At 41.7% G+C, this 72,089-nt stretch overlaps 1 protein-coding gene and 3 non-coding genes across 12 annotated transcripts; all 4 read left to right on the forward strand.

Moving 5' to 3' along the window:
• Window positions 1-36,676: 36,676 nt before the first annotated feature.
• On the forward strand, window positions 36,677-58,675 carry LOC137346287 (bromodomain-containing protein 2-like). 9 transcript variants are annotated; one of them, XM_068009763.1, is made up of 14 exons: window positions 36,677-37,075; window positions 40,400-40,587; window positions 42,527-42,670; window positions 43,064-43,373; window positions 45,449-45,586; window positions 45,764-45,899; window positions 48,321-48,541; window positions 49,623-49,985; window positions 51,710-51,838; window positions 52,698-52,904; window positions 53,462-53,685; window positions 54,152-54,465; window positions 55,298-55,417; window positions 57,059-58,675. In XM_068009763.1, exons 4-14 carry the CDS (start codon window positions 43,143-43,145, stop codon window positions 57,196-57,198), a joined length of 2,223 nt encoding a protein of 740 aa, XP_067865864.1. In that variant the 5' UTR covers window positions 36,677-37,075; window positions 40,400-40,587; window positions 42,527-42,670; window positions 43,064-43,142; the 3' UTR covers window positions 57,199-58,675. The 9 variants fall into 9 exon arrangements, with proteins under 9 accessions (XP_067865864.1, XP_067865866.1, XP_067865867.1 ...); XM_068009765.1 differs by having other exon boundaries at window positions 40,405-40,587; XM_068009762.1 differs by lacking the exon at window positions 36,677-37,075 and adding an exon at window positions 38,353-38,461.
• LOC137346362 (small nucleolar RNA SNORD10) lies at window positions 43,941-44,071 on the forward strand. The gene has a single exon (XR_010968716.1). It is a non-coding gene; the product is annotated as a small nucleolar RNA SNORD10 (small nucleolar RNA).
• Window positions 48,024-48,161, forward strand: LOC137346361 (small nucleolar RNA SNORD10). The gene has a single exon (XR_010968715.1). It is a non-coding gene; the product is annotated as a small nucleolar RNA SNORD10 (small nucleolar RNA).
• LOC137346360 (small nucleolar SNORD12/SNORD106) lies at window positions 53,927-54,016 on the forward strand. Its single transcript, XR_010968714.1, has one exon. It is a non-coding gene; the product is annotated as a small nucleolar SNORD12/SNORD106 (small nucleolar RNA).
• Window positions 58,676-72,089: the final 13,414 nt, after the last annotated feature.

Raw genomic sequence — 72,089 nt, forward strand, 5'->3', positions numbered from 1 at the left:
TGGATCCTCACTGGTGTGGTTTATATTTACAGTAGTTTAGTGACTGGATCCTCACTGGTGTCGTTTATATTTACTGTAGTTTAGAGACTGGATCCTCACTGGTGTGGTTTATATTTACTGTAGTTTAGTGACTGGATCCTCACTGGTGTGGTTTATATTTACTGTAGTTTAGTGACTGGACCCTCACTGGTGTCGTTTATATTTACTGTAGTTTTGTGACTGGATCCTCACTGGTGTGGTTTATATTTACTGTAGTTTAGTGACTGGATCCTCACTGGTGTGGTTTATATTTACTGTAGTTTAGTGACCAGACCCAAATTGGTATCGTTTATATTTACGGTAATTTAGTGACTGGATCCTCACTGGTGTGGTTTATATTTACAGTAGTTTAGTGACTGGATCCTCACTGGTGTCGTTTATATTTACTGTAGTTTAGAGACTGGATCCTCACTGGTGTGGTTTATATTTACTGTAGTTTAGTGACTGGATCCTCACTGGTGTGGTTTATATTTACTGTAGTTTAGTGACTGGACCCTCACTGGTGTCGTTTATATTTACTGTAGTTTTGTGACTGGATCCTCACTGGTGTGGTTTATATTTACTGTAGTTTAGTGACTGGATCCTCACTGGTGTGGTTTATATTTACTGTAGTTTAGTGACTGGATCCTCACTGGTGTGGTTTATATTTACTGTACTTTATTGACTGGATCCTCACTGGTGTCGTTTATATTTACTGTACTTTCGTGACTGGATCCTCACTGGTGTGGTTTATATTTACTGTACTTCCGTGACTGGATCCTCACTGGTGTGGTTTATATTTACTGTAGTTTAGTGACTGGATCCTCATTGGTGTGGTTTATATTTACTGTAGTTTAGTGACTGGATCCTCACTGGTTAGGTTTATATTTACTGTAGTTTAGTGACTGGATCCTCACTGGTGCCGTTTATATTCACTGTAGTTTAGTGACCGGACGCTCACTGGTATCGTTTATATTTACTGTAGTTTAGTGACTGGATCCTCACTGGTATCGTTTATATTTACAGTAGTTTAGTGACTGGATCCTCACTGGTGTCGTTTATATTTAATGTAGTTTAGTGACTGGATCCTCACTGGTATCGTTTATATTTACTGTAGTTTAGTGACTGGATCCTCACTGCTGTCGTTTATAGTTACTGTACTTTATTGACTGGATCCTCACTGGTGTCGTTTATATTTACTGTACTTTATTGACTGGATCCTCACTGGTGTCGTTTATATTTACTGTACTTTCGTGACTGGATCCTCACTGGTGTGGTTTATATTTACTGTACTTCCGTGACTGGATCCTCACTGGTGTGGTTTATATTTACTGTAGTTTAGTGACTGGATCCTCATTGGTGTGGTTTATATTTACTGTAGTTTAGTGACTGGATCCTCACTGGTTAGGTTTATATTTACTGTAGTTTAGTGACTGGATCCTCACTGGTGCCGTTTATATTTACTGTACTTTCGTGACTGGATCCTCACTGGTGTGGTTTATATTTACTGTACTTCCGTGACTGGATCCTCACTGGTGTGGTTTATATTTACTGTACTTTCGTGACTGGATCCTCATTGGTGTGGTTTATATTTACTGTAGTTTAGTGACTGGATCCTCACTGGTTAGGTTTATATTTACTGTAGTTTAGTGACCGGACGCTCACTGGTATCGTTTATATTTACTGTAGTTTAGTGACTGGATCCTCACTGGTATCGTTTATATTTACAGTAGTTTAGTGACTGGACCCTCACTGGTGTCGTTTATATTTACTGTAGTTTAGTGACTGGATCCTCACTGGTGTGGTTTATATTTACTGTAGTTTAGTGACCAGACCCAAATTGGTATCGTTTATATTTATGGTAATTTAGTGACTGGATCCTCACTGGTGTGGTTTATATTTACTGTAGTTTAGTGACTGCATCCTCACTGGTGTCGTTTATATTTACTGTAGTTTAGTGACCAGACCCAAATTGGTATCGTTTATATTTATAGTAATTTAGTGACTGGATCCTCACTGGTGTGGTTTATATTTACTGTAGTTTAGTGACTGGATCCTCACTGGTATCGTTTATATTTACTGTAGTTTAGTGACTGGATCCTCACTGGTGTCGTTTATATTTACTGCAGTTTAGTGACTGGATCCTCACTGGTGTGGCTAATATTTACTGTAGTTTAGTGACTGGATCCTCACTGGTGTGGTTTATATTTACTGTAGATTAGTGACTGGATCCTCACTGGTGTCGTTTATATTTACTGTAGTTTAGTGACTGGATCCTCACTGGTGTGGTTTATATTTACTGTAGTTTAGTGACTGGACCCTCACTGGTGTCGTTTATAGTTACTGTAGTTTAGTGACTGGATCCTCACTGGTGTCGTTTATATTTACTGTAGTTTAGTGACTGGATCCTCACTGGTATCTTTTATATTTACTGTAGTTTCGTGACTGGATCCTCACTGGTGTGGTTTATATTTACTGTACTTTAGTGACTGGATCCTCACTGGTATCGTTAATATTTACTGCAGTTTAGTGACGCGATCCTCACTGGTGTGGTTTATATTTACTGTAGTTTAGTGACTGGATCCTCACTGGTGTGGTTTATATTTACAGTAGTTTAGTGACTGAACCCTCACTGGTGTGGTTTATATTTACTGCAGTTTAGTGACTGGATCCTCACTGGTGTGGTTTATATTTACTGTAGTTTAGTGACTGGATCCTCACTGGTGTGGTTTATATTTACTGTAGTTTAGTGACTGGATCCTCACTGGTGTCGTTTATATTTACTGTAGTTTAGAGACTGGATCCTCACTGGTGTGGTTTATATTTACTGTAGTTTAGTGACTGGATCCTCACTGGTGTGGTTTATATTTACTGTAGTTTAGTGACTGGACCCTCACTGGTAGCGTTTATATTTACTGCAGTTTAGTGACTGGATCCTCACTGGTGTCGTTTATATTTACTGTAGTTTAGTGACTGGACCCTCACGAATGTGGTTTATACTTACTGTATTTAGTGACATGACCCTCACTGGTGTGGTTTATATTTACTGTAGTTTAGTGACTGGATCCTCACTGGTGTGGTTTATATTTACTCTATTTAGTGACATGAACCTCACTGGTATCGTTTATATTTACTGTAGTTTAGTGACTGGATCCTCACTGGTGTGGTTTATATTTACTCTATTTAGTGACATGAACCTCACTGGTATCGTTTATATTTACTGTAGTTTAGTGACTGGATCCTCACTGGTGTCGTTTATATTTACTGTAGTTTAGTGACTGGATCCTCACTGGTGTGGTTTATATTTACTGTAGTTCAGTGACCAGACCCAAATTGGTATCGTTTATATTTACGGTAATTTAGTGACTGGATCCTCACTGGTGTGGTTTATATTTACTGTAGTTTATTGACTGGACCCTCACTGGTATTGTTTATATTTACTGTAGTTTAGTGACTGGATCCTCACTGGTGTCGTTTATATTTACTGTAGTTTAGTGACTGGATCCTCACTGGTGTCGTTTATATTTACTGTACTTTAGTGACTGGATCCTCACTGGTATCTTTTATATTTACTGTAGTTTCGTGACTGGATCCTCACTGGTATCGTTTATATTTACTGTAGTTTAGTGACTGGATCCTCACTGGTGTCGTTTATATTTACTGTAGTTTAGTGACTGGACCCTCACTGGTGTGGTTTATATTTACTGTAGTTTAGTGACTGGATCCTCACTGGTGTGGTTTATATTTAATGTAGTTTAGTGACTGGATCCTCACTGGTATCGTTTATATTTACTGTAGTTTAGTGACTGAATCCTCACTGGTGTGGTTTATATTTACTGTACTTCCGTGACTGGATCCTCACTGGTGTGGTTTATATTTACTGTAGTTTAGTGACTGGATCCTCACTGGTATCGTTTATATTTACTGTAGTTTAGTGACTGAATCCTCACTGGTGTGGTTTATATTTACTGTACTTCCGTGACTGGATCCTCACTGGTGTGGTTTATATTTACTGTAGTTTAGTGACTGGATCCTCACTGGTGTGGTTTATATTTACTGTAGTTTAGTGACTGGATCCTCACTGGTGTCGTTTATATTTACTGTAGTTTAGTGACTGAATCCTCACTGGTGTCGTTTATATTTACTGTAGTTTAGTGACTGGATCCTCACTGGTGTGGTTTATATTTACTGTAGTTTAGTGACCAGACCCAAATTGGTATCGTTTATATTTATGGTAATTTAGTGACTGGATCCTCACTGGTGTCGTTTATATTTACTGCAGTTTAGTGACTGGATCCTCACTGGTGTGGTTTATATTTACTGTAGTTTAGTGACTGGATCCTCACTGGTGTCGTTTATATTTACTGTAGTTTAGTGACTGGATCCTCACTGGTGTCGTTTATATTTACTGTAGTTTAGTGACTGGATCCTCACTGGTGTCGTTTATATTTACTGTAGTTTAGTGACTGGATCCTCACTGGTGTCGTTTATATTTACTGTAGTTTAGTGACTGGATCCTCACTGGTGTCGTTTATATTTACTGTAGTTTAGTGACTGGATCCTCACTGGTGTCGTTTATATTTACTGTAGTTTAGTGACTGGATCCTCACTGGTGTCGTTTATATTTACTGTAGTTTAGTGACTGGATCCTCACTGGTATTGTTTATATTTACTGTAGTTTAGTGACTGGATCCTCACTGGTATCGTTTATATTTACTGTAGTTTAGTGACTGGAACCTCACTGGTGTGGTTTATATTTACTGTAGTTTAGTGACTGGATCCTCATTGGTGTCGTTTATATTTACTGTAGTTTAGTGACTGGATCCTCACTGGTGTCGTTTATATTTACTGTAGTTTAGTGACTGGATCCTCACTGGTGTCGTTTATATTTACTGTAGTTTAGTGACTGGATCCTCACTGGTATTGTTTATATTTACTGTAGTTTAGTGACTGGATCCTCACTGGTGTCGTTTATATTTACTGTAGTTTAGTGACTGGATCCTCACTGGTGTCGTTTATATTTACTGTAGTTTAGTGACTGGATCCTCACTGGTGTCGTTTATATTTACTGTAGTTTAGTGACTGGATCCTCACTGGTGTCGTTTATATTTACTGTAGTTTAGTGACTGGACCCTCACCTGTGTGGTTTATATTTACTGTAGTTTAGTGACTGGATCCTCACTGGTGTGGTTTATATTTACTGTAGTTTAGTGACTGGATCCTCACTGGTGTCGTTTATATTTACTGTAGTTTAGTGACTGGATCCTCACTGGTGTCGTTTATATTTACTGTAGTTTAGTGACTGGATCCTCACTGGTGTCGTTTATATTTACTGTAGTTTAGTGACTGGATCCTCACTGGTGTCGTTTATATTTACTGTAGTTTAGTGACTGGATCCTCACTGGTGTGGTTTATATTTACTGTAGTTTAGTGACTGGATCCTCACTGGTATCGTTTATATTTACTGTAGTTTAGTGACTGGATCCTCACTGGTGTGGTTTATATTTACTGTAGTTTTTTGACTGAATCCTCACTGGTGTCGTTTATATTTACTGTAGTTTAGTGACTGGATCCTCACTGGTGTGGTTTATATTTACTGTAGTTTAGTGACCAGACCCAAATTGGTATCGTTTATATTTATGGTAATTTAGTGACTGGATCCTCACTGGTGTCGTTTATATTTACTGTAGTTTAGTGACTGGATCCTCACTGGTATTGTTTATATTTACTGTAGTTTAGTGACTGGATCCTCACTGGTGTCGTTTATATTTACTGTAGTTTAGTGACTGGATCCTCACTGGTGTCGTTTATATTTACTGTAGTTTAGTGACTGGATCCTCACTGGTGTCGTTTATATTTACTGTACTTTAGTGACTGGATCCTCACTGGTGTCGTTTATATTTACTGTAGTTTAGTGACTGGATCCTCACTGGTATTGTTTATATTTACTGTAGTTTAGTGACTGGATCCTCACTGGTGTGGTTTATATTTACTGTAGTTTAGTGACCAGACCCAAATTGGTATCGTTTATATTTACGGTAATTTAGTGACTGGATCCTCACTGGTGTGGTTTATATTTACTGTAGTTTAGTGACTGGATCCTCACTGGTGTGGTTTATATTTACTGTAGATTAGTGACTGGATCCTCACTGGTGTCGTTTATATTGACTGCAGTTTAGTGACTGGACCCTCACTGGTGTGGCTAATATTTACTGTAGTTTAGTGACTAGATCCTCACTGGTGTGGTTTATATTTACAGTAGTTTAGTGACTGGATCCTCACTGGTGTCGTTTATATTGACTGCAGTTTAGTGACTGGACCCTCACTGGTGTGGCTAATATTTACTGTAGTTTAGTGACTGGATCCTCACTGGTGTGGTTTATATTTACTGTAGTTTAGTGACTGGATCCTCACTGGTGTCGTTTATATTGACTGCAGTTTAGTGACTGGACCCTCACTGGTGTGGCTAATATTTACTGTAGTTTAGTGACTGGATCCTCACTGGTGTCGTTTATATTTACAGTAGTTTAGTGACTGGATCCTCACTGGTGTTGTTTATATTTACTGTAGTTTAGTGACTGGATCCTCACTGGTGTGGTTTATATTTACTGTAGTTTAGTGACTGGACCCTCACTGGTGTCGTTTATAGTTACTGTAGTTTATTGACTGGATCCTCACTGGTGTGGTTTATATTTACTGTAGTTTAGTGACTGGACCCTCACTGGTATCGTTTATATTTACTGTAGTTTAGTGACTGGACCCTCACTGGTGTCGTTTATATTTACTGTACTTTATTGACTGGATCCTCACTGGTGTCATTTATATTTACTGTACTTTAGTGACTGGATCCTCACTGGTATCTTTTATATTTACTGTAGTTTCGTGACTGGATCCTCACTGGTGTGGTTTATATTTACTGTACTTTAGTGACTGGATCCTCACTGGTATCTTTTATATTTACTGTAGTTTAGTGACTGGACCCTCACTGGTGTCGTTTGTATTTACTGTACTTTATTGACTGGATCCTCACTGCTGTCGTTTATATTTACTGTAGTTTATTGACTGGATCCTCACTGGTGTCGTTTATATTTACTGTACTTTATTGACTGGATCCTCACTGGTGTGGTTTATATTTACTGTACTTTAGTGACTGGATCCTCACTGGTGTCGTTTATATTTACAGCAGTTTAGTGACTGGATCCTCACTGGTGTCGTTTATATTTACTGTAGTTTCGTGACCGGATCCTCACTGGTAGCGTTTATATTTACTGCAGTTTAGTGACTGGATCCTCATTGGTGTGGTTTATATTTACTGTAGTTTAGTGACTGGATCCTCACTGGTATCGTTTATATTTACTGCAGTTTAGTGACTGGATCCTCATTGGTGTCGTTTATATTTACTGTAGTTTAGTAACTGGACCCTCACGAATGTGGTTTATACTTACTGTATTTAGTGACATGACCCTCACTGGTGTCGTTTATATTTACTGTAGTTTAGTGACTGGATCCTCACTGGTGTCGTTTATATTTACTGTAGTTTAGTGACGGGACCCTCACTGGTGTGATTTATATTTACAGTACTTCAGTAACTGGACCCTCACCTGTGTGGTTTATATTTACTGTAGTTTAGTGACTGGATCCTCACTGGTGTGGTTTATATTTACTGTAGTTTAGTGACTTGATCCTCACTGGTGTGGTTTATATTTACTGTAGTTTAGTGACTGGATCCTCACTGGTGTCGTTTATATTTACTGTAGTTTAGTGACTGGATCCTCACTGGTGTCGTTTATATTTACTGTAGTTTAGTGACGGGACCCTCACTGGTGTGATTTATATTTACAGTACTTCAGTAACTGGACCCTCACCTGTGTGGTTTATATTTACTGTAGTTTAGTGACTGGATCCTCACTGGTGTGGTTTATATTTACTGTAGTTTAGTGACTGGATCCTCACTGGTGTGGTTTATATTTACTGTAGTTTAGTGACTGGATCCTCACTGGTGTGGTTCATATTTACTGCTGTTTAGTGACTGGATCCTCACTGGTATCGTTTAGATTTACTGTAGTTTAGTGACTGGATCCTCACTGGTGTGATTTATTTTTACTGTAGTTTAGTGACTGGATCCTCACTGGTGTCGTTTATATTTACAGTCCTTCAGTAACTGGACCCTCACCTGTGTGGTTTATATTTACTGTAGTTTAGCGACTTGACCCTCACTGGTGTGGTTTATATTTACTGTAGTTTAGTGACTGGATCCTCACTGGTAGCGTTTATATTTACTGTAGTTTAGTGACTGGATCCTCACTGGTGTCGTTTATATTTACTGTAGTTTAGTGACTGGACCCTCACTAGTGTGGTTTATACTTCCTGTAGTTTCGTGACTGGATCCTCAATGGTGTCGTTTATTTTTACCGTACTTTAGTGACTGGATCCTCACTGGTGTGGTTTATATTTACTGTAGTTTACTGACTGGATCCTCACTGGTGTCGTTTATTTTTACCGTAGTTTAGTGACTGGATCCTCACTGGTGTGGTTTATATTTACTGTAGTTTACTGACTGGACCCTCACTGGTGTGGTTTATATTTACTGTATTTAGTGACATGATCCTCACTGGTATCGTTTATATTTCCTGTAGTTTAGTGACTGGACCCTCACTGGTGTGGTTTATATTTATTGTAGTTTAGTGACTGGATCCTCACTGGTGTGGTTTGTATTTACTGTATTTAGTGACTGGATCCTCATTGGTGTGGTTTATATTTACTGTAGTTTAGTGACTGGATCCTCACTGGTGTGGTTTATATTTACTGTAGTTTAGTGACTGGATCCTCACTGGTGTGGTTTCTCTTTACTGCAGTTTTGTGACTGGATCCTCACTGGTGTGGTTTATATTTACTGTAGTTTAGTGACTAGAACATCACTGGTGTGTTTATGCTGACTGCAGTTTAGAGACTGGAACCTCACAAGTGTGGTTTATATTGACTGTGGTTTGGAGACTGGAACCTCACAAGTGTGGTTTCTTTCTACTGTACTTTAGTGACTGGAACCTCCCTGGTGTGGTTTATACTTACTGTAGTTTAGTGACTGGATCCTCACTGGTGTGGTTTATACTTACAGTAGTTTAGTGACTGGATCCTCACTGGTGTGGTTTATACTTACAGTAGTTTAGTGACTGGATCCTCACTCGTGTGTTTTATACTTAGTGTAGTTTAGTAACTGGACCCTCACTGATGTGATTTATATTTCCTTTAGTTTAGAGACAGGAACCTCACTGGTGTGGTTTATAGCTCCTGTAGTTTAGTGACTGGATCCTCACTGGTGTGGTTTATATTTACTGTTGTTTAGTGAACGGAACTTCATTGGTGTGGTTTATACTTACTGTAGTTTAGTGAGAGGATCCTCACTGGTGTGATTTATATTTTCTGTAGTTTAGTGACTGGATCCTCAATGGTGTGGTTTATATTTACTGTAGTTTAGTGACTGGATCCTCACTGGTGTGGTTTATATTTACTGTAGTTTAGTGACTGGATCCTCAATGGTGTGGTTTATACTTACTGTAGTTTAGTGACTGGATCCTCAATGGTGTGGTTTATATTTACTGTAGTTTAGTGACTGGATCCTCACTGGTGTGGTTTATATTTACTGTAGTTTAGTGACTGGATCCTCAATGGTGTGGTTTATATTTACTGTAGTTTAGTGACTGGATCCTCACTGGTGTGGTTTATATTTACTGTAGTTTAGTGACTGGATCCTCAATGGTGTGGTTTATATTTACTGTAGTTTAGTGACTGGATCCTCAATGGTGTGGTTTATATTTACTGTAGTTTAGTGACTGGATCCTCAATGGTGTGGTTTATATTTACTGTAGTTTAGTGACTGGATCCTCACTGGTGTGGTTTATATTTACTGTTGTTTAGTGAACGGAACTTCATTGGTGTGGTTTATACTTACTGTAGTTTAGTGAGAGGATCCTCACTGGTGTGGTTTATACTTACTGTAGTTTAGTGACTGGATCCTCACTGGTGTGATTTATATTTTCTGTAGTTTAGTGACTGGATCCTCAATGGTGTGGTTTATATTTACTGTAGTTTAGTGACTGGATCCTCACTGGTGTGGTTTATATTTACTGTAGTTTAGTGACTGGATCCTCAATGGTGTGGTTTATACTTACTGTAGTTTAGTGAGAGGATCCTCACTGGTGTGATTTATATTTTCTGTAGTTTAGTGACTGGATCCTCAATGGTGTGGTTTATATTTACTGTAGTTTAGTGACTGGATCCTCACTGGTGTGGTTTATATTTACTGTAGTTTAGTGACTGGATCCTCACTGGTGTCGTTTATATTTACTGTAGTTTAGTGACTGGATCCTCACTGGTGTGGTTTATATTTACTGTAGTTTAGTGACTGGATCCTCACTGGTGTGGTTTATACTTACTGTAGTTTAGTGAGAGGATCCTCACTGGTGTGATTTATATTTTCTGTAGTTTAGTGACTGGATCCTCAATGGTGTGGTTTATATTTACTGTAGTTTAGTGACTGGATCCTCACTGGTGTGGTTTATATTTACTGTAGTTTAGTGACTGGATCCTCACTGGTGTGGTTTATATTTACTGTAGTTTAGTGACTGGATCCTCACTGGTGTGGTTTATATTTACTGTAGTTTAGTGACTGGATCCTCAATGGTGTGGTTTATATTTACTGTAGTTTAGTGACTGGATCCTCACTGGTGTGGTTTATATTTACTGTTGTTTAGTGAACGGAACTTCATTGGTGTGGTTTATACTTACTGTAGTTTAGTGAGAGGATCCTCACTGGTGTGATTTATATTTTCTGTAGTTTAGTGACTGGATCCTCAATGGTGTGGTTTATATTTACTGTAGTTTAGTGACTGGATCCTCACTGGTGTGGTTTATATTTACTGTAGTTTAGTGACTGGATCCTCAATGGTGTGGTTTATACTTACTGTAGTTTAGTGAGAGGATCCTCACTGGTGTGATTTATATTTTCTGTAGTTTAGTGACTGGATCCTCACTGGTGTGGTTTATATTTACTGTAGTTTAGTGACTGGATCCTCAATGGTGTGGTTTATATTTACTGTAGTTTAGTGACTGGATCCTCACTGGTGTGGTTTATATTTACTGTAGTTTAGTGACTGGATCCTCACTGGTGTGGTTTATATTTACTGTAGTTTAGTGACTGGATCCTCACTGGTGTGGTTTATATTTACTGTAGTTTAGTGACTGGATCCTCAATGGTGTGGTTTATATTTACTGTAGTTTAGTGACTGGATCCTCACTGGTGTGGTTTATATTTACTGTAGTTTAGTGACTGGATCCTCACTGGTGTCGTTTATATTTACTGTAGTTTAGTGACTGGATCCTCACTGGTGTGGTTTATACTTACTGTAGTTTAGTGACTGGATCCTCAATGGTGTGGTTTATACTTACTGTAGTTTAGTGACTGGATCCTCAATGGTGTGGTTTATACTTACTGTAGTTTAGTGACTGGATCCTCACTGGTGTGGTTTATATTTACTGTAGTTTAGTGACTGGATCCTCAATGGTGTGGTTTATACTTACTGTAGTTTAGTGACTGGATCCTCACTGGTGTGGTTTATATTTACTGTAGTTTAGTGACTGGACCCTCACTGGTGTCGTTTATATTTACTGTAGTTTAGTGACTGGATCCTCAATGGTGTGGTTTATACTTACTGTAGTTTAGTGACTGGATCCTCACTGGTGTCGTTTGTATTTACTGTAGTTTAGTGACTGGATCCTCACTGGTGTCGTTTGTATTTACTGTAGTTTAGTGACTGGATCCTCACTGGTGTGGTTTATATTTACTGTAGTTTAGTGACTGGACCCTCACTGGTGTCGTTTATATTTACTGTAGTTTAGTGACTGGATCCTCAATGGTGTGGTTTATACTTACTGTAGTTTAGTGACTGGATCCTCACTGGTGTGGTTTATATTTACTGTAGTTTAGTGACTGGATCCTCACTGGTGTGGTTTATACTTACTGTAGTTTAGTGACTGGATCCTCACTGGTGTGGTTTATACTTACTGTAGTTTAGTGACTGGATCCTCAATGGTGTGGTTTATACTTACTGTAGTTTAGTGACTGGATCCTCACTGGTGTGGTTTATACTTACTGTAGTTTAGTGACTGGATCCTCACTGGTGTGGTTTATATTTACTGTAGTTTAGTGACTGGATCCTCACTGGTGTGGTTTATACTTACTGTAGTTTAGTGACTGGATCCTCACTGGTGTGGTTTATACTTACTGTAGTTTAGTGACTGGATCCTCACTGGTGTGGTTTATATTTACTGTAGTTTAGTGACTGGATCCTCACTGGTGTGGTTTATACTTACTGTAGTTTAGTGACTGGATCCTCACTGGTGTGGTTTATACTTACTGTAGTTTAGTGACTGGATCCTCACTGGTGTGGTTTATATTTACTGTAGTTTAGTGACTGGATCCTCACTGGTGTGGTTTATACTTACTGTAGTTTAGTGACTGGATCCTCACTGGTGTGGTTTATACTTACTGTAGTTTAGTGACTGGATCCTCACTGGTGTGGTTTATATTTACTGTAGTTTAGTGACTGGATCCTCACTGGTGTGGTTTATACTTACTGTAGTTTAGTGACTGGATCCTCACTGGTGTGGTTTATACTTACTGTAGTTTAGTGACTGGATCCTCACTGGTGTGGTTTATATTTACTGTAGTTTAGTGACTGGATCCTCACTGGTGTGGTTTATACTTACTGTAGTTTAGTGACTGGATCCTCACTGGTGTGGTTTATACTTACTGTAGTTTAGTGACTGGATCCTCACTGGTGTGGTTTATATTTACTGTAGTTTAGTGACTGGATCCTCACTGGTGTGGTTAACATTTACTGTAGTTTAGTGACTGGATCCTCACTGGTGTGGTTTATACTTACTGTAGTTTAGTGACTGGATCCTCACTGGTGTGGTTTATATTTACCGTAGTTTTTTGACTGGATCCTCAATGGTGTCGTTTATATTTACTGTAGTTTAGTGACTGGATCCTCACTGGTGTGGTTTATACTTACTGTAGTTTAGTGACTGGATCCTCACTGGTGTGGTTTATACTTACTGTAGTTTAGTGACTGGATCCTCACTGGTGTGGTTTATATTTACTGTAGTTTAGTGACTGGATCCTCACTGGTGTGGTTTATACTTACTGTAGTTTAGTGACTGGATCCTCACTGGTGTGGTTTATACTTACTGTAGTTTAGTGACTGGATCCTCACTGGTGTGGTTTATATTTACTGTAGTTTAGTGACTGGATCCTCACTGGTGTGGTTTATACTTACTGTAGTTTAGTGACTGGATCCTCACTGGTGTGGTTTATACTTACTGTAGTTTAGTGACTGGATCCTCACTGGTGTGGTTTATATTTACTGTAGTTTAGTGACTGGATCCTCACTGGTGTGGTTTATACTTACTGTAGTTTAGTGACTGGATCCTCACTGGTGTGGTTTATACTTACTGTAGTTTAGTGACTGGATCCTCACTGGTGTGGTTTATATTTACTGTAGTTTAGTGACTGGATCCTCACTGGTGTGGTTTATACTTACTGTAGTTTAGTGACTGGATCCTCACTGGTGTGGTTTATACTTACTGTAGTTTAGTGACTGGATCCTCACTGGTGTGGTTTATATTTACTGTAGTTTAGTGACTGGATCCTCACTGGTGTGGTTAACATTTACTGTAGTTTAGTGACTGGATCCTCACTGGTGTGGTTTATACTTACTGTAGTTTAGTGACTGGATCCTCACTGGTGTGGTTTATATTTACTGTAGTTTTTTGACTGGATCCTCAATGGTGTCGTTTATATTTACTGTAGTTTAGTGACTGGATCCTCACTGGTGTGGTTTATACTTACTGTAGTTTAGTGACTGGATCCTCACTGGTGTGGTTTATACTTACTGTAGTTTAGTGACTGGATCCTCACTGGTGTGGTTTATACTTACTGTAGTTTAGTGACTGGATCCTCACTGGTGTGGTTTATATTTACTGTAGTTTAGTGACTGGATCCTCACTGGTGTGGTTAACATTTACTGTAGTTTAGTGACTGGATCCTCACTGGTGTGGTTTATACTTACTGTAGTTTAGTGACTGGATCCTCACTGGTGTGGTTTATACTTACTGTAGTTTAGTGACTGGATCCTCACTGGTGTGGTTTATATTTACTGTAGTTTAGTGACTGGATCCTCACTGGTGTGGTTTATACTTACTGTAGTTTAGTGACTGGATCCTCACTGGTGTGGTTTATATTTACTGTAGTTTAGTGACTGGATCCTCACTGGTGTGGTTTATATTTACTGTAGTTTAGTGACTGGATCCTCACTGGTGTGGTTTATATTTACTGTAGTTTAGTGACTGGATCCTCACTGGTGTGGTTTATATTTACTGTAGTTTAGTGACTGGATCCTCACTGGTGTGGTTTATATTTACTGTAGTTTAGTGACTGGATCCTCACTGGTGTGGTTTATATTTACTGTAGTTTAGTGACTGGATCCTCACTGGTGTCGTTTATATTTACTGTAGTTTAGTGACTGGATCCTCACTGGTGTGGTTTATACTTACTGTAGTTTAGTGACTGGATCCTCAATGGTGTGGTTTATACTTACTGTAGTTTAGTGACTGGATCCTCAATGGTGTGGTTTATACTTACTGTAGTTTAGTGACTGGATCCTCACTGGTGTGGTTTATATTTACTGTAGTTTAGTGACTGGATCCTCACTGGTGTGGTTTATATTTACTGTAGTTTAGTGACTGGATCCTCACTGGTGTCGTTTATATTTACTGTAGTTTAGTGACTGGATCCTCACTGGTGTGGTTTATATTTACTGTAGTTTAGTGACTGGACCCTCACTGGTGTCGTTTATATTTACTGTAGTTTAGTGACTGGATCCTCAATGGTGTGGTTTATACTTACTGTAGTTTAGTGACTGGATCCTCACTGGTGTGGTTTATATTTACTGCAGTTTAGTGACTGGATCCTCACTGGTGTGGTTTATATTTACTGTAGTTTAGTGACTGGATCCTCACTGGTGTGGTTTATATTTACTGTAGTTTAGTGACTGGATCCTCACTGGTGTGGTTTATACTTACTGTAGTTTAGTGACTGGATCCTCACTGGTGTGGTTTATACTTACTGTAGTTTAGTGACTGGATCCTCACTGGTGTGGTTTATATTTACTGTAGTTTAGTGACTGGATCCTCACTGGTGTGGTTTATACTTACTGTAGTTTAGTGACTGGATCCTCACTGGTGTGGTTTATACTTACTGTAGTTTAGTGACTGGATCCTCACTGGTGTGGTTTATACTTACTGTAGTTTAGTGACTGGATCCTCACTGGTGTGGTTTATATTTACTGTAGTTTAGTGACTGGATCCTCACTGGTGTGGTTTATACTTACTGTAGTTTAGTGACTGGATCCTCACTGGTGTGGTTTATATTTACTGTAGTTTAGTGACTGGATCCTCACTGGTGTGGTTAACTTTTACTGTAGTTTAGTGACTGGATCCTCACTGGTGTGGTTTATACTTACTGTAGTTTAGTGACTGGATCCTCACTGGTGTGGTTTATACTTACTGTAGTTTAGTGACTGGACCCTCACTGGTGTGGTTTATACTTACTGTAGTTTAGTGACTGGATCCTCACTGGTGTGGTTTATACTTACTGTAGTTTAGTGACTGGATCCTCACTGGTGTGGTTTATACTTACTGTAGTTTAGTGAGAGGATCCTCACTGGTGTGGTTTATACTTACTGTAGTTTAGTGACTGGATCCTCACTGGTGTCGTTTATATTTACTGTAGTTTAGTGACTGGATCCTCACTGGTGTCGTTTATATTTACTGTAGTTTAGTGACTGGATCCTCAATGGTGTGGTTTATACTTACTGTAGTTTAGTGACTGGATCCTCAATGGTGTGGTTTATATTTACTGTAGTTTAGTGACTGGATCCTCAATGGTGTGGTTTATACTTACTGTAGTTTAGTGACTGGATCCTCAATGGTGTGGTTTATACTTACTGTAGTTTAGTGACTGGATCCTCACTGGTGTGGTTTATACTTACTGTAGTTTAGTGACTGGATCCTCACTGGTGTGGTTTATACTTACTGTAGTTTAGTGACTGGATCCTCACTGGTGTGGTTTATATTTACTGTAGTTTAGTGACTGGATCCTCCCTGGTGTGGTTTATATTTACTGTAGTTTAGTGACTGGACCCTCACTGGTGTGGTTTATACTTACTGTAGTTTAGTGACAGGATCCTCACTGGTGTGGTTTATACTTACTGTAGTTTAGTGACTGGATCCTCACTGGTGTGGTTTATACTTACTGTAGTTTAGTGACTGGATCCTCACTGGTGTGGTTTATACTTACTGTAGTTTAGTGACTGGATCCTCACTGGTGTGGTTTATATTTACTGTAGTTTAGTGACTGGATCCTCACTGGTGTGGTTAACATTTACTGTAGTTTAGTGACTGGATCCTCACTGGTGTGGTTTATATTTACTGTAGTTTAGTGACTGGATCCTCACTGGTGTGGTTTATATTTACTGTAGTTTAGTGACTGGATCCTCACTGGTGTGGTTTATACTTACTGTAGTTTAGTGACTGGATCCTCAATGGTGTGGTTTATACTTACTGTAGTTTAGTGACTGGATCCTCAATGGTGTGGTTTATACTTACTGTAGTTTAGTGACTGGATCCTCAATGGTGTGGTTTATACTTACTGTAGTTTAGTGACTGGATCCTCACTGGTGTGGTTAACATTTACTGTAGTTTAGTGACTGGATCCTCACTGGTGTGGTTTATACTTACTGTAGTTTAGTGACTGGATCCTCAATGGTGTGGTTTATACTTACTGTAGTTTAGTGACTGGATCCTCAATGGTGTGGTTTATACTTACTGTAGTTTAGTGACTGGATCCTCACTGGTGTGGTTTATACTTACTGTAGTTTAGTGACTGGATCCTCAATGGTGTGGTTTATACTTACTGTAGTTTAGTGACTGGATCCTCACTGGTGTGGTTTATACTTACTGTAGTTTAGTGACTGGATCCTCAATGGTGTGGTTTATACTTACTGTAGTTTAGTGACTGGATCCTCAATGGTGTGGTTTATACTTACTGTAGTTTAGTGACTGGATCCTCAATGGTGTGGTTTATACTTACTGTAGTTTAGTGACTGGATCCTCAATGGTGTGGTTTATACTTACTGTAGTTTAGTGACTGGATCCTCACTGGTGTGGTTTATACTTACTGTAGTTTAGTGACTGGATCCTCAATGGTGTGGTTTATACTTACTGTAGTTTAGTGACTGGATCCTCACTGGTGTGGTTTATACTTACTGTAGTTTAGTGACTGGATCCTCAATGGTGTGGTTTATACTTACTGTAGTTTAGTGACTGGATCCTCACTGGTGTGGTTTATACTTACTGTAGTTTAGTGACTGGATCCTCAATGGTGTGGTTTATACTTACTGTAGTTTAGTGACTGGATCCTCACTGGTGTGGTTTATACTTACTGTAGTTTAGTGACTGGATCCTCACTGGTGTGGTTTATACTTACTGTAGTTTAGTGACTGGATCCTCACTGGTGTGGTTTATACTTACTGTAGTTTAGTGACTGGATCCTCAATGGTGTGGTTTATACTTACTGTAGTTTAGTGACTGGATCCTCAATGGTGTGGTTTATACTTACTGTAGTTTAGTGACTGGATCCTCACTGGTGTGGTTTATATTTACTGTAGTTTATTGACTGGATCCTCACTGGTGTGGTTTATATTTACTGTAGTTTAGTGACTGGATCCTCACTGGTGTGGTTTATACTTACTGTAGTTTAGTGACTGGATCCTCACTGGTGTTGTTTATACTTACTGTAGTTTAGTGACTGGATCCTCACTGGTGTCGTTTATATTTACTGTAGTTTAGTGACTGGATCCTCACTGGTGTGGTTTATACTTACTGTAGTTTAGTGACTGGATCCTCACTGGTGTTGTTTATACTTACTGTAGTTTAGTGACTGGATCCTCACTGGTGTCGTTTATATTTACTGTAGTTTAGTGACTGGATCCTCACTGGTGTTGTTTATACTTACTGTAGTTTAGTGACTGGATCCTCACTGGTGTCGTTTATATTTACTGTAGTTTAGTGACTGGATCCTCACTGGTGTGGTTTATACTTACTGTAGTTTAGTGACTGGATCCTCAATGGTGTGGTTTATACTTACTGTAGTTTAGTGACTGGATCCTCACTGGTGTCGTTTATATTTACTGTAGTTTAGTGACTGGATCCTCACTGGTGTGGTTTATACTTACTGTAGTTTAGTGACTGGATCCTCACTGGTGTTGTTTATACTTACTGTAGTTTAGTGACTGGATCCTCACTGGTGTCGTTTATATTTACTGTAGTTTAGTGACTGGATCCTCACTGGTGTGGTTTATACTTACTGTAGTTTAGTGACTGGATCCTCACTGGTGTGGTTTATACTTACTGTAGTTTAGTGACTGGATCCTCACTGGTGTGGTTTATATTTACTGTAGTTTAGTGACTGGATCCTCACTGGTGTGGTTTATACTTACTGTAGTTTAGTGACTGGATCCTCACTGGTATGGTTTATACTTACTGTAGTTTAGTGACTGGATCCTCACTGGTGTCGTTTATATTTACTGTAGTTTAGTGACTGGATCCTCACTGGTATGGTTTATACTTACTGTAGTTTAGTGACTGGATCCTCACTGGTGTCGTTTATATTTACTGTAGTTTAGTGACTGGATCCTCACTAGTATGGTTTATACTTACTGTAGTTTAGTGACTGGATCCTCACTGGTGTCGTTTATATTTACTGTAGTTTAGTGACTGGATCCTCACTGGTATGGTTTATACTTACTGTAGTTTAGTGACTGGATCCTCACTGGTGTGGTTTATATTTACTGTAGTTTAGTGACTGGATCCTCACTGGTGTCGTTTATATTTACTGTAGTTTAGTGACTGGATCCTCACTGGTGTGGTTTATACTTACTGTAGTTTAGTGACTGGATCCTCAATGGTGTGGTTTATACTTACTGTAGTTTAGTGACTGGATCCTCAATGGTGTGGTTTATACTTACTGTAGTTTAGTGACTGGATCCTCAATGGTGTGGTTTATACTTACTGTAGTTTAGTGACTGGATGCTCAATGGTGTGGTTTATACTTACTGTAGTTTAGTGACTGGATCCTCACTGGTGTGGTTTATATTTACTGTAGTTTAGTGACTGGATCCTCACTGGTGTCGTTTATATTTACTGTAGTTTAGTGACTGGATCCTCACTGGTGTGGTTTATATTTACTGTAGTTTAGTGACTGGATCCTCAATGGTGTGGTTTATATTTACTGTAGTTTAGTGACTGGATCCTCACTGGTGTGGTTTATATTTACTGTAGTTTAGTGACTGGATCCTCAATGGTGTGGTTTATATTTACTGTAGTTTAGTGACTGGATCCTCAATGGTGTGGTTTATAGTTACTGTAGTTTAGTGACTGGATCCTCACTGGTGTGGTTTATATTTACTGTAGTTTAGTGACTGGATCCTCACTGGTGTGGTTTATATTTACTGTAGTTTAGTGACTGGATCCTCACTGGTGTGATTTATATTTACTGTAGTTTCCTGACTGGATCCTCCCTGGTGTGGTTTATATTTACTGTAGTTTAGTGACTGGATCCTCACTGGTGTGGTTTATATTTACTGTAGTTTAGTGACTGGATCCTCAATGGTGTGGTTTATACTTACTGTAGTTTAGTGACTGGATCCTCAATGGTGTGGTTTATATTTACTGTAGTTTAGTGACTGGATCCTCACTGGTGTGGTTTATACTTACTGTAGTTTAGTGACTGGATCCTCAATGGTGTGGTTTATATTTACTGTAGTTTAGTGACTGGATCCTCACTGGTGTGGTTTATATTTACTGTAGTTTAGTGATTGGATCCTCACTGGTGTGGTTTATATTTACTGTAGTTTAGTGACTGGATCCTCAATGGTGTGGTTTATACTTACTGTAGTTTAGTGACTGGATCCTCACTGGTGTGGTTTATATTTACTGTAGTTTAGTGACTGGATCCTCAATGGTGTGGTTTATACTTACTGTAGTTTAGTGACTGGATCCTCAATGGTGTGGTTTATACTTACTGTAGTTTAGTGACTGGATCCTCACTGGTGTGGTTTATATTTACTGTAGTTTAGTGACTGGATCCTCAATGGTGTGGTTTATACTTACTGTAGTTTAGTGACTGGATCCTCACTGGTGTGGTTTATATTTACTGTAGTTTAGTGACTGGATCCTCACTGGTGTGGTTTATATTTACTGTAGTTTAGTGACTGGATCCTCAATGGTGTGGTTTATACTTACTGTAGTTTAGTGACTGGATCCTCAATGGTGTGGTTTATACTTACTGTAGTTTAGTGACTGGATCCTCACTGGTGTGGTTTATATTTACTGTAGTTTAGTGACTGGATCCTCACTGGTGTGGTTTATATTTACTGTAGTTTAGTGACTGGATCCTCAATGGTGTGGTTTATACTTACTGTAGTTTAGTGACTGGATCCTCAATGGTGTGGTTTATACTTACTGTAGTTTAGTGACTGGATCCTCACTGGTGTGGTTTATATTTACTGTAGTTTAGTGACTGGATCCTCACTGGTGTGGTTTATATTTACTGTAGTTTAGTGACTGGATCCTCAATGGTGTGGTTTATACTTACTGTAGTTTAGTGACTGGATCCTCAATGGTGTGGTTTATACTTACTGTAGTTTAGTGACTGGATCCTCACTGGTGTCGTTTATATTTACTGTAGTTTAGTGACTGGATCCTCACTGGTGTGGTTTATACTTACTGTAGTTTAGTGACTGGATCCTCAATGGTGTGGTTTATACTTACTGTAGTTTAGTGACTGGATCCTCAATGGTGTGGTTTATACTTACTGTAGTTTAGTGACTGGATCCTCACTGGTGTCGTTTATATTTACTGTAGTTTAGTGACTGGATCCTCACTGGTGTGGTTTATACTTACTGTAGTTTAGTGACTGGATCCTCAATGGTGTGGTTTATACTTACTGTAGTTTAGTGACTGGATCCTCACTGGTGTGGATTATATTTACTGTAGTTTAGTGACTGGATCCTCACTGGTGTGGTTTATATTTACTGTAGTTTAGTGACTGGATCCTCACTGGTGTGGTTTATACTTACTGTAGTTTAGTGACTGGATCCTCACTGGTGTGGTTTATATTTACTGTAGTTTAGTGACTGGATCCTCACTGGTGTGGTTTATACTTACTGTAGTTTAGTGACTGGATCCTCACTGGTGTGGTTTATACTTACTGTAGTTTAGTGACTGGATCCTCACTGGTGTGGTTTATATTTACTGTAGTTTAGTGACTGGATCCTCACTGGTGTGGTTTATACTTACTGTAGTTTAGTGACTGGATCCTCAATGGTGTGGTTTATATTTACTGTAGTTTAGTGACTGGATCCTCACTGGTGTGATTTATATTTACTGTAGTTTCCTGACTGGATCCTCCCTGGTGTGGTTTATATTTACTGTAGTTTAGTGACTGGATCCTCACTGGTGTGGTTTATATTTACTGTAGTTTAGTGACTGGATCCTCACTGGTGTGATTTATATTTACTGTAGTTTCCTGACTGGATCCTCCCTGGTGTGGTTTATATTTACTGTAGTTTAGTGACTGGATCCTCACTGGTGTGGTTTATATTTACTGTAGTTTAGTGACTGGATCCTCACTGGTGTGGTTTATATTTACTGTAGTTCAGTAACTGGATCCTCACTGGTGTGGTTTATATTTACTGTAGTTTAGTGACTGGATCCTCACTGGTGTGGTTTATATTTACTGTAGTTCAGTAACTGGATCCTCACTGGTGTGGTTTATATTTACTGTAGTTCAGTAACTGGATCCTCACTGGTGTGGTTTATATTTACTGTAGTTTAGTGACTGGATCCTCACTGGTTTGGTTTATACTTACTGTAGTTTAGTGACTGTATCCTCACTGGTGTGGTTTATTCTTACTGTCGTTCAGTAACTGGAACCTCACTGGTGTGGTTTATACTTACTGTAGTTTAGTGACTGTATCCTCACTGGTGTGGTTTATATTTACTGTAGTTTAGTAACTGGACCCTCACTGTTGTGGTTTATATTTCCTGTAGTTTAGTGACTGGATCCTCACCGGTGTGGTTTATATTTACTGTAGTTTAGTGACTGGAACCCCACTGGTGTCGTTTATATTTACTGTAGTTTAGTGACGGGACCCTCACTGATGTGATTTATATTTCCTTTAGTTTAGAGACTGGAACCTCACAAGTGTGGTTTATATTTACTGTAGCTTAGAGACTGGAACCTCACTGCTGTGGTTTATAGCTCCTGCAGTTTAGTGACTGGATCCTCGTCGGTGTGGTTTCCATTTCCTGTAGTTTAGTGACCGGATCCTCACTGGTGTGGTTTATATTTACTGTAGTTTAGTGACTGGATCCTCACCGGTGTGGTTTATATTTCCTGTAGTTTAGTGACTGGATCCTCACTTGTGTGGTTAATATTTACTGGAGTTTGGCGATTGGATCCTCACTGGTGTGGTTTATATTTACTGTAGTTTAGAGACTGGAACCTCACAAGTGTGGTTAATATTTACTGTAATTTAGTGACTGGAACCTCACTGGTGTGGTTTATATTTACTGGAGTTTGGCGATTGGATCCTCACTGGTGTGGTTTATATTTGCTGTAGTTTAGTGACTGGATCCTCACTGGTGTGGCTTACACTTACTGTATTTTAGTGACTGGAACCGCACAGGTGTGGTTTATATTTACTACAGTTTGGTGACTGGACCCTCACTGCTGTGGTTTATATTTCCTGTAGTTTAGTGAATGGACCCTCACTGGTGTGGTTTATATTTACTGTAGTTTAGTGACTGGACCTCACTGGTATGGTTTATATTTACTGTAGTTTAGTGACTGGAACCTCACTGGTGTGGTTTATACTTACTGTAGTTTAGTGATTGGATCCTCACTGGTGTGGTTTATATTTACTGTAGTTTAGTGACTGGACCCTCACTGGTGTGGTTTATATTTACTGTAGTTTAGTGACTGGACCCTCACTGGTGTGGTTTATATTTACTGTAGTTTAGTGACTGGACCCTCACCTGTGTGGTTTATATTTACTGTAGTTTAGTGACTGGACCCTCACTGGTGTGGTTTATACTTGCTGTAATTTCGTGACTGGATCCTCACTGGTGTGGTTTATATTTACTGTAGTTTAGTGACTGGAACCTCACTGGTGTGGTTTATACTTGCTGTAATTTCGTGACTGGATCCTCACTGGTGTGGTTTATATTTACTGTAGTTTAGTGACTGGAACCTCACTGGTGTGGTTTATACTTACTGTAGTTTCGTGATTGGATCCTCACTGGTGTGGTTTATACTTACTGTAATTTAGTGACTGGATCCTCACTGGTGTGGTTTATACTTACTGTAGTTTAGTGACTGGATCCTCACTGGTGTGGTTTATATTTACTGTAGTTTAGTGACTGGATCCTCACTGGTGTGGTTTATACTTACTGTAGTTTAGTGATTGGATCCTCACTGGTGTGGTTTATACTTACTGTAGTTTAGTGACTGGATCCTCACTGGTGTGGTTTATACTTACTGTAATTTAGTGACTGGATCCTCACTGGTATCGTTTATATTTACTGTAGTTTAGTGACTGGACCCTCACTGGTGTGGTTTATACTTGCTGTAATTTCGTGACTGGATCCTCACTGGTGTGGTTTATACTTACTGTAGTTTCGTGATTGGATCCTCACTGGTGTGGTTTATACTTACTGTAATTTAGTGACTGGATCCTCACTGGTGTGGTTTATACTTACTGTAGTTTAGTGATTGGATCCTCATTCGTGTGCTTTCTACTTCCTGTAGTTTAGTGATAGGATCCTCACTTTTGTGCTTTATACTTACTGTCCTTTCGCGACTGGAACTTCATTGGTGTGGTTTATACTTACTGCAGTTTAGTGACTGGATCCTCGTCGGTGTGGTTTCCATTTCCTGTAGTTTAGTGACCGGATCCTCACTGGTGTGATTTATATTTCCTGTAGTTTAGAGACTGGAACCTTAGAAGTGTGGTTAATATTTACTGTAGCTTCGAGACTGGAACCTCACTGGTGTGGTTTATACCTATTGTAGTTCAGTGAGTGGTTCCTCACTGGTGTGGTTTATATTTACTGTACTTTAGTGACTGGATCCTCACTGGTGTGGTTTATATTTTTACTGTAGTTTAGTGACTGGATCCTCACTGGTGTGGTTTATACTTACTGTAGTTTAGTGACTAGATCCTCACTGGTGTGGTTTATACTTACTGTAGTTTAGTGACTAGATCCTCACTGGTGTGGTTTATACTTACTGTAGTTTAGTGACTAGATCCTCACTGGTGTGATTAATATTTACTGTAGTTTAGAGACTGGACCCTCACTGGTGTGGTTTATACTTCCTGTAGTTTAGTGACTAGATCCTCACTGGTGTGGTTTATACTTACTGTAGTTTAGTGACTAGATCCTCACTGGTGTGGTTTATACTTACTGTAATTTAGTGACTGGATCCTCACTGGTGTGGTTTATATTTCCTGTAGTTTAGTGACTGGATCCTCACTGGTGTGGTTTATACTTACTGTAGTTTAGTGACTGGACCCTCACTGGTGTGGTCTATATTTTCTGTAGTTTAGTGACTGGATCCCCACTGGTGTGGTTTATCCTTACTGTAATTTAGTGACTGGATCCTCACTGGTGTGGTTTATATTTTCTGTAGTTTAGTGACTGGATCCTCACTGGTGTGGTTTATCCTTACTGTAATTTAGTGACTGGATCCTCACTGGTGTGGTTTATATTTTCTGTAGTTTAGTGACTAGATCCTCACTGGTGTGATTAATATTTACTGTAGTTTAGTGACTGGATCCTCACTGGTGTGGTTTATCCTTACTGTAATTTAGTGACTGGATCCTCACTGGTGTGGTTTATATTTTCTGTAGTTTAGTGACTAGATCCTCACTGGTGTGATTAATATTTACTGTAGTTTAGTGACTGGATCCTCACTGGTGTGGTTTATCCTTACTGTAATTTAGTGACTGGATCCTCACTGGTGTGGTTTATATTTCCTGTAGTTTAGTGACTAGATCCTCACTGGTGTGATTAATATTTACTGTAGTTTAGTGACTGGATCCTCACTGGTGTGGTTTATATTTACTGTAGTTTAGTGACTGGATCCTCACTGGTGTGGTTTATACTTACTGTAGTTTAGTGACTGGATCCTCACTGGTGTGGTTTATATTTCCTGTAGTTTAGTGACTGGATCGGCACTGGTGTGGTTTATACTTACTGTAGTTTAGTGACTGGATCCTCACTGGTGTGGTTTATACTTACTGTAGTTTAGTGACTGGAACCTCACTGGTGTGGTTTATCCTTACTGTAATTTAGTGACTGGATCCTCACTGGTGTGGTTTATATTTCCTGTAGTTTAGTGACTGGATCGGCACTGGTGTGGTTTATACTTACTGTAGTTTAGTGACTGGATCCTCACTGGTGTGGTTTATATTTCCTGTAGTTTAGTGACTGGATCGGCACTGGTGTGGTTTATATTTACTGTAGTTTAGTGACTGGATCCTCACTGGTGTGATTAATATTTACTGTAGTTTAGTGACTGGATCCTCACTGGTGTGGTTTATACTTACTGTAGTTTAGTGACTGGAACCTCACTGGTGTGGTTTATACTTACTGTAGTTTAGTGACTAGATCCTCACTGGTGTGGTTTATACTTACTGTAGTTTAGTGACTAGATCCTCACTGGTGTGGTTTATACTTACTGTAGTTTAGTGACTAGATCCTCACTGGTGTGGTTTATACTTACTGTAGTTTAGTGACTAGATCCTCACTGGTGTGGTTTATACTTACTGTAGTTTAGTGACTAGATCCTCACTGGTGTGATTAATATTTACTGTAGTTTAGTGACTGGATCCTCACTGGTGTGGTTTATACTTACTGTAGTTTAGTGACTGGATCCTCACTGGTGTGGTTTATATTTACTGTAGTTTAGTGACTGGATCCTCACTGGTGTGGTTTATACTTACTGTAGTTTAGTGACTGGAACCTCACTGGTGTGGTTTATCCTTACTGTAATTTAGTGACTGGATCCTCACTGGTGTGGTTTATATTTCCTGTAGTTTAGTGACTGGATCGGCACTGGTGTGGTTTATACTTACTGTAGTTTAGTGACGGGATCCTCACAGGTGTGGTTTATATTTACTGTAGTTTAGTGACTGGATCCTCACTGGTGTGGTTAAGACTTACTGTAGTTTAGTGACTGGAACCTCACTGGTGTGGTTTATCCTTACTGTAATTTAGTGACTGGATCCTCACTGGTGTGGTTTATATTTACTGTAGTTTAGTGACTGGATCCTCACTGGTATCGTTTATATTTACTGTAGTTTAGTGATTGGATCCTCACAGCTGTGGTTTATATTTACTGTAGTTTTTTGACTGGATCCTCACTGGTATGGTTTATATTTACTGTAGTTTAGTGACTGGACCTCACTGGTATGGTTTATATTTACTGTAGTTTAGTGATTGGATCCTCACTGGTGTGGTTTATATTTACTGTAGTTTAGTGACTGGACCTTCACTGGTGTGGTTTATACTGACTGTAGTTTAGTGACTGGATCCTCACTGGTGTGGTTTATCCTTACTGTAATTTTGTGACTGGATCCTCACTGGTGTGGTTTATATTTACTGTAGTTTAGTGACTGGATCCTCACTGGTGTGGTTTATATTTACAGTAGTTTAGTGACTGGATCCTCACTGGTGTGGTTTATATTTACTGTAGTTTAGTGACTGGATCCTCACTGGTATCGTTTATATTTACTGTAGTTTAGTGATTGGATCCTCACTGGTATGGTTTATATTTACTGTAGTTTAGTGACTGGAACCTCACTGGTGTGGTTTATACTTACTGTAGTTTCGTGACTGGAACCTCACTGGTGAGGTTTATATTTACTGTAGTTTAGTGATTGGATCCTCACTGGTGTGGTTTATATTTACTGTAGTTTAGTGACTGGACCTTCACTGGTGTGGTTTATACTGACTGTAGTTTAGTGACTGGATCCTCACTGGTGTGGTTTATCCTTACTGTAATTTTGTGACTGGATCCTCACTGGTGTGGTTTATATTTACTGTAGTTTAGTGACTGGATCCTCACTGGTGTGGTTTATATTTACTGTAGTTTAGTGACTGGATCCTCACTGGTGTGGTTTATATTTACTGTAGTTTAGTGACTGGATCCACACTGGTGTGGTTTATATTTACTGTAGTTTAGTGACTGGATCCTCACTGGTATCGTTTATATTTACTGTAGTTTAGTGATTGGATCCTCACTGGTATGGTTTATATTTACTGTAGTTTAGTGACTGGAACCTCACTGGTGTGGTTTATACTTACTGTAGTTTAGTGACTGGAACCTCACTGGTGAGGTTTATATTTGCTGTAGTTTAGTGACTGGATCCTCACTGGTGTGGTTTATATTTGTTGTAGTTTAGTGACTGGATCCTCACTGGTGTGGTTTATATTTGCTGTAGTTTAGTGACAGGACCCTCACTGGTGTGGTTTATATTTGCTGTAGTTTAGTGCCTGGATCCTCACTGGTGTGGTTTATATTTGCTGTAGTTTAGTGACTGGATCCTCACTGGTGTGGTTTATATTTGCTGTAGTTTAGTGACTGGATCCTCACTGGTGTGGTTTATATTTGCTGTAGTTTAGTGACTGGACCCTCACTGGTGTGGTTTATATTTGCTGTAGTTTAGTGACTGGATCCTCACTGGTGTGGTTTATATTTACTGTAGTTTAGTGACTGGATCCTCACTGGTGTGGTTTATATTTACAGTAGTTTAGTGACTGGATCCTCACTGGTGTGGTTTATATTTACTGTAGTTTAGTGACTGGATCCTCACTGGTGTGGTTTATATTTGCTGTAGTTTAGTGATTGGATCCTCACTGGTTTGGTTTATATTTACTGTAGTTTAGTGACTGGAACCTCACTGGTGTGGTTTATATTTACTGTCGTTTAGTTATGGCCCCTCACAGGTGTGATTTATATTTACTGTAGTTTCGTGACTGGACCCTCACTGGTGTGATTTATATTTACTGCAGTTTAGTGACTGGACCCTCACAGGTGTGATTTATATTTACTGTAGTTTCGTTACTGGATCCTCACTGGTGTGGTTTATATTTACACTAGTATAGTGACTGGATCCTCACTGGTGTGATTTATATTTACTGTCGTTTAGTCACTGGATCTCACAGGGGTGGTTTATAAATGCTGCAGTTTAATGAATGGATCCTAACTGGTGTGGTTTCTGTTTTTTCTGTAGTTTAGTGACTGGACCCCCCTCACTGGAGTGGTTTATATTTAGTGTAGTTTAGCGACTGGATCCTCACTTGTGTAGTTTATATTTACTGTAGTTTAGTGACTGAACCCTCACTGGTGTGGTTTGTAATTCCTGTACTTTAGAAAATTGATTCTCAGGGGTGTGGTTTGTCCATACTATCGTTTATTGTCTGGACCCACACAGGTATGGCTTATATTTTATGTCGTTTCTTGGGGCGGCACAGTGGCGCAGTGGTTAACACCACAGCCTCACAGCTCCACTGACCCCGGTTTCATTCTGGGAACTTTCTGTGCTGAGTTTGCAAGTTCTCCCTGTGATTGCGTTGGTTTTCGCCGTGTGCTCCGGTTTCCTCCCACAGCCAAAGACTTTCAGGTTGATAGGTAAATTGGCCATTATAAATTGCCCCTAGCATAGGGTAGGGGAAGGTGGAGATGTGGTAGGAATGTAGGATTAGTATAAATGTGTGGTTGATGGTCGGCACAGACTCGGTGGTCCGTAGGGGGACGAGGTCAAATTAAGATCATGGGTGTAGGGGATAGGGTGAAGGGTTATAGTTTAACGTTTGTGCAGTTGTGGGGGATGGTCAGATGGTAACACTTAGTGTTTTGGTGGGGGTGAAGGGAAAATAATTAATTCTATTGTTATTGTGGGGGTGGGAGAGGGGCAAAAGAAGTGTATTTATTTAATTTCATTGAACATTTCTTTAAATATTTAAATATGCCTGTGGGGCTAACAGCCCTTTAAAAATGGAGTCAGTGCCTGCGCACTGCGCCTGTGCTTGGAATCGCAGCGGCTCTTCGACCTGCGGCCTGCATGGGCGAGCCGCCATTTTTTGTTGCCTGCAACCTCTTTTGGTGGCGGGCTTATAAAATTTCGCTGTTTGATTTTTCCTATAAAAAAGTAAGCTCTGTGCTGCCTAAATGGCCACCGCAGGTCAGATGACCAGGCCTGTGTATTCAGATACAGACTCACTGTCTCAAAAGGACAAAAGGCTACATTCCAGACTAAGAGGTGTCAACTGCACCCATCCTGAAACCATCAACAGATTCCTGAATTGAATCTGTTTCTTCTTAGACAAAGAAACAGTCAAGTAGCCACATCATAACAGATTGGTACGCATCCAGACATCAGTAGATATCCATGGATTCCACATCCTGGTCCATTGTGCCATTCTCCACGTGTGAACTAACAGAACCGCTCATAGGATGGATTTTGACCTGAAAAGGTCGCCCTCTGGAGAGAGAGGAGAGAGATCGCAACATCACAGAAAGCAGTACAGCTAGAGGCTGTGGAAAGAGATTCATCCAAAACATGGAAGAGGTCCTGCTGTTAATTCTACACTTCAACTTGCTTCAGCAGAGAACAAAGGGCTGGCTTTAACCAGCCCCCCTGATGTCAGTGGTCGTGGCAGGGGACCAGGAAAATACCTCCGGGAGAGGTCAACCCGACCGGCAGTGGCGAGGCCTCATGGCAGCCCTCCCCGTCGCTTAGTGGCGGGAGCCTAATTAAAATATTTTTATTTATTTAAATAAAGGAATAAATATGTACCTCGTCACAACAGCCATCTCGCTGTAATATTCCAGCCAGTTGCCGGAAGTCCCGTGCCTTCAGATCTCTGTTCGGAGATCTGACATGGAACACTGGTTGTGGGGGTTGGGTGGGGGGGTGTGGCAGCTAATTTTTCAGGGCGGGTGGTGGGTCGGGAGTGGGGGGGGAATGGGGAAAACAAAAGCGATTGGTGGAGATGATGGTGGGAAGAGGTTGAAAGTTAAAGGTTGGGATCGCAAGATTCGTTTTTTTGGGCGGAGAGGGCAAGTAATAAATCGATTAGTCATTGGGGAGGCGGGAGACGGGATTGAAACTTTGAATACATTTTTAACTTTAATTTTCTCGCCCCTGTAACTTTAAAAATTAAAATAATTCAGAAGGGCCTTATGCCCTTTAAAAATGGCGCCAGCGCAGTGGTGGCGGACGTCATTGCTGAGGACGGAGCGCACAACCCTTATGTCATAAGGGTGGGCGGTCCGCCCCAGACATGTAAATGAGCCGCTGCACTCAACCTCGCGAAGGCTCCGCGGGACAAATCCCACACGTGTGCCCCGCCATCTTTGAAGCTCGGCAGTGACCTGGAAAGATTCCAGCCATAAAGTGACCATCACTGCAGTCTGAAGTCTTAACCACTACAAAGCTACAACACCTCAAGAAGTTCAAGACTGCAAACACCCAGGCCTGCGCCTTTAAAAGAGACAGTCCTTCCAAGAAAATTCAATAGGTTTACCGCAAACCACGAACATCTACCTCACTTTGAACTACATCCTATTATTGTCTCTTTAGTTTTAGTTTTTTAGTTTTCGAGATGCAGCACCGAAACAGGCCCTTCGGCCCACCGAGTCTGTGCCAACCATCAACCACCCATCTATACTAATCCCACACTAATTCCATATTCCTACCGCATATCCCCACCTGTCCTTATATTTCCCTACCACCTACCTATACTAGGGGCAATTGCTAATGGCCAATTTACCTATCAACCTGCAAGTCTTTGGCTTGTGGGAGGAAACCGGAGCACCCGGAGGAAACCCACGCAGACACAGGTAGAACTTGCAAACTCCACACAGGCAGTACCCGGAATTGAACCCGGGTCGCTGGAGCTGTGAGGCTGCTGTGCTCACCACTGCGCCACTGTGCCTCTCTATCTGTCTATTCTTGTGTATGCTTGTATGAGTGAATGTGTACATGAGTGAGGGTGCGATTATTTCGCGAATTGTATAAAAATCAATAGTCACCTTTTTTTAACCAACACGAAAACCTGTCATTTGTCCGTTTATTTCACCCTAAAGAAAACACTAAGGGACTAACTCATTATTTTAAATAAAACACAATTGCCGTCAGTTGGGAAGTGAACAGTGGGAAACACTCACACCTCTTATTACCAGTCCATAACAGACAAGACCCTCCCTGGTGTGGTTTATTTGTATTGAAGTTCAAGTAGGGGACCCTCACTGGTGTGGTTTACATTTACTGTAGTTTAGTGACTGGACCCTCACTGGTATGGTTATTATTTACGGTAGTTTAGTGACTGGACCCTCACTGGTGTGGTTTACATTTACTGTAGTTTAGTGACTGGATCCTCACCACTATGGTTTATATTTACTGTAGTTTCGTTTCTAGATCCTCACTGTTGTATTATATTATCTGTATTTTAGAGACTGGATCTTCACTGTTGTAGTTTATATTTATGGTGGTTAATTTTTTTTAATTGTTCATGGGATGTGGGCCAACATTTATTGCCCATCGCTAACTGCTCTTGAGAAGGTGGTGGTGAGATGCTTTCTCGAACCGCTGGAGTCCTTGGGATGTAGGGACACCCACAGTGCGGTCAGGAAGGGAATTCCAGGATTTTGACCCAGTGACAGTGAAGGAACGGCGATATAGTTCCAAGTCAAAATAGCGTGCGGCTTTGATGGGAAGTTGCAGGTGGTGGTGTTCCCATGCATCTGCTGCCCTGGTCCTTCTATGTGGTACAGGTCGTGGTTTGGAAGGTGCTGTCGAAGGAGCCTTGGTGAGTTCCTGCAGTGCATCTTGTAGATGGTACAACATTGCTGTCACCGTGCATCGATGGTGGATGGGGTGCCAATCAAGCGAATGCTTTGTCCTGGATACTGTCGAGCTTCTTCAGTGTTGTTGGAGTTGCACCCATCCAGGCAAGTGGAGGATATTCCATCACATTCCTGACTTGTGCCTTTTAGATGGTGGACAGACTTTGGGGAGTCAGGAGGTGAGTTACTCGCCGCAGAATTCCTAGCCTCTGACCTGCTGTTGTAACCACAACAGTTATGTGGCTGGTGCAGTCCAGTTCAGTTTCTGATCAATGGTAACCCCAGGATGTTGATAGTGGGGGAATTCAGCGATGGTAATGCCATTGAATATTATGGGGAGATGGTTAGATTCTCTCTTGTTGGAGATGGACATTGCCTGGCACTTGTGTGGCGTGAATTTAACTTGCCACTTATCAGCCCAAGCCTGGATATCTTGCTGCATCTGGAAATGGATTGCTTCAGTATCTGAGGAGTTGTGAATGGTGAACATTGTGCAATCATCAGTGAACATCCCCACTTCTGACCTTATGATGGAGGGAAGGTCATTGATGAAGCAGCTGAAGATAGTTGGGCCTAGGACACTACCCTGAGGAACTCCTGCAGTGATGTCCTGGAGTTGAGATGATTGACCTCCAACAACCACAACCATCCTCCTTTGTGCAAGATACGACCCCAACCAGCAGAGAGTTTTCCCCTGATTCCCATTGAGTCCAGTTTTGCTAGGGCTCCTTGATGCCAGACTCGGTCAAATGTTGCCTTGATGTCAAGGGCAGTCACTTTCACCTCACCTCTGGAGTTCAGCTTTTTTGTCCATTTTTGGACCAAGGCTGTAATGAGGACAGGAGCTGAATGACCTTGGTGGAACCCAAACTGAGAGTCACTGAGCATGTTATTGCTGAACAAGTGCCGCTTAATAGCGCTGCCGCCGACCCCTTCCATCACTTTGCTAATGGTTGAGAGTAGATGGATAGGGCAGTAATTAACCGGGTTGAATTTGTCCTGCTTTTTATGGACAGGACATACCTAGGCAATTTTCCAAATTATCAGGTAGATGCCAGTTTTGTAGCTGTACTGGAACAGCTTGGCTAGGGGTGCAGCTAGTTTTGGAGCATAGGTCTTCAATACTATTGCCGGAATGTTGTCAGGACCCATAGCCTTTGCAGTATCCAGTGTCTTTAGCCGTTTCTTGATATCACGAGGAATGACTCGGATTGGCTGAAGACTGGCATCTGATATGTTGGGGACCTCAGGAGGAGGCCGAGATGGATCATCCACTCGGCACTTCTGGCTGAAGATGGATGCAAATGCTTCAGTCTTGTTTTTTGCACTGATCTGCTGGGCACCCCCATCATTAAGGATGGGGATATTTGTGGAGCTGCCTCCTCCTGTTAGTTGTTTAACTGTCCACAATCATTCACAACTGGATGTGGCAGAACTGCAGAGCTTAGTTCTGATCTGTTGGTTGTGGGATTGCTTAGCCTTGTCTGTTCGTGAACAGGCCCATACATGTGTGTTGTTTCTATGGTGTTTGAGGCATTATATCCTCACTAATGTGTTTTCTATTTATTGTCTTTTTTGACTAGACCTTCTGAGATGAAGGTTATGTTTACTGTAGTCTAATGACAGTATCCTCACTGGAATGTGTTTTTTTTCTGTTGAAACCAGGCTGGTCCCTCACTGGGGTGTGTTATATTTCCTGCAGTTAACTGACTGGACCCTTACTGGGGTGTGTTATATTTCCTGCAGTTAACTGACTGGACCCTTACTGGGGTGTGTTATATTTCCTGCAGTTAACTGACTGGACCCTCACTGGGGTGTGTTATATTTCCTGCAGTTAACTGACTGGACCCTCACTGGGGTGTGTTGGATTTACTGCAAATTTAGTGACTGGATCCTCACAGTTGTGTGTTTTTTTTTAAGCGTTTATGAACTTGGTCTTACTGGAGTGCTTTACATTTACGTAGTTTAGAGATTAGATTCTCACTACTGTTCCTTATATTTATTGTCGTTTATTTACGAGACCCTCATGGGTGAGTGTTATATTTGCTATTCTTTAGTGACTGACACTTCCCTGTATGTTATAATTACTGCAATTGAGAGACTGTCCTCACTGGTGTGCATCATATTCAGTAGTTTAGTGAGTAGAATTTCTTTCATGTTTAATATAATTTATTGACTGGATCCTGACTAAAGTGTGATATATGTACTCTAGTTTAGTGATTAAATGCTCTGTTGTGTTTGTTATATTTAATGTAGTTTATTGACTAGATGCTCACTAGCATGTGTTACCTTTACTGTAATTCACTCTGTATATCCTTGCTGGTGTGTGTTATGTTCACTGTAATCTTTGACTTGATGTTATGACCAGGTGAGAGAGACTAGGGTTCCCTTTCAGCCTTCACCTGGTCTTACTGTAACAGGGTTTTAATTTTAAACACACTGTTTTTAGCTCCCCCTTGGTGAATCCTTAATCACCACTTTCCAATTATGAGGCAAAGAAACCAGCACTTTCTTAGGTTTAAAGAAAAGTGAAATGTTATTAAACTTAAACTCTAATTCGGTTAACACCTACAGATACACAAGCACCCACGCTGGCATGCATACGTGATACACACATGCAGATAGCGACAGAAAACAGCAGAAGTGGAAACGTTTGAGGCAATATCTGAAGAGTTTTTGTTGCGGGTTTTCGTGCTCACTGTAGAGTTCTTGATTGTAGGTAGATCTTGCTTTTCGTTGGGGCCCAGTATTCTTCTTAAACCTTGTTCACTGTAGGAGACTTTTCTCTCTTGGGGTTTATGTCTCTTCAATGGATTCAGAAGGTGGTGAAAAAGAGATGGGAGCAGACAGGAGAGGTTGTGGCAATCCAGGAGCAAACAGCTTTCTGCCCAAACTCTCAGTTCAAAACTGTACAATTCAGAAAAAAAAGACTGCCAAGCAGGTCAGTCATGTGACTAACTGGTTTGACCATGTCTGTTTGTGGATTGTATTGCTCCTTTGTTCCAAATACTGTCTGTTAATATGAAAAAATGCCTTTCCAGCCAAGGGCCTGGCAACCCCTTGTCGCCGGCCTCCTCTCCTTCCCAGCAACAATTTGAAATTTCATGTACACGTGGCGGAATTCTTCTTTGGCCTCCTTATCTCGAGAGACAATGGGTAAGCGCCTGGAGGTGGTCAGTGGTGTGTGGAGTAGCGCCTAGAGTGGCTATAAAGGCCAATTCTAGAGTGACAGGCTCTTCCACAGGTGCTGCAGAAAAATTTGTTTGTCGGGGCTGTTATACAGTTGGCGAAATTAATGTGCCTCATTCTTGGCAGGTGGGGGCCTGCATAACACTTGAGCATGGGTGGAATATGGTAATGCGTAAAATGGAGATTAGGGAAAGCCTTGGCAGCCTGCCACATCCATGATGGGTCTGTTGATTTTAAGTTGGTACAGTCTTGCCATGTTCTTTGATTGGAACATGATTTTTTCTGTTTAAATGTGTTGTAGTTAAAGGGCTCACATTTCTGCAAAATCATAGGCCGAACATTCACTGGCTGACATGCGTATTGCTCCAAACTGTTCGAGATACCTGCTCTGGACCATTGTTTATTTAGAAATCACTCCTAGATAGTGAACAATTACATCCTAACTTAAAAACAGAAAGTGCTAGAAATACTCAGCAGGTCTGGCAGCATTTATGGAAAGAGAGTTAACATTTCGAGTCGGATATGACATTTGACTTGAAACGTTCACTCTGGTTCTCTCAACAGATGCTGCCAGACCTGCTGAGTTTCTCCAACACTTTCTGTATTTATTTCAGATATCCAGCATCTGCAGTATTTTGCTTTTATTATTATGCATCCTATCTTGATTCCCTGGCCACGTTTACAGATGTTGTAGCATGAGCCACTGAATGGTGGATGGTTCTTCATCCTAAATTGGAGAGGAATGGTGGGAAGTTTGAGGTGAACTTAAGGCCAATTGCAAAGCCCCTAAATCGTGTGTTTATAGCTTCTAACAGCAGAGATGCTAATCTGTGTTGCTTTCTGCTGTACGAATGATTGTGGATTGCTTCTAATTATGCTCAGTGATGAAAAGCTAAGTAGTTTAGATTACAGTTCAGTATTCCCAATACCTTCGTGCATCTTGGGTCAACTTCAGCACCACCACTGTGCACTGACTTGCCAAACCTAAGTTCTGATGAAAGGTCACAGACCTGAAACTTTAAATGCTGCCAGACCTGCTGATTATTTCCAGCACTCTGTTTTTATTACTGAACCTTTGTTGCCTCGTCAGACATTTTGGGCAAGAGCCCTGGTGCTTTTAAAGTGGTGAAGGTACTTTTTGTTTGTTGTGTGCATCTTTACTGAAATCACAGTTAGCTGTGCAATAAATGTGGTATGTACCTTGTTACTGATTTTGCAGTGACTGGGGGGTGTTAACTCCAGTCCTAAGCATTGCATTAGTAACAAAAAGTGGAAAGAAAAGCATTTGCTCAAGAGGCGAGGGCAGCAATGCGCATGCGCACTACTAGCCCGGTTCCCTTCCCCCTCTCTGTGCACATGCGCAGATCGACCTTCAGCGGGACCACGCCGACATTAACCCGAAGCCGCCATCACAGTCGAGACACCCGAGAGGGTTAAAGAACATGTAAACGGCGCTGCTGCAGATCCGATACTCACTTGGCTCGATGCATCGTGACGTTAATGCTGCATTTCGAGGGCGGAAGGCTAGAAAGCAGTCGCCGACGGCGAAGAAAAAGCGTTTTAAAGCTGGCGACGCGTCACGTGACCCGGAGGTGGCCAATGGGCGGGCGCCTGCGGGGCGAGCGCTGACGTAGCCGGAGATTTTCTTTGTTAACATTTTGCGGAAAATGGAGGGCAAAAGGCCGCTAAAAGCGAGTTCCTGGAGCTGGGCTCGACGCAGGGGACGGATGAGGATGCGGCCGAGGCGAGGGGAACTCGGCCGCGGGGCTAAAGGTGAGAAAAGGGATTGAATTCGGGGCGAATTGTCGGCGAGGGGAGGCAGCGGGGTCATGTGACCGGCTGCAGCCAATTAGCCGTCGAGCTGGCGGAGCGGTGGCCGTTAGGAAATGGAAGCTGGAGGAAAATTTAAAATAAAATTCCAAATTCTAGGAAGTCTAACGGAATTTAACGGTGCAAAAAAAAAAATCGCCGTTCCTCTTCTAAATTCTCGCTGCAAACCTCTGATAGGCTTTCCCTTACTGACAAGGAATTCAAAAAATGTTTTCCTTTTTTTAAAAAAAAATGATTTTTCCATTTGTTGTAAATGGGAGAAATCTGTAGGTTTTGAAATAAAACCTGTAATTGTTTTTAGGTGCCTGGGGGAGGGGGATAAGTCAACGAATTTAAGTCAGTAAATTTGTTAACGTGTTTCTTTTCCTGTTTCAACGTGGGCGAGTCGTTGGAAGGCTGCCCACGAGTTTTATTTAATTGGGTGGTGAGGGGGTGTTGAGTTGAAGCTGTTTTTGAGGGTGGGAGGAAGGTTGGGGCTCCATGTCTCCTCTTTGCCAATATCATGTCCCGCCCCCTCCCTCTTTATTAAACTGAGTAAAGGGCTGGGTGAGGTGGTTGCTCTTGCTACAGGGCCTGAGCTGTTTGCGACACTCCACTGGTAGTTCTGGTGTGTGGGTTTTTTTTTGCTGTGTAATGTTGCTAAAGATGGCGGCGAGCTTGTACATGGAGCCTGAGGCCTGACTCCAGTTGGTACCGCCTCTACTTCGAGTCTTAACCCTCCCGCTGCGGGCTACGCTACACCCACCGTGTATTGGACTGGGGTTTATTTCCTCATCTGATGGGAAAAGCTGCAGGAAAAGGCAAACTAGTGGAGCAAGGGGACATATAAATCTGTTCAGTCAGTGAGGCTCCCATGTTTTTGGGAGGGTGTGGTGTTATTTCTCTACAGTGAATGCTTGTGTTGGTGGGGGGGGAAGGGAAGCCGGGTTTGGGCTCTTGTTGCTGTGCTGTCCCCTCCCTGTTGTGTAATGGCTGGCTTGTCCTTTCTCCCTCTCTCGGCTGGCGGCCTCCACAGGGCCTGGCCGCGTGACTCGAGCCGGCCGCTCTTTCCAATCGCAGCGCGCCCGGCCGCGCGGCTCTTTCTCATGTGATCACTCTGGGCCAATGGTGGGGCGCGGCGTGTGACGGACGGGCGGGCGTGCGGCCGGTTCCAGCCAATGAGCTGCGGCCGCCGGGCGGTGGGCCCTATAAAAAGGCGGGCCGGAGCGTCGCGGCGCCATTTGCTTTTTTTGCCGAAACCGGAGAGGGAGAGACGCGGGGAGAGGAGAGAGTGGAGGAGCAAATCAAGCGGCATCTGATGGAAACGGCCACTCATCCGGGGCTCGACAGGTACGGCAGAGCAGTGCAGATCCTCGGCCGTGTAATGGAAGCAGTATTGAAGAGAAGTGCAAAGGGAAGCAGGCAGAAAAATCCCGGAGGCGGAGAGAGAGTACCCAGAGAGCAGGAGCAGGCCCGGCAGCCGGGGCCGCCATTTTCTGCCATTCACAAACAATATACATACAGTACACATCCGGGCTGAGATACAGGGGAGCGGGGTCACTGAGCCGGGGGGAAAGAAGGGGGCTATTCAAAATAAATTAAAATATCGATTTCCATAATTATTTAGATTTATCTGTCCACTACTGTAATACTACCCCGTTCTGCAGATTTTTTGAAACACATTTCCAAATATTTGGTTTGTAACGTGAATACTGCTCGCATTATGTCTACATTGAAGAATAGCTCTTAACTAATATTTAGAAAAAACTGCATTTTTTTTTAAAATCTGCAATCCTCCGGATATTTTTGTGCTGCAGAAGTTGTGATTTGAATGAGCTGCAGGAGTTTTGTCATCATTTCACTGCAAATGTTGAAAAACAGTTGTATTGTTTATTTTGGGGAAAGGGCATTACATATGTAAACGGGAAAATGAGATCACGTAAATTGTAACATATACTGTTTGCCACTCTTGCATTCCTACATATGAATGTTTCTGATCAGAATTTAGTAACCTCCTTGGTTTATGTGAAAATATAATTGTGTTTTAATAACTGAACCATGCTTCTAAGGGTGCACAGTATGATACACTTTTAATAGGAAAACAGGTTCAAATACACTTTTCAGAATTATGTCTATGATGGAGAGGCAAGGCAATCTGCTATTGTACACTGTATGTCCTTCGTGTTCAACAATTAGCGCTGTACTAATTCTATATATCTGTTAAATTAAAAATGATTAAACTGGCATGTTGAGCTGTTTCTTTTTTTTGGGGATTTCTTTTAAATTTTAGTATTGCTTAAATTGTCATGCATGATTGTAAGAGCTTATGTAATATTTGGGTACAGTGCAGATTGTCTTCATGAAGCAGAAAGACCTTTTTTGGGTGGAATCAAAATAATTGGAACTGTTCTGTTGAAAAGAGGGAGGGGCTCCAGGACAAAGTAGCCATGTGGAAATGTATCTGATGCCACTTGTAGCAGAGTGGGTGTGTGTATCAGACACTTAGATGTAGTTATGTCATGGGGTACTCTCACCAGAGTCACAGTATTAGTTACTAGTGTGGGGGTGCCCCTTTGTTTTTAAACATTATGCATATGATTTCCCTTGAATTTATGGAGATGTGCATCTTTTCAAAACTAAAGGCAAGCAAGTAATAGGATGTACAAGTGGCCTGGACGACTAATTTTCCACTTTTTTTTTAAGCAAGTGCCTTGCAGCCATATACTGGATTTGTTTTTCTTTCCTCCCCTTTCTAGCCCCCAGACATGAGATAGGGAATGGTAGGCTGCAAATCTATCATTCAAAATAGTCACAAATATGTTCTTGACTGACTTTCCCACCAATTTTTTTTTTCAGAAATCATATATTTATAAGCAACATTTTTTCAGTTTCTGATGTACAAATGTCAACTACTGATCTGTCAACTACCACTCAGTATATCTGTCCACTGGATTTGGCCTGAGATGATTGTTTTACGCTGCCAAGATTTCCAATGAGGGGTTTGGTGATTCACATTGAAGTTGGCAGTATAGATGAATGTAATTTTAATTCATAATTTGTTATATTTCATTGTTTCCTGCTTTGTAGCTCTCCATTCATGCTCCACCAGTACAGTTTAATTTCATAGTTCCAAATGCTGACACCCACAGCTTTTTTTTGGTTTGTAATTTTGTACGCCTTAATTTTTGATTGCACTCTGTTCAGCTTAAAAACTTTGTGGAATTAATGCATGTAAAACTTAAAAGGCCATTTTTCTGTCCATTACTGACTCTCATTATTTATCTCCAGTTCAGATGGGGCAGCCTCAGTGGCGCAATATTGTAATCCCATATTTCGACTTCAATAAACACAGTAGATCAGCCCAAGCAGCAAGTGTATTAACAGTGGATTGTGGGACCCGTGTGTTCCTGTGAAATCTGATTGCTTCTCATCCCCGCAATAAAGAAATCAGTGGTGGCTAAGTCAAGGCATTGAAGGTGTGTCCATGTAGAATGATAAAGATGAATTCTAGGACTGGGATTCAAACCAGAAATGTTTCATTGCAGAGCTTCTGAATTTTTTTTTTAGGTTGCCAAAAATAAATTGGAACTATAGGCTCTTGCAGATTGGGTTGTTGTCGTGTTAGGTTCCGATATCTAATAAGTGGGTGTTAGTTTCTTTAAAAGAGAAGCTGGGATTTAGCTGTAGCATTTAGGAAATGGAAATTGGATTCATCTGTGTAGTGATAGACTACATTGATATCTCATTGGTTTCAGTGGCTGAAAAATCCTGTTTGCTGAAGCAGCTGCTCTGCTTGGCAGAAAGCTCTTGCTGTGCTAAATCATTGGGGTTGCAAATGGGCTTCTGCGTTTGTTTAAAGAAATACTGCTGTTGTACATAGGCTGGCTGGACTGGACAGATGGTCTTGCTTGTGATGCTGAGGCCACAAGCCGCAATGGTGAGACTGCAGTCACTGCCATTTAATTGGCTTTTTGCACATCATAGTTAGTGGTTCTACAGATAATTGCACAGCATTTGTATGCATTGCAAACTTTACTAAAAGGGTCGTCAATAAATGCAAACCAGATTAATTTGACCCATACACAGAAAAAAATACATGGAGCTGGTCAGTTTAGTATGAGTGACTTCACACAAGTAGATTACATTAGTCAGTTGGTGCATTAGTTCATTTGCATACATGTGATCATTGAATAAAATTCTCATAGCACTTTGGGTAAGAGTGGAGTTTGCAAGTTTGTTAAACAGTGCTACAGAATCTCATGTATTTGTACTACAATATTTTCAGGCTGCTTTGTAACTTACATGTATCAGGTGCAACAAATGTTTACAGTTCTCGACTGACTGCACAGAATAGCTCCTTTGTGTTGGGATAGATGAACTTTTGCTCATTTACTGATCCTAGAGCACCCATATAGGGTTAGTTACTTGCTGACTTTGGCAGATAGTGACTGGATAATCCTAGAAATTTGTCCTTTCATTGGTTACACCTCGCCGTTGAACATGTAGCAAAGTTGGAACTGTTTACCTCAGTGCTGTGGTTTACACTGGTGAATTATTGTGCTGTTCATGTAGGGTGTAACATTCACTATGGAATTATGAGCTTTGAAAGATGGATGGAATCCACAGTTTTTGTTTTTTGACTTCTCATCTGTTTTTAACCATACAATGCTTGGGCTGCAATAATGAGTCATCAATGCATTATAATAGACTAGTATTGATCAGGCTTGTGAAAAAATCTGCTGTAATTTTTTCCTGTGCTAAATGACTATTGGAAATGTGAATCTAACTTACATCGAAGCTATTGCAAAGGCATCCTTGTCTGAAATAGAAACTGATCAGAAAAGTTAGGAATTTTCAAGTTGGGAACCATTTATATATTTGCAGCTTATTTTCATTGCATAATTTTGTAAATGCTGTGTTAATGGTGTTTGAGTAATATTGGAGCCTGTTGATCATGTTGGGGAAGGAGGGAAATTGATGTTTGTAAAGGAGGATATGATTTTGCTAGGAATTATGGAGGAAAAGAGGTAATCAATGACTCCATTTCTTGGAGGTTATTGAATTGTGGCCATATTTCACTTCCCATTCTTGGGGATAGTGATGAGCAAGTAACATGACTAACTTAGATGCCTTGCAGTGTGAAAATTCTGCTTTTGTGATTTATTGAAGTCTTGAATTGTCAGTTTGCCCATTGCTCTGGAGGTGTTGATGGCCTGGTTCCTTTAAGTCACAGCCTGTGTGACTTACTTCCTTGTGATGACAGTCTGTTCAAGCGGGTCTTCCTGATACCTTTGACCAGTGTTCGAAGGATTACTGAGTGCTGACATGTACTTTGTGGGGAGTAAAAGTGACAAATGAAATGCTGCTGTTTTCAAAAAGGTATTTGAACATTCTGTATTTTTTTGTTTCTTATAGCAAAATTTCCCATGACGAACTTAGAATTATCAGGACTGAACAGTACTGACGGCAGAGAAGACGATCTACAGCCAGGCCTTTATGTAGTTGCCTCTCTGTAGGGATCCTCAGAAAATCAAGCAGCTGTTAGCGTGATTCCTAGTGGTTGGTATTTTTTATTTTATTTTATTATTTTTGCACCAGTACAAATCAGTCAGTTTGGAGAAGTAGTTTCCATCAGGCTGAAAGCAGTTAAACACTGGTGGGAGGGGATGCCTTGGGGTTCCTTATGATAATGGGGTCTCATGGGTATGGTCCACGTGGCATTAAGTGTGTCCTGGTGCAATGCGCAGTATAGATGTGGCATTTAAACATGGTGGGAGGAGGGACATTCTGGAGTCTTTAAACAGCCTTCTGAGCACTATCCTTATGGGATTAAGTAAAACTTGGAGTCCATGTGCTGTAGAGATGCAATCACACGGTTTTGTAAAGATTTTCGAGCTTTATTAGAATTTTTAATGCAATGAACATTGAGCTTTTCTTTCTCTTTTGTTGAAGGTTGCAGGGGGACGCTGGTAATGGGATAACTGGCCTGTCTGTTGATCCAGGCTCTGGGAAGCGCATCCGCAAGCCATCTATGCTGTATGAAGATTTTGAGAGCCCCACAATGTCCATGTCTACTTCAATTCATTCTCAGAACAATTTTGTCATTAGCCCTCCTCCACCTGAGGTGTCCAATCCCAAGAAACGTGGCCGAGTGACTAACCAGGTCCAGTACATGCAAAAAGTGTTGATGAAAGCTCTTTGGAAGCACCAGTTTGCATGGCCATTCTATCAGCCAGTGGATGCAGTGAAACTCAGTCTCCCGGTGAGTGAAAATACCTGCAGGGCAAGTTGTGACCTGCTTTAGTGTTTGGTATCAATTGCAATATACTGTATTAATGAAGTACACAGTGAGCAGGCTGAAAGAGAAGTATGGGTTGAAGTTTGGAAGCAGTGTGCACTCAAGTATGGTGAATGGAGTGACAAAAAGTAGTAATGAGAAACTTTTAAACTTTGCTGTCAACGTAAGCGAATTTGTTATGGTTGGCCAGGTAAATGCACAAACCATTGCACTGACTACTGGGTGTGTTGACAGGTCTCAATAAAATAAATCAAGTCTAGTTCTAAGCAAGAGATTTTCTCTGATTTTTTTTCTCGACTCGATCTATAAATCATTCACACTAAATGTTATCTCGCTGCAATTTCATGATGGAGATGTGTCATAACTACAATTTTGTTGCATTAGGTAGAATAAAGTGTGGTTGCTGGAGATTGATTGTATGGTCTGCTGCTGAGATGTGGGTGTCCCTGTTACATGTGTGATAAAGCTTCCCTTTCTTGTTTAAAGAATGGTACTTGCTATTGGAAGGAAGGACATCTTTGTACTACACTAGTTTTATGATCGCGTGCATGTCAGCTGATCTGACTTTGTCAGGTGGCTCGCTCTTGTTGGCATTTTGTTAGTGAGTAATGTTGGTGTCTGGAGGATTTGGGGAGCATGATCATGCTATTATTTCTGAAAACAGTTGGTGCATATGTGGTAGGTTGTTTGGCTTAGGAGCCAGATCCTTTGGAATGGTATTTCTGTTGGAAGCCGGCAGACTATTGGATCCTTATGTTTCATTTGCTTTAAAAATGTGACTGCCAGAGTTGTTAGTGGATTTCTTACTGGGTTTGCCCCAGTTTTCATTTGTTAATTGTAACGCTAAGCTTTGTCGATCAACATCAAGTTATGATTTCTAGTCTGTTCAATTAAATAATCTCTGCCAGAATGGCAGTGAAGATGAAACAATTTCTGTTGGCATCTCGCAAAGTTTTTTTTTTAATGTCATAGTTCCTGGTTCTGATTTGAAATGTTTGTTCTACTAGATGAAGGAATAAGCAAAACGGGCGTGATTTAAATTCAAATGCAGCAAACTTGCATTCAGCAATTTCACAAACAAGGGGATTTCCATTTCAGGGCATCCCATAGTATTTGAAGAGGGAGCTTACGGTCATAGTCATGGCAGTCCCTTTGCACTGCAGGACCTTACAGAAACAGATCAGATGATTTGATCTGTTTTGATGGTGTGTTGATTAACGAATGTTGGCTAGGACGTTGGAAGTACTTTTTCTGCTCTTTGAAAAGGTGCCATGATAACTTCCACATGCCACCTAAGTGTAGTATGAGTGAATGTTGCATTTTAATTCAGTTCATGGAATGCTCAAATATTAGAGTAGGACATGCACCCACAACAACATGAGTGTTACCACTGAGCAAATTTGAACAGTTTAATGCCTTATTGTGAATCCTAGTTAAGTTTACAGTGATTTGTATAATAATGTTAGGCTACTGCATCTTTTTGTGATTTGGGTAGGGCTACTCAGTTCCTTCTTTGGCCTCCTTATCTCAAGAGACAATGGATACGTGCCTGGAGGTGGTCAGTGGTTTGTGAAGCAGCGCCTGGAGTGGCTATAAAGGCCAATTCTAGAGTGACAGGCTCTTCCACAGGTGCTGCAGAGAAATTTGTTTGTCGGGGCTGTTACACAGTTGGCTCTCCCCTTGCGCCTCTGTCTTTTTTCCTGCCAACTCCTAAGTTTCTACACATTTTAGCCCCGTCTTTATGGCTGCCCGCCAGCTCTGGCGAACGCTGGCAACTGACTCCCACGACTTGTGATCAATGTCACAGGATTTCATGTCGCGTTTGCAGACGTCTTTAAAGCGGAGACATGGACGGCCAGTGGGTCTGATACCAGTGGTGAGCTCGCTGTCCAATGTGTCTTTGGGGATCCTGCCATCTTCCATGTGGCTCACATGGCCAAGCTACTCAGTTGGTTATCCATTAGTCATCTGTGGTCCTGTGATTATACAGTGTAATATCAGGACAGTTTTACCTAAAAACACTTTGTCCTCTTTTGCAGGATTACCACAAGATAATCAAACAGCCAATGGACATGGGCACCATCAAGAAGCGTTTAGAGAATAATTATTACTGGAGTGCCAGCGAGTGCATGCAAGACTTCAACACAATGTTTACTAACTGTTACATTTACAACAAGGTAAACTTGTTTCCGTTCATTGGAGCTCTGTTAATGTGCAGGCTTTCTTTACACTTGAGTTGGGATTGATGTACTGATTTTAATTTGGTTATATTCTAAAGTGGGCTGTGAAGTTTATGGTTTAAGATTTTCCCCTAGAGATGTAATTGTTTGGCTTTGATAACTTGTCTTTCAAAGCCCACGGATGACATTGTGCTGATGGCTCAGACTCTGGAAAAGCTCTTTCTGCAGAAGGTGGCGCAGATGCCCCAGGAGGAAGTGGAACTAACACCAGCACCAAAAGCAAAGCAGTCAAAGGGCCGTAAAACGGGAGGTAAGGGCAACTACTCTTTGTTATAGGACATATCTTTTTAGTTATGTGCATAGACCTGACATCTTCGAACAAGCAACTTAAATGTATGGAACATAATCAAGATGTTTGCAGATGACACAAAGTTTGGCCCGACCAAGAGCCAGTGCTGTGATTGTGACATCTAGTGCAGAATTTCCATCTACATTTGGAAATTATCAGTGCTTGTGGTCAGAATATGGTTTAAGTTCGGAGATTGATGGGGTGGTTCCTGTGGCTATGATCGAGTGTGTGTGTCTTTCATTACCAGTGCAATGGGTGAAGAGCAGTTGGTATTTAGGTGTGAATTTGTCACACCTAAAGTTCCTGATCACCATTGTAAATGGCGAACAGGGAAGAGTTTGCAGATTTTTCCTGGGCACTCTGAAGGCATGTAGTTCTGCGGGTGACGTATAGCCATTCTTCTGTAAACCTGGACATAAAATCATAGAAAGTTTAAGGCACAGGAAGAGGCCACTTAGCCCATCGTGTCTGTGCTGGCTGAAAAACGATTCAACCTATTCTAGTCCACCTTACAGCATTTGGTCCGTAGTCTTGCAGCTTACGTCACTTAAGGCGCATATCCGGACTCCTTTTGAATGAGTTAATGGTCACTGCCTTTCAGGCAGTGAGTTCCAGACCACCTCTGGGTGAAAGTTTTTTCCTCATCTCCCCTCTAATTTTGCTATCAATCACTTTAAATCCCCCTTGTCACTGATCTCTGTGCTAAGGTGAAAAGACCTTTCCCCTCCATTCTATCCAGGCCCCTCAAATTTTCTACATTTCAATCTGATCTCCCCTCAGCCTTCTCTGTTTCAAGGAGAACAGCCCCAGCCTATCCAATCTTTCCTCATAGCTGCATTTTTCTGGTCCTGGCAACATCCTCATAAATCTCCTCTGTACCCTCTCTAGTGCAATTGAATCCTTTCTGTAACAAGGTGACCAGAACTGCACACAGTACTCAAGTTGTGGTCTAACCAATGAGTTATACAGTTCCAGCATAACCTCCCTGCTCTTATATTTTATAGCTCAGCTGATAAAGGATTCCATATGCCATCTTAACCAACTTATCGACCTGTCCTGCTACCTTCAGGGATCTGTGGACATTCAGTCTTACTTGCCCTACGTTTTTCTCAGTATTTTCCCATTAATCGTGTATTCCTTTGCCTTGTTTGACCTCTCCAAATGCATCACCTCACACTTCTCCAAGTTGAATTCCATTTGTCACTTTTCTGCCCATTTGACCAGACCATCAATATCTTCCTGCAGCTTACAGCTATCCTCCTCGCTATCTACCACACGGCCAATCTTTGTGTCATCCGCAAACCTCTTGATTATGCCCCCTACATTTACGTCCAAAAAGCAGGGGACCTAGTACTGAGCCCTGCGGACGCCACAAAGAACAGCCATCAACCCTTTTGTTTCCTGCCACTGATCCAATTTTGTATCCGCCTTGCTACATTCCCCTGGATCCCATGGGATTTTATTTTTTTTAACCAGCCTGCCATGTGGCACTTTGTCAAAGGCCTTGCTAAAATCCATGTAGACCACATCAACTGCACTACCTCATCTATCTTCCTTGTTACTGCAAAAAATGGGATCAAGTTGGTCAAACAAGATCTTCCCTCAACAAATCCAAGCTGACTATCCTTGATTAACCTGTGCCTTTCTAAGTGACAGTTTATCCTGTCTCTCAGAATAGATTCCAATAATTTGGCCACTACTGAGGTTAGACTGACTGGCCTGTAATTATTTGGTCTATCCTTCGCTCCCTTTTATACACAGATGTACAATGTTAGCAATTCTCCAATCCTCTGGCACCACACCTGTATCCAGTGAGGAGTGGAAAATGATTCACACGCTCTGCTATTTTCTCCTCTCCGTTTAACATAATGTTGACAGGCTACTTTCCTACAGGGACATCGCAAATGAGTCCATTCTTCATCCTTGACCACGCTGTTAAACATCCAGACAACTGCTGTTCAAACATGATGGGCGTGGAGTTTGGGCAGCTTCCTTTCCATCCCAAGAAGTTTTATATTTGATTAAATGCAACAATGTGTTGCTTGCTGTTGGTGGGAATGGAGAGGGGCTCTGTTGCACTACACCATTTTATGATGATCACATGCGTGTCAACTGATCTCATAGGTTGTCTGGTAACTGGGAGCTTGCTGACGTTCTGTCGGTGAGTGTTGTTGGTTACTGGAGGATTCTGGGAACATGATCATGCTATTCACTTCTGAAAATGGTTGCTGTGCTGATGGAACTTGAGTGTGAAGTTGGGAACAGGGAGAGAAGTATTTATTTAAAACGAAACACTGAAGCCTTTTTGTATCTGTTTAAATGGTTGCTTCGGTTGCAGTAAAGTGAAGACTTTTTCCGTGGCTAATGGGTTGTTTTCCACAGGGGTGCCATCTGTCCCAGGAGGGATGACCATGTCTCAGGTCCCAATGGTGTCATCTGTGTCTCAGCCGACAGCCTACTCTCCTCCAACACCAGAAGTGCCCACGCCTATTCTTGATGTGTCTCAGACATCGGTCATCTCTACACCAATTGTGCATAAGCCCTCACATTCTCCCCCTCAATCTGTATTAGCTGTACCACCCCCTGCACAGCCTGTCACAAAGGTAAGCAGGGCTCTGAGTCTGAAAGAATGCCTAGGCAAAGCAAATAAGTTGTACTTCCATTTTCTGTTTGCTCATAATTTGATCTAATAGAACTTGAGGTATATCAAGAATGAGACGGTTCTGAAAGTGAGCTGCTAGTGGTAATTCAGTGGGGTGATTCTGATAAATTGGGAGTATACTTGAATATTGCTGGAATGTTGAATGCTGTACTGTGTGGGATTTGATGACTTGGCCACTTGCAAAGGAATATTGGGGATGCCTTTCTAGGGTGGTGGTTGTGGTCTGTAGATTGTTTCAGGAAGTTATCATACTCCTAATAAATACTGAGCGGTAAGAATGTCTTGTACGGGGATGGGAACAAAGCAATGCCGTTGTGGCTGGCAGTGAATGAATGATTTATCCAATGATCTCGATTGTGTCCTGTAAATGGTGGTGTTTATGTTTGTAATCCACTGCACGTTGGGTTCTAAATGCCTTGTGGTTGAACAAGTTTTGAGTGTTAAAGGCATAGAGTTGTCATCTTTAATTGGTGTCAGTGTAATTTTTTAACATGACTCAACACCTTTTTGTGTTTTGAGGTGTTTTTGTGTATGTTTTGGCAAGTTCCCAGATGGATGGGATAGTATCTTTTTTCCACTAGGTATGTATAGTGCAGCTCCATAGTCTGCACAGCTTAGTAATTGCCAGCAAGCAGTTGAAACATTAAATGATGCTAGTGTGGTTGATTGGCAGACCCCTATTTTCTGTTTTAATTATTGTAAATTTGTTTGAGCTGTATTTGGGTTTAGTGGTGTCCTGGCAATTCTGTTAGAGACGGAGAAAGAAGTATTTGGGTCTCCTTGTACTTGGATTGCTTGAGTATGTTGGCATACCAAAGCACTGCCAAACAAGGTGAAGTTTGTAACCTCGTGCCTGCAGTTTCCAGACTAGTACTTTGGAAGGTTCTGGGAAGAGTTGACCTGTATTATTTAGTGCCTAGCTTGGAGCTTGAGACAAGCAATTGGAGAGCAGATTGCCTTCCTGATGGGCAGGGGGACAAATGACATGATTGTGGTGAGTGATAGTGTTTTTCCTTTTACAGAAGAAAGGAGTGAAGAGGAAAGCTGATACAACAACTCCAACCACTTCAGTTGTCACCACAAGTGGGGAGTCCTCCCCGTCGGTAGCAGAAAGCAAGGCTGCAAAGATTCCAGTTAGACGGGAAAGTGGCAGACCAATCAAACCTCCAAAGAAAGACTTGCCAGACTCCCAGCAACACCAGAGTTCGAAGAAAGGCAAACTGAGTGAACAGCTGAAGTACTGTAATGGCATCTTGAAAGAGCTGCTGTCAAAAAAGCACGCCGCATACGCCTGGCCCTTTTATAAACCTGTGGACGCCAAAGCCCTTGGGCTTCATGACTACCATGACATAATCAAACATCCCATGGACCTGAGCACTATCAAAGTATGTCGCGTCCAAGCAACACATTGTCTTAACGCCATACCATTTGTACTCGGATACAGTGAAACCTGTACGTTAAACTGGCTCCTGTCGTCTTAGTGCTCTTTCCCAGCCAAGGGCTTTACTCACTGAATTAATTAGCTCCTGGAGTAAGCAACTGCCTGCAAGTGAGGTTGCACTTGCTGCTTCTAAAAATAAGAAGCTAACAATTTTAAGGGAATGGAACTTGCACCTGGATTAATCAACACAAACGCTGACTCCAAAGTAGTAAATTTTCACTGTGGTTGGGTTGGGCTGTAATGCTTTCCAGGATTCAGATGCTGTGTCTTTTTTCCTTCAGTCTTAAAGGTGACTGCTAAATGCAGGTTTCACTGTACCATATAACTGAACCCCTCCCATAGCTACTTCAGAGTAAATGTGGAGAGGTGAAATGCTGTGCTATGCTCCTAGCAATGTCTAAAATCATGTACTTCTGTTGGTTAGTGAATGTGCACATTTATTTGCTCATAAGCGTTTTAAGTGACTTATTTGGACAGATACAGTGAAACATTTCAAGTACTCGTTCAGATCCTCTTTTACTGCCTTTGGACATCGCAACATTTCCCCAACTGAATGAGCAGCCAACATCAGTTACAGAACTAGAAGAATCCCTGTTCCGTGACACCATAAGTCATAAATGTAGTAGCATTTTCGGGGGAACTGTCCCTTGATCTCTGTTGAAACTCTCAACTATTGCATGTATTTTTAAAAAAAATCTACAGATGCTTTTGAACTCCTAGACAAGAACATTAAAATACACACTGATTAAACAGAAGTTTGAAACCACCTGTTGGATACATAAAGCAGCTGGCTGCTGTTCTCCAGTGCTGAACTACACAACCCTCATACGTAGTCCTGGTTTGAAACTATGTAAAAGATAGGCCCTGTAATAGATCAGCGCTGTTTTTTTTCTCTCCCCCCCCCCCCCCTCCCTCCCCCAGTATTCTGCCTTTTTATGTTAGTGTGCGGAGGGGCTGCCAACCTGGGCCTTTGCTATCATTTAAAGGCACATGGGGATTGCTTGCAGGTTTTGGAGCCATTTTTAAACTGATATAATGAATTGCCAGGTTACGTGGCTAATGGTCGATTTTGCTTGCATTCTGCCACTCTTGCTATATGTAGAAGCTTGTTTTAATACTGCTGAAGATCACATGATCCTCAACAAGTTAGATCAGTTGCTTCGTGTGCTGTCCTAATTTGGGGCTTTTTTGTGAAATCTAAAGACTAACTGAAATTCACTGCTGTCACATCACAAGATGGCTGAGTATACTCTCACTTTAAATGTCACTTGCTGTTCTGGAGTTTATTTACTGGGGAATGTAATCTAATTGTGGAAGAGTATGCAGTATGACATCTGCAAGTTAGCATTTGTCCTACACCGCCTCACTTAATGTAAGCATTGTTCTTTGAAATGTTTAGCAAATTTTCTTTTTTTTTTTGAAAAAAAAAGACATGACATGGATTGTCAGTACAGATATTCACCCTTCATGGAGTTGATGCATCTTCAATTGAAGGGTAGAAGATATCCAAAAATAACTGCAATCTGGAGTGCTCCTAGTGTTGGGAAGGGACAAACAATCCAGTTTGTTTTAAGTTGATGGACTACTCGCTGAGAAATCCGCACTCTCCAATTGCGGTGCAGCTTGTTAAATGATTTGTCTTGCGCTTTTTTTTTTCTCCTCCTCTAGAGGAAGATGGATGAGCGGGAATACCAGGACGCGCAAGAATTTGCAGCTGATGTGCGATTAATGTTCTCTAATTGTTACAAGTATAACCCACCGGACCATGATGTGGTTGCCATGGCCAGGAAACTGCAGGTACCTTTCACTTAGTATGTAAGAGTGTGTGTTTACAATGTCTTTATAACCTGATTTCTCTACTGGTGTGTGATAGGGTGACTTGCCCCCTTCCCCACCAACGTATGAAGGAGAGTTGAGGCTTGTAACTTTCATAACAGCCAGGTGTCCCATTTCAACTGTGAGTTTCCCTTTTTAACTTTCCAAATGGATTAATTTTAGATCCAATCCTTCAGGGAGAGATTTGGTGTTCACCTTTTAGATTTGGCTGAATAACTGGCAATTGCTTTGAATGTCAACATCCTTAAGACAGTGGTGTTTGTTCATTTACTGCAGTTGAGTCTACCATTTGTGAGCTGTAGTCCAGACCCTCATGCCCACCAATCTGTTCTCATCCAGTTCTAGCTTTACACATCCCAGCAGTTCTTTTAAAACATGTCTTACTGCTCCCTACCTCTAATCTCCATCCGATCCGGTGTAGCTTTCTGCCTAACTCTTATTTTCTGGTCATTTGGCCACCTTATCTCTGTCCACTGGAACTCCCTCCCTCAGCATCTCTCCCTTGGTGCTTCGCCAGCTTTTTACAAGGGAAGATGACTTACTCAAGTGTTGTCCTCGTCCCACTTTTTCTCTGACCTCTTTGGATGTTTTTGGGCTTGATATCCATGCCCCTGGTAAACCTTGCAGTAATCTTATGCGTGCACTGAGGAATGTAGAAGTGTGTATTATGTTTTGTATAGCTTTCTCTTCTGTTTGCATTGAATATAGTGTCTTGACCTTTATCTTGCCTATGTCAGAGAGCTGCCTGTCGATTGATGTCTGTGCATTCCAATGTACTTTATTCTCAAATCTGTGTTAAAAAGCCCTGTTTTTGTTTCAGGATGTCTTTGAATTCCGTTTTGCCAAAATGCCAGATGAGCCTCTAGAATTCATACCACCACTTGCGCCAACTCCTCTTCCTCCTGTTGTGACAAAATCGTCATCTGATTCTTCTAGTAACAGCAGCAGCGAAAGCTCATCGGACACTGAGACCTCTGATGATTCTGAGGAAGAGCGAGCTAATCGTTTGGCAGAACTACAGGAACAGGTAATCGCTAATCCTGGTGATTCTGAAATTAACTGATTTTAGATTTAAAGTTTCCTACTATTGAGATTGCATTGTTTGCAAGATAGATTATAGCTGTCTCTTAGCTACAAGGATGATCACAAAGATCTAAAAGTGAAACTGGAAAGATGCAGTTTCTTTCTGCCATGCAACCCTTTATAGTTTGACTGTAAAGAACTACAAGTGAAGATTTGTTTAAGGGAGTTCATATTCTGCAAGTCTTTCTCTTTTTCCCCCCCCCCCCCCCCCCCCCCCCCCACCCCACCCCAATTAGGGCTGTTTCATGCCAAAAACCGTTGTGAAGCACTGATTCCTCATTACCAGAGCAACTTTTTTTTTAATGGCTATTTTCTAATGTTGCAGAGCATTAACAGTAAGACATGTCTGTTTTGTACATGTATGGACCCTTGATGTGCTATTTATTGCCTGTTTGTTTCCAACATAAAATGGATGATTGGAGGTTGTTGCAATTGTTAACCACGTTCTGATGGAAAATACTGAGCAAGCACTGTAATGGAGTGATATGTTTCTTTCTACAGCTAAGGGCTGTCCATGAGCAGTTAGCTGCCCTCTCACAGGCTCCTATGTCAAAACCAAAGAAAAAGCGGGACAAGAAAGAGAAGAAGGACAAAAAGAAGAGGAAGGAGAAACACAAGGTGAAAGAGGAGGAGGAAAAGCTGTCCAAATCATCCAAATCGAAAGCAGCACCGAAAAAACAGTCGAAGAAAGCGTCTGGAGGCAGCAGTTCGGGGGGTAACAATAAGTAAGTGTCTGTGTGATCTGACCCAAATGCACAGTGCAGTGGTTCTGTTCAATCATACTTCGAGATTGTGCCAAACTTTGCCATGGTTGTCAGTCTGGATCGGAGAAACATATGCAAATAGATTTATTACTGTGGGATTACTTGAATCTAAATAGAAACTCCATGCAAAGTGCATTGTTTGATGGAGACATCAAGTTAAATATTCAAAACACAGCTAGTGAAACTAATAGTACTCTAGTCACTGTGGCTCAATGATGACTATGCTTTTTTCCCCATCGGATCGGCCATGTCGACCTGCTATATTTTAAGCCAAAATGTCTGATGGTGACAGTGACTGACTGAATTACTGCAGATCTCTCTGGAAGTGGCTTTATAGATGGCAGTTAGAGACCAGAAATTGCATACATTTGCTTCCGAGTAGCGCTGGCTTCATTTAACTTCTTGCTTTCATGTTTACTCTTCACAGGCAGTCCAAGAAAGTGAAACAGCCTCCTCCACCGCAACCACCACCACCCCCTCCTGGCTATGATTCAGAAGAGGAAGATAACTGCAGACCCATGACCTATGATGAGAAGCGACAGTTGAGCTTGGACATTAATAAACTGCCTGGTGACAAGTTGGGCCGTGTGGTACATATCATCCAATCCCGAGAGCCATCACTTAGAGACTCCAACCCTGATGAGATTGAGATAGATTTTGAGACTCTTAAACCATCTACCCTCCGGGAGCTTGAACGCTATGTTATGTCTTGTTTACGGAAGAAACCTCGGAAACCTTACTGTAAGTACAGGTGCAGATGGGCACTTGTAATTGTTATGCTGCTATTCTGGGGCCTGTATTCATTTAACCCAACTTTTGTGTAGTTAAAGTAATTGCACATCAAAAGTGTAGAACATTGTAATTATTGGTCTCTCGACTAACTTGCTTTCTACTTCGTTTTGGAGCAGAAACCTCTTGGTACCAATGGAGTGGAATTTGTACAAAGCAGGCTTTCCACAGACTAACTTATATGCACAGGAATCCTTGTTAGGTGGGAGTTAGTGTAAATGTTGACCAGTATTTACTGTAGTAAAGCCCTTTCTAGTGTGCCCCAGGTTCCCACAGCATGACTGATTGCAGTTTTGAGGCAGGGGCCAAAAGTGAGATTATGTCTGGTCTAATTTTTCGTGTGAGTGACCTTTATCCATGTGTCATGTTAGAAAAGGGGTGTCTCTAACCTGTGCAATATCTGGCCCCTCAGCACTTCTGGTTGCAAGAGTAGAGATCATTCTACTTTATCTCTTCAAAATTTAAGAGAGTGCTTATAGCATAGATGCATTTAAGAGAAAACTAGAAAAACACGACAGCGAAAAATAGGATATGCTGATGGGATGAGATGAAAAGGGGTGAGAAGAGGCTCGTGTGGAGCATGGACCAGTTGATCCCAATGGCCATTTCTATGCAGTACGTTATATGTCTTGTAAATCTAAAGGAACTAATTACAGAACTGCCTGTTGAAGGGGTGTGCTTGAACTCTTGAGAGGTTTTGTTTCCCATATCTTGGCACCTGCTCTGTTGCCCCTTTAGTCCAAATTGGAAAGTCATTTTACTAACTTTAATTATAATCTTCTAGCCAAGAAACAAGCAGGGAAGACCAAGGAAGAATTGGCGCTGGAGAAGAAGAAAGAGTTAGAAAAGCGGCTACAGGATGTGAGCGGACAGCTGAATCCCAGTAAAAAACCTCCCAAGAAAGGTACCAGCCTTTAGTCAATGCCTGGTGTTCGCCTCGGTGTATTTCACTAAAAATAGCTAAGTTAATGCTGGGGAGTGTAGTCTATGATTAAACTGTTAGTCTTTGATTATACATTGGAGGTTAGTATGCAGGTACAGCAAGTAATTAGGAAAGCTAATAGTGTTTATTGCGAGGGGACTTGAAGTAGGGAGGTTATGATAAAGTTGTACAAGGCATTGGTGAGTTCAGATCTGGAGTGCAGTGTACAGTATTGGTCTCCTTATTTAAGGAAGGACGTAAATGCGTTGTTGTAAGCGGTTCAGAGAAGGTTTACCAGACTAATACCTGGTATGGGTAGGTTGTCTTATGAGGAAAGGTTGGACAGGCTAGGCTTTTATCTGCTGCAGTTTGAAGAGTAAGGTGACTTGATTGAAACATAAGATCCTGAGGGGTCTTGAAAGGTTTAGTTTAGAGATACAGCACTGAAACAGGCCCTTCGGCCCACCGAGTCTGTGCCGACCGTCAACCAACCATTTATACTAATGCTACACTAATCCCATATTCCTACCACATCCCCACCTGTCCCTATATTTCCCTACCACCTACCTACACTGGGGGCAATTGCGAATGGCCAATTTACCTATCAACCTGCAAGTCTTTGGCATGTGGGAGGAAACCGGAGCTCCCGGAGAAAACCCACGCAGACACAGGGAGAACTTGCAAACTCCACACAGGCAGTACCCAGAATTGAACCCGGGTCGCTGGAGCTGTGAGGCTGCGGTGCTAACCACTGTGCCGCCCATATTTATTTATTTATTTATTTAGAGATACAGCACTGAAACAGGCCCTTCGGCCCACCGAGTCTGTGCTGACCAAAAACCACCCATTTATACTAACCCTACAGTAATCCCATATTCCCTATTACCTCCTACACTAGGGGCAATTTACAACGGCCAATTTACCTATCACCTGCAAGTCTTTGGATGTGGGAGGAAACCGGAGCACCCGGCGAAAACCCACGCAGACACAGGGAGAACTTGCAGACTCCGCACAGGCAGTACCCAGAATCGAACCCGGGTCCCTGGAGCTGTGAGGCTGCGGTGCTAACCACTGCGCCACTGTGCCGCCCATCGATGTGGAAAGGGTGTTCCCTCTTGTGGGAGAATCTGGAACGAGGAGTCACTATTTTAAAAAAAGGGGTTGCCCATTTAAGCCAGATGAGAAATTGTTTTCTGAGGGTCATGAGGCTTTGGAGTTCTGTTTGTCAAAAGGTGGTGGAAGTAGAGTCTTTGAATATTTTTAAGGCAGAGGTAGATAGATTCTTGTTAAGCAAGGCGGTGGAAGGTTATCTGGAGTAAGTGGGAGTGTGGAGGAGGTTACAATCAGATCAAAAGGTTGTAGGTTTGGTGTTTTGGAACAGTGGGGTGGGGGGAAGCAGTGAGTTGGATGGGGAAGAAAGTGCAAAACTGCATTGAGTAAATGTGCTGAAGTTTAAATGGTTAGCCAGTCCCTTGAGAGTTTTTTTTTTAAAGTTACCTTTCTAAACCTGGGTTGACTACAGTATGTCCCCTAGGCATGCTGCTCAGCAAAGAACTGATGCTTTGTACAATTTACTAGGATTGGTTAAGAAACAGTGCTTTAATAAGATTTCTCTCTTTGCAGCAACTGAAAAACCAGATCCAGTTCAACCAGTGGGCCCTTCGCGCCTCAGTGCCAGCAGCAGCAGTTCTTCAGGATCTGATACGAGTAGCACTTCCAGTGGATCGAGTTCATCAGACACTAGTGATTCTGACTCTGGTTAGAATTGGCAAATGCATTGACAGGTTCATGGCGGGGGGAATTGGTGTAGGATTGGTTCGAACTAATCTGCAGGGTCGGACGAAGTATGAACCAGAAGTATGTCCCCACTTGCCTGCCGTTACTGACTGCAGTGTACATGGTTTGATGTGATTTGGTTTTTTATATTAAAAACTACACAAGTGATGCATCGCAAGGACAGTCGTGGTAGAGGATTGCACCACTCCCTTACACATCAGCTAGATCTCTTAACTCGTCTGTCCCAAAAACATGTGCCGTGTACAAGGCCAAACGGGCCATGGGTTATTCGAGGCTGAGGATTGGTTCCTTCTTCCTCAATAGTGGAAGGCAACTCCAGGTCAGGACCGAAGAGAGACTGCAGCCTCTAAACCCAGTGCCCTCCTCTTTAATGCATAAAATCATGTGCAGGATCCAATGTGATATTTGTAGAGGGGTGAGCAGCTTTGAACCCATGTGTAGAGTCGCAGTAAGCAGTTTTATTTTTGTTTTGGAAGATTTTTCCAGTTTGAAAGCATTTTAAGCTGTTGGTCTCTGAACTGTCATTCTGAAACCCATGTTGTATAGCAATGTTCAGTGGAGATATTGAGTTTTCTTTTTACAAATTTTAGTTCATACATCTTTTTAAGATGGTTCATAAGGATTGTGCTCCATCTTGACTGTTCAGCCAATGTCCAGAGGCCACTGGCTCCTCTTGCTGACTTTACTGATCCTAGTTAGCATGGCAATTTGAGAAGCATTTAAAAAGGCAGTAGTCTGGCTGAACGTGAGCAGTAAAACTGAGTTCTGTCCAATGCTTTATTTTCCCACATCCGATACTTGAATGCAGAGCAGTAACGCTGTAACCATGGTAGTGTTGGTCAGTGCACAGTCTGTAAGCAATTGCTTGATGTGCCTACCTTATTTTCCCTCCCTCTTTTGGTTTTGACTAGGCTGATTGGATAGTCTTGCTCATTATCCTTCCAATTGGTGCCCTGTCTCGTTCAGTTGCACAACTTGGCATGGAGCAACGGATTGTTTTTAACATGTACAGTTTAGTTGTAGTCTTCATTTCTGCAGAGGTTACAGGAAAAGCTGACAGCTGAATTTAATCTTTTTTTCATCCAGTTACCTGGTGTTTTATTTATTTTGTTACAAAATAATTATGTTTTATATTGTAAAGACTGAACCAATGTGCCTGTTGATGCAGGTCACAAGAGAGTGTAGAGTGAGATTTTAACAAGTATTGTATATACGAAGATGCACAATTGAGACGCATGTTTCTTAATGTAAAGGTGATTTTATTTTTTATCTTAATCTGTAAAGTTTTTTTCTACAGTCCGTTCCTCCGTTTTTTTTTGTTATTTGTAGAATTGGACCTCGTAGCAGTTAACAACTTGTATGTGACGATGTGTATTTGTTAAACCTTCAGTTCTCAAACCTGTACAGTAAAAGTGTTCTTTAAAACTATCTGTTTGAAATTGATACGTTGGAATTGATTTTTGTCAGAGTTCAAAACATAATGAATATGTGTACTGTCAAGTGGCAGACTGAAATGTGCTTAAGATATGAAATCAGTAAGGAGCAATAAGGCTTCTGGCAATGAAAGGCACTCAAGATCAAGGATTATGGTGTTTAGAAACAGCCCACTGTTAGAACAGTGCAGATTTTCTTAAGAAATTGGGCAGAAACAGCTTCCTAATCATTACTTGCACAATATTCAGTGGCTTTCATAATGAACTTCAATCATTGGGTGTGGCTAAAATTAACTGCTTCATCGTTCAATCGATACACTGCATCACACAGGAGAGAAGGATGCTACTTGACCCGTTGTGCCTGTACTGACTTTCAGCTAGCAATTGATCCCATAACCTGTTCTTTAAATGCTTATTAATGGATCCTTTTTTAATCAGTGACTGACAATGTAGCAGCCCGCCGATGCCATCAGTGTTTCAAGCTGCGCTCGTGCGCAAACAATATCCTGCTCTGAGATGCTGTGCATGCACAGCCTACCGACTCTGCCCTTGCCAGGGCTAAATGGCGCATGCGCAGGAAAACTCCCCACCACTCGCACCCCCCAACTCCACGACTTGCTCCTCCCCCACTGGCCACTGTTTCCTGTCGGTAACATGCTCTGGGTCTCGACGCGCACCTGTTTTCTTGCCCCCAACCCAGCCACTCACTCCAGACCTCGACCCTGCTCTCCAGCCTTTCACTCCCTACTCTTTCTCGCCACACTCCTCCAGCCGCTAGCTCTGGGCTGCGCCGCTTCCCTTCTCTCGGCCACTGGCTACTACCTCACAGCCTGCCTTGCTTCAAGCGGTGCGCAGAGAGCAATCTAATGCGGGAGTAAGTGGCTGAGGAGGGAATTGGTGTGGCCTAGATCTAATGCCTGATTTTGAGGGGGGTGGGGTAGGTGGTTAGAGTGGGGTGTGAGCGACTGGCTGACAGGGGAGGTAACTGGTGTGACCAGCAGTGTTTAAGGGAAGGCAGCGGGCAACCTGTAGTGCAAAGATGGGCGCAGGAAGGACTGATTTAGAGATGCTCAATGGCAGGAGGGAGCAGGGGACAATTTGAGGGTGGGGTGGAGGTGGTGATAATGGCCATTGAGTGGATTTTCAGCTTCCATTTGGTTTTCTTTTGGTGATAAATTGAGCAGCGCCATCTTTAATCCTGGCAGCTGATTGGCACAGATGGTGACTTCTCAGAGGAAGAGGCTGATTTTTCTCATAAGAAATGGGAGCAGGAGTAGGCCAATCAGCCCTTCAAGCCTGCCCTGCCATTCAATAAGATCATGGCTGATCTGTCCCAGGCCTCAACTCCTCTTTCAGGCCTGCTCTGCCTTACCTTCGACTCCTTGAGATTTCAAACATCTATCTACCTGCTCCATAAATACATTTAGTGACTTAGCCTCCACAACTCTGTGGCAGAGAATTCCAGAGATTCACCACCCTCTGAAGAATACTTTCCTGCTTTCTGCCTCCCTCTTTTCTTGAATAGGGGTGTTACATTAGTGGTTTTCCAATCCGCTGGTACCCTACTGGAATCCAGTGAGTTTTGGTATATTATGACCAATGCCTCCACTATCTCTGCAGCCACTTTTAAAACCCTTGGGTGCAGGCCAGCAGGTTCTGGCGACTTGTCTGCCTTTAGTCCCATCAGTTTGTCCAGCACCTTTTCTCTCGTGATAGTATTGTTACAAGTTCCTCCTTCCCATTAACAGCTTGCTCATCTACTATTGGGATGTTTAAAGTGTTCTCCACTGTGAAGACTGATGCAAAATATTGGTTTAAATTATCTGCCATTTCCCTGTTAATTCCTCATCTAAGGATCCCACACTTACTTTAGCAACTCTATACCCATAGAAACTGTTACTGTTTGTTTTTATATTTCTTGCCAATTTACGCATCAATTTTCTCCGTTATTAGTTTTTTAGTCATCTGGTTTCTAAAAACTTCCCAATCCTCTGGCCTACCACTCTTTCGCTGCATTGTGCTAGTACTGTGTCACCTACTGCTTGTGTTGTCTGCAACCTTTTTTTAATACAGCCTTTATGAACATGACCTGTTGCATTCACCACTGGCCTCTGAGGGATGATACTGCATACTGTTACCTGTGACCAGAGGCTCTGTAATTTGAACCCTTCCCTTGATGAACTAGAATGAATCCAAACTAGATCCAGGTGAGTTTTTGTTTCTATTTTGAGGACTGCCAACCTTTTTAAGTTGCTGCTCTCCATTTTATCCTATCCAATATTGCTACCTCCTTTACTTCTACAATGAGAACATTAGAAATAGGAGCAAGAGTAGACCATTCGGCCCCTCAAGCCTGCCCTGCCATTCAATAAGATCATGGCTGATCTACCCCAGCCCTCAACTTTTCTTTCATGCCAGCTCCTCGTAGCCCTCAACTCCCTGATATTTCAAAAATCAATCCATCTCTTTAAATACTTTGATCTAGCCTCCACAACTTTTTGGGATAGAGAATTCCAGACATTCACTACCCTCTGAGAAGAAATTCCTTCATATCTCCGTTTTAAATGAGTGTCCCCTTATTCTGTAACTATGTCCCCTAGTTAGCGATTTCCTCCACTAGTGGATACATCTTCTCAATGTCTACCCTGTCAAGCCCCCTCTGAATCCTGTGTGTTTCAATACGATCACCCCTCATACTTCTGAACACTAATGAATAAAGGCCTAACCTGTTTACCTGTTCTTGATAAGTTAACCATGTGAGCTGCATGGAAGATGGCAGGATCCCCAAAGACACATTGTACAGCGAGCTCGCCACTGGTATCAGACCCACCGGTCGTCCATGTCTCCGCTTTAAAGACGTCTGCAAACGCGACATGAAGTCCTGTGACATTGATCACAAGTCATGGGAGTCAGTTGCCAGCGTTCGCCAGAGCTGGCGGGCAGCCATAAAGACGGGGCTAAAGTGTGGCGAGTCGAAGAAACTTAGTTGGCAGGAAAAAAGACAGGCGCAAGGGGAGAGCCAACTGTGTAACAGCCCCGACAAACAAATCTTTCTGCAGCACCTGTGGCAGAGCTTGTCGCTCTAGAATTTGCCTTTATAGCCACTCCAGGCACTGCTCCACACACCACTGACCACCTCCAGGCGCTTATCCATAGTCTCTCTCGAGATAAGGAGGCCAAAGAAATGATACCCCTTCATCCCAGGAATCAGCCTAGTGAATCTCTTTTGAACTGCTTCCAATGTCAGTATATCATTTCTTAAATGCAGGGATCAAAACTACACAGTACTCCAGGTGTGGCCTTACCTGTACAGTTATAACAAGACTTCCCTATTTTTAAACTCCAATATAGACCAAAATTCCATTTGCCTTAATTACTTGCTGCACCTGCATGCTAACATTGTGTTTCATGCACAAGAACGCCCAGATCGCTCTGCTGCACTTCTTTGGAGTCTCTCTCCGTTTAAATAATAGTCTGCCTTTTGATTCTTCCCTCCAAAATGCATGACTTCACACTTTTCTACATTAAACTCCATCTGCCAAGTTTTTGCCCACTCACTCAACCTATCTATAATCCCCTTGCAGATTCCTTATGTCCTCATCACAATATGCCCTCCCACCTATTTTTGTAATATCAGCAAATTTGGATATATTTCACTCTGCCCCCTCCTCCAAGTCATTAATATAGATAGTAAATAATTGAGCCCCTAGGACTGATCCTGGCATCATTCTCTTTGGTGAAGACAAATGCAACATACTCATTTAGTACCTCGGCCATGATTTGTCTCTCCAGATCCTTTTGGTCCCTATTGATCCACTCTTAACTACTCACAGTTTATAAGAATTTTGGGTTTCCTTTTTATGTTCACCATTTAACCGATTCTCATTCCGTTTGCACTTAATCCTTTTCTTAGACAGTCTCTGCACTTTTGATATTCCGTTTGGTTCACTATTATATATCTTGCATTTGTCGTAAATCTTTCCTGGTCTTAAATCATTTTTTAGTCAGCTAGAGAGCTCTGTCTTTGAATGTCCTTCCTTTGTCCCCCCTGTGGGAATGTCTACTCTGTACCTGAGCAATCTCCTCTTTTGAAGGTCATCTATTGTTCATTACTCTTGCTTTCCAATTTTTGATTCTAATTGATTTCAACTCACTGAAGTTAGTCCTCCAACTAAGTATTTTTACTCTTGTGTATCTTTTTACAGCACCATTTGAAACCTGATATCACCAATTCTCAAATACTACCTCACTGAAACATGCTGCACTTGCCCCACTCATTTTCCAGAATGAGAATCCAGTACTGCTTCCTCATTGGCCTGGGATCACTGATAAAGTTCTCTACTTCTTTACCCAGACAGTGATTAGAATGTGGAACTTGCTATCACAAGGAGTTGTTGAGGTGACTAGCGTAAATGCATTTAAGGGGAAGCTAGATAAAAACAAAGGAGAAAAGAATATCAAGACTAGTGAGAAGGTGGCTTGTGTGGACCTGTTGGGACCATATGGTTTATTTCGGTGCTGTGAATACTATGTACACATTTTTCAGGAATTCTTCATGCTCTTTGCCTTTACACTATTCGTATCCTAATCTACATTAGGATAATTATTAAAGTCCCTCATGTCTACTGTAGTTCTTGCCTTTCTGCCCCTTCCCATACTACATTTCCCCACCCCCACTTCATGCTCATAGTTTAATTGATCAATTCTGCCATGGCCTGCCCTTTTTATTGTTCCCTACCTTATAGCCAGGGCTATTCCCAATCTTCTAATTCTGTTACTGCCACTATATCTTAGTTCCAGATGGTGACTTGTGCAACTTCAGCAACTTTATTTACCATGATGCCTGCATTTACATTCATGCACTTAAACTCATGCTAGATTGTTTTGAGGTTGTCTCCTATTTGATCCCATCAATTGCTGAACTATTCTTGGTAATTTGTCTCTCCCAGTTTTCTGTTCACCATGTTTCTCCTTTCTAATGTTTCATCCTGTTTGACCCCAGCTAAATCAGTTTAAAACCTTCCCTTCAGTACTGATCTCCCCGTAAAGGCATTTGGTCAGACTTGTTGAAGTGCAACCCGTCCACCTCGAACAAGTCACAATGATCCCGGAATCTGAAGTTCTTCTTGCACCATTTCTCCAGCCATACGTTAATCTGTTTTATGCTTCTATGAACATGCTCACGAGCATATGATATTGGGATTCATCCAGAGATTACTGCCTTTGAGTACCTGCTCTTGAATTTCCTGCCAAGCAGTTAAACTCCACCTGCAGTGCCGCAACCCTTTTCCTTCTTAGTCATTGGTTCCCATGTGGGACGTAACTTCTGGCTGTTCCTCCTCTTCCCCTCCCTCTTTATGTTCTTTCAGTAATGTCATTTAGTCTGACATAAGGGAGGCAACGCACTGCAGAACTCACAGCAGTTGCAGACATACATATCTATTCCCCTGACTGTAATCCTGTACAATCACTGCAATTTCACACTTCGCTGTGCCCTCCTATGTCTGTTGCCCCACAGGGTCATGGATGTGCCCTAGACTGCTCTCTCCTGAGGTGCTGTTAGCCTCACTGCTGTTCAGCACTGAAAATAGATTTGTGTACCATACCACTGGGCAAATCCTCTACTGCCTGTCTCTTCCTACCCTGCCAGATGGCCACCTACTCACTATCCTCTGACTGCCTTCGGAACATGCGCTCCAGGAAATTCTCAGTCTCCTGTGTGCTCTGCTGTGATTCTTGCTCCTCAAACTCATCCTGAGCTTGTGTTTGAGCAATTGGAGGCACTTCCTACACATGTTATCGGGGAGACACGAATCATCCTGATGTTTCCATGTTATGCTGGAATTGCATGAATGGGTCTCTGCTGTCTCAACATTTTACTTAAAAGTCTATCTACTTATGTTTTTAGATCAGCATCCCCTTGCTCCTATTTATTCCATTATGTGTACCAGATTTTTATTGCAATTCTCTGATCCTTTCAATGTTGGTATCTTAAGTTAATTCAAATATTTTCCCCTTAGATCATGAAGTGACCAAGGCTGGGAACTGAATGTTCAAGGGTATTCAACATTTAGGAAAGCTAGACAAAAAAGAAAAGGAGGTGAGGTAGCACTGTTAATAAAGGATGAGATCAGTATGTTAGTGAGAGAGGATCTTAGATCGAAAGAGTAAGATGTAGAATAAGTTTGGATAGAGCTAACAAACAGCAAGGGGCAGCAAACATTGATGGTTGTTTATAGGCCACCAAACAGTTGTGATAATGTAGGACATGGTATAAACCAGGAACTTAGAAGTGCATGTAACAAGGGTAATACAGTAATCATGGACTTCAATTTACATATAGTATGGGTAAACCTAATTAACATTAATGTTATGGAGGACGAATTCCTCCTCAGAATGCATCTGAGATGGTTTTCTAGAACAGTATGTTGAACCAGCTAGACAACGGGCTATTTTAAATCTGGTATTGTGTAATGAGAAAGGATTAATTAATTTCATTGTAAAGGAGCATTTAGGAAAGTGAAGAATATGATAGAATTTTACTTCTAAGTTTGAAAGTAATGTCATTCAATCTGAAACTAGGGTCTTGAATCCAAACAAAGGGGCAAGTTGGCTGTGGTAGATTGGGAAAGTACAGTAGAAGGTATGATGGTGGACAGGCAATGGCTAGAATTAATACATGGTTTACAACAAAATTACATTCCTTTGAGGCACAAAAGCCCAGCAGGGAAAATGATCCAACCATGGCTAACGAGAAGTTAAAGATTGTATTCAATCAAGAGGCTTATAAAGTTGCCAAAAAAAAGTAGTAAGCCTGAGGATTGGGAGCATTTTAAAATTCAGCAAAGGAAGACCAAAAAACTGAGAGAAAATAGAATATGAAAGTCAACTTGCGAGAAACGTAAAATGGACTGTAAAAGCTATAGGTATGTCAAAAGGAAAAGTTTTGCAAACACAAATGTGGGCCCATTACAGGCAGAGTCAGGAGAATTTATAAGGGGGAATGAGGAAATGGCAGAGAAACTAAACAAATACTTAGTGTTAGAAAGGTTAAGGCACAGAAAGAGGCCACTTGGCCCATCGTATCTGTGCCGGCCGAAAAACGATCCACCTATTCTAATCCCACCTTCCAGCATTTGGTCCGTAGCCCTGCAGCTTACGGCACTTGAGGTGCATATCCAGACTCCTTTTGAATGAGTTCAGGGTCTGTGCCTCAACTACCTTTTCAGGCAGTGAGTTGCAGACCATCACCACCCTCTGAACAAGTTTTTCCTTATCTCCCCGCTAAATTTTCTACGAATCACTTGAAATCTATGCCGCCTCGTCACTGACCTCTCTGCTGTGGTAAATAGAGCCTTCACCTCCACCCTATCCAGGCTCCTCAAATTTTCTACATTTCAATCTGATCTCCCCTCAGCCTTCTCTGTTCCAAGGAGAACAACCCCAGCCTATCCAATCTTTCCTCATAAGCTATATTTTTCCAGTCCTGGCAACATCCTCGTAAATCTCCTTTGTACCCTCTCTAGTGTAATTACATCCTTTCTGTAATGAAGTGACCAGAACTGCACACAGTACTCAAGTTGTGGCCTAACCAATGAATTATACAGTTCCAGCATTACCACCTTGCTCTTGTATTCTATACCTTGGCTAATAAAGGAAAGGATACACTATGCCTCCTTAACCACCTTATCAACCTGTCCTACTTTCAGGGATCTGTGGACATTCACTCCAAGGTCCCTCACTTCCTCTACACTTCTCAGTATTGACTCATTAATTGTGTATTCCTTTGCCTTGTTTGACCTCCCCAAATGCATCACCTCACACTTCTCCAAGTTGAATTCCATTTGCCACTTTTCTGCCCATCTGACCCTACCATCAATATCTTGCTGCAGCTTACAGCTATCCTCCTCGCTATCTACCACATGGTCAATCTTTGTGTCTTCTGCAAAATTCTTGATCGTGCCCCTACATTTACATCCAAATCGTTAATATATACTACAAAAAGCAGGGGACCCAGTACTAAGCCCTCTGGAAAGCCATTGGAAATAGCCCTCCAATCGCTAACACTGTCAACAATTACCCTTTGTTTCCTGCCACCTAAGCCAAGTTTGTATCCACCGTGCTGCATTTCGCTGGATCCCATGGGATTTTATTTTTTTATCCAGTCTGCCATGTGAGACCTTATCAAAAGCCTTGCTAAAATCCATGTAGACTACATCAACTGCACTTCCCTCATCTATCGTCCTTGTTACTGCTTCAAAAAAAATGTGATCAAGTTGGTCAAACAAGATCTTCCCTAAACAAATCCAAGCTGACTATCCTTGATTAACCTGTGCCTTTCTAAGTGACAGTTTATCCTGTCTCTCAGAATAGATTCCAATAATTTGCCCACTACTGAGGTTAGACTGACTGGTCTGTAATTATTTGGTCTATCCTTCGCTCCCTCTTTAAACAGAGGTACAATGTTAGCAATTCTCCAATCCTCTTGGCACTACACCTGTATCCAGTGAGGAGTGGAAAATGATGGTCAGATTTTCTGCTATTTCCTCTCTTGCTTCTTTTAACAGCCTAGGATACATTTCATCTGGCTCTGGTGATTTATCAACTTTGTGTTATCAGAGGAAGATGGAAAAAAAACTCCCAGGAATACTAGAGAACCAAGGAATTAGTGAGAATGAGGAACTGAAAGAAATTAGCATTTATAAAAAAAAAAGTAGTACTGGAGAAATTAATGGGACTGAAAATTGATAACTCCCCTGGACCTGATTATCTACATCCCAGAGTATTGAAAAAGGTGGCTGTAGAGATAGTGGATGCATTGGTAATCATCATCCGAGATTCTGGAACAGTTCCTGCAGATGGGAAGGTAGCAAATGTAACCGTACTATTCAAAAAAAAAAAAAGAGGGTGAGAGAAAATGGGGAACTACGCACCCGTTGGTCTGACATCAGTAGTAGGGCAAATGCTAGAATCTATAATAAAGAATGTAATAACTAGACACTTAGAAAAATAATGGTAGGATTGGGCAGAGTTAACGTATTTACAGAAGGGAAATCATGTTTAACAAACTTGTTGGAGTTTTTTGAGGATGTAACTGGCAGAATAGCTAAGGGGGAACCAGTGGATGTGGTGTATTCGGATTTTCGGAAGGCTTTCAATAAGGTCCCACACGAGGTTAGTAAGCACAATTAGAGCACATGGGATTGGGGTAATATACTGACGTGGATTGAGAATTGGTTAACGGACAGAAAACAGAGTAGGAATAAACGGGTCATTCTCAGGTTGACAGGCTGTGACTAGTGGGGTACTGCAAAGATCAGTGCTTGGGCCCCAGCTGTTCACAATCTAAATCAATGATTTGGATGTGGGAACCAAATGTAATATTTCCAAGTTTGCTGATGAGACAAAACTAGGTGGGAATGTGAGTTGTGAGCAGGATGTAAAGAGGCTTCAAGGGGATTTAGACAGGCAAAGTGAGTGGACAAGACATGGCAGATAGGAAAATGTGAAGTATTCCACTTTGGTAGGAAAAACAGAAATGCTGGGCATTTGTTAATTGATGAGAGATTGGGAAGTGTTGATTTTCAAAGGGACCTGGGTGTCATTTTTGCTAAGTCACTGAAAGCTAACATGCAGGTGCAGCAAGCAATTAGAAAGGCAAATGGTATGTTGGCCTGTATTGCAATAGGATTTGAGTACAGGAGTAAAGAAGTCTTGCTGCAATTGTACAGAGCCTTGGTGAGACCACACCTGGAATATTGTGCAGTTTTGTTTTCCTTACCTAAGGAAGGATATACTTGCTAGAGAGAGTACAATAAAGGTTCACCAGACTGATTCCTGGGATGATGGGATTGACCCATGAGGAGAGATTGAGGAGACAGGGCGGGTGTTCTGTAGAGTTTAGAAGAATGGGAGGGATCTCATTGAAGCATACAAATTTCTTACAGGGCTCAACAGGGTTGATGCGGGAAGGATGTTTCCCCTGGCTGGGAGGTCTAGATCCAGGGGACACAGACTCAGAATAAGAGGATTGAGATGAGGAGGAATTTCTTCAGAGAGTAGTGAATCTTTGGATTTCTCTACCCCAGTGGGTTGTGGAAGTTCAGTTATGGAGTATGTTCAAGACAGAGATCGATAGATTTCTAGATATTAACAACATCAAAGTATATGGGGATAGTGTGGGAAAATGGCACTGAGGCAGAAGATCAACCATGATCTAGTTGAATGGTGGAGCAGGCTCGAGGGGCTGAATGGCCTACTCCTATTTCCTATGTTCCTATTACTGATTTATATATCTACTTATTTGTTATTACCTCTTGGTTTAAAGTACTTAGTACTTTACTCTGCCAGGCCAAAATTTGACATCACCCCATTTAGCAGATGCTCGTAGATGTGTGTGTTAGTGGATGTCCCTCTAATATATATCTTTGTAGAAACACCAATTACAACTGGTCAGTCAACTAACAGTCACAATAATTAACATCTAGTCAGGGACTCGTTTACAGTTGATTGACTGTTAACAGTAAAGTCTAAGTAAGAAAACTAAATTTCACTTTGATAGCACAGTATCTGTACTACTTACCAGTGAATTTCCACTCTGAATCTGCTGACCAGAGTGGCATTATAAATCAGCTGTGTAACACTTTATCAAACACCTTTTGAAGGTCTGTGTACACAAAATCAAGATGGGGGTAATAGATTAGCATGGATAGAGAATTGGTTAAAGGCCAAAAAAAAAGGAATAAATGAATCATTTTCAGGTTGGCAGGCTGTTACTAGTGCGATCAGAACTGAGGCCACACTATTTACAATCTACATTAATGACTTCGATGAAGGGACTTAGTGTAATGTATGCAAGTTTGTTGATGTGAAGGTAGGTTGGAAAATAAGCTACGAGCAGCACACGCAACCTGCAAAGGAATATAGAAAGGTGAGTGGCAAGAAGGTGGAGTTTAATGTGAGGTTATTCACTTTGGTAGGTAGAATAGAAAAACAGAATTTTTTTTTTTTTAAATGGTGGGAAACTATTACATGTTAGTGTTCAGAGGGATTTGGATGACCTGTACGCCAAACACTAAGCTAACATGCAGGTACAGCAAGCATTTAAAAGGCAAATGGTATGCAAAGGGGTTGGAATGTTTCATCTTATTCATTTATGGGATGATGGTGTTACTGGCTAGGCCAGCATTTATTGCCCATCCCTAATTGCCCTTGAGGATATGGTGGTGAGTTGCGTTCTTGAAATGCTGCAGTCCATGTGGGGTAGGTACACCCACAGTGCTGTAAGGAAGGGATTTCCAGGATTTTGACCCAGCAACAGTGAAGGAACGATGATATAGTTTCAAGTCTGGATGTGTAGCTTGGAGGGGAACTTGCAGATGGTGGTTACAATGCATCTGCTGCCCTTGTCCTTCTCGGTGGTAGATGTCACGAGTTTAGAAGGTGCTGTCTAAGGAGCCTTGCTGCGTTGCTGCAATGCGTCTTGTAGATGGTACACACTGCTGCCACTTTGCAGGTGGTTGAGGGAGTGAATGTTTGTGGATGGGGTGCCAATCAAGCGGGCTGCTTTATCACGGATGGTGTCGAGCTTCTTGAGTGTTGTTGGAGCTGCACACATCCAGGCAAGTGGAAAGTATTCCATCACACTCCTGACTTGTGCCTTGTAGATGGTGGACAAGTTTTGGGAAGTCAGGAGGCAAGTTACTCGCCACAGGATTCCTAGCCTCTGACCTGCTCTTGAAGCCACGGTATTTATATAGCTACTCCAGTTGAGTTTCTAGTCAATGGTAATCCCTAGGATATTGATAGTGGGGGATTCAGCGATGGTAGTGCCATTGAATGTCAAGGGAGATGGTTAGATGATCTCTTGTTGGAGATGGTCATTGCCTGGTACTTGTGTGGTGTGAATGTTACTTGCCACTTATCAGCCCAAGCCTGGATATTATCCAAGTCTTGCTGCATTTCTACATGGACTGCTTCAGTATCTGAGGAGTCGCGAATGGTGCTGAACATTGTGCCATCATCATAGGCGAACATCCCCACTTCTGACCTCATGACTCAAGGGAGGTCATTGATGAAGCAGCTGAAGATGGTTGGACCTAGGACACTACCCTGAGACACACCTGATGTCCTGGAGGTGAGATGATTAACCTCCAACAACCACAACCATCTTCCTTTGCGCTAGGTATGACTCCAACTATGGAGAGTTTCTCTCTGATTCCCATTGACTCAAGTTTTGCTCGGACTCCTTGATGCCATATTCGTTCAAATGCTGCCCTGTCAAGGCCAGTCACACTCACCTCACCTCTTGAGTTCAGCTCTTTTGTCTATGTTTGAATCAATGAGGTCAGGAGCTGAGTGGCCCTGGCGGAAACCAAACTGAGCGTCACTGAGCAGGTTATTGCTGAGCAAGTGCTGCTTGATAGCACTGTCAATGACACCGTCTCTATCACTTTTCTGATGATTGAGAGTAGACTGATGGGGCGGTAATTGGCCGGGTCGGATTTGTCCTGCTTTTTGTGTACAGGACATACTTGGACAATTTTCCACATTGCCAGGTAGATGCCAGTTTCGTAGCTGTATTGGAACAGCTTGGCTAGGGATGTGGCAAGTTCTAGAGCACAGGTCTTCAGTACTATTGCTGGAATGTTGTCAGGCCCCATAGTCTTTGCATTATCCAGTGCCTCCAGTCATTTCTTGATATCATGGGAAGTGGATTGAATTGGTTGAAGACTGGCATCTGTGATGCTGGGGACCTCAGGAGGAGGCCGAGATGGATAATCAACTCAGCACTTCTGGCTGAAGATTGTTGGGAATGCTTCAGCCTTATCTTTTGCACTGCTGTGGTGGGCTCCCCCATCATTTTGGATGGGGATATTTGTGGACCCACCTCCATCTGTTAGTTGTTTAATTGTCCATTCGCGAATGGATGTGGCAGGACTGCAGAGATTACATTTGATCTGGTTGTGGGATTGCTTAGCTCTGGCTATTGCGTGCTGCTTACACTGTTTGGCACGCAGGTAGTCCTGGGTTGTAGCTTCACTAGCTTGACACCTCATTTTGAGGTATGCCTGCTGCTGCTCCTGGCATGCCCTCCTGCACTCTTCATTGAACCAGGGTTGATCCCCTGGCTTGATAATGGTAGAGTGGGGGATATGCTTGATCATGAGGTTGCAGATTGTGGTTAAGTACAATTCTGCTGTTGGCCCACAGCGTCTCATGGTTGCCCACTTTTGGATTGCTAGATCTGTTCGAAATCTATCCCATTTAGCATGGTGGTAGTGTCACGCAACATGATGAAGGGTATCCTCAATGTGAAGACGTGACTTCGTCTCCACAAGGACTGTGCGCTGGTCACTCCTACCAATATTGCCATGGACAGATGTATCTGCGGCAGGCAGATGGGGGAGGATGAGGTCAAGTAT

This window comes from Heterodontus francisci, chromosome 29 (genome assembly GCF_036365525.1).
Source record: "Heterodontus francisci isolate sHetFra1 chromosome 29, sHetFra1.hap1, whole genome shotgun sequence".
Lineage (NCBI taxonomy): Eukaryota > Metazoa > Chordata > Chondrichthyes > Heterodontiformes > Heterodontidae > Heterodontus > Heterodontus francisci.

What these genes read in the sequence shown, in the direction of transcription:
- LOC137346287 (XM_068009760.1), top strand. Translation starts at nt 38,430, where the DNA reads ATGGAAACGGCCACTCATCCGGGGCTCGACAG. An exon ending in AAAGGGCCGTAAAACGGGAG is followed by an intron (nt 45,900 to 48,320) that starts GTAAGGGCAACT and finishes TGTTTTCCACAG; the next exon opens with GGGTGCCATCTGTCCCAGGA. An exon ending in TGGACCTGAGCACTATCAAA is followed by an intron (nt 49,986 to 51,709) that starts GTATGTCGCGTC and finishes CTCCTCCTCTAG; the next exon opens with AGGAAGATGGATGAGCGGGA.